Here is a 61413-nt window from a genome sequence, read left to right on the forward strand (position 1 = left end):
TGATGCCTCAGATTTTAGCTTTTCTATTCAGGAGGGAGAAAAAGGAATTTAAACATCCCCACCTGTCCCCATCCCTGAGCAGCGATTCCCAGCTCATCCCTCACTCTGCCTGCCCAGGGAATAATTAGCCTTTGAGCAGAACAACTCCACAGAAGGAATATTTTCAAAGGATTTCACCGCCATGAATTCAGGACTAGACTCAATATCTTCCCGCTTTTACCAAAAAGTTCATCCAGACACAATTCCAAGAGAGACAGGAACACAGGGATGGGTTTTTACCTCAGAGGGACAAACAGAGCAGTGTGAGTTACACTGAGACTAATCAGACTAAACCAGTGATTTCTGTGCAAGGATTTAGGGTCTCTCTGAGGTAAAAAAAACCCATTTCCATCCATCAAAGGAGGAGGAGTAGGAACCTTCATCCTCATAAAAATGGGATCAGGAAGATCCAGCCTTATCCAAGGTCAGACTTTGTTAGACCTTCAATTATTTTTAGATTTCAAGAGAACCAGTTGCCATCGCCTGTACATAATAAAAGGTCACCTCGGGTATTAATATCAATATTAAAAAAGGTATAAACCATTTTTTTTTCTTACAGAGACTCTTTTTGTGGTGCCAGGAGTCTGATGTAAGGAGAAATGTAATTCAGATGGTGTCACCAAGGCAGTCAGTGCCACCCCAAGGGATCCATCTGTGTTTATATCGTTCCTCTCAGGCTGCAGATCCTCCCTGCAAGGAGTAAAAGACAAATATTCCCAGAGAGGGAGAGGTGTGAGGCTCAGTGTGCCTGAGCAAACTCTTTGCTGAGGGCCAGGGGGCACCAAGGAAAGGGGTGGATTGTCACAGACATCTTTTATGGAAAATCCTTTCCTTAGGATTTTTCCTCCTGAGAAGCTGAGAGGGCTCAGGAACAAAATGTAAACAATGATTATCTGCTGCTGTGGAATGCAACAGGTGCATCTGGGATTGGTCTCATGTGGTTGTTTCTAATTAATGGCCAATCTCAGTCCAGCTGGATCAGACAGAGAGTCCGAGCCACAAACCTTTGTTATCATTCTTTCTTTTTCTATTCTTAGCCAGCCTTCTGATGAAATCCTTTCTTCTTTTAGTATAGTTTTAATATAATATATAATATAAAATAATAAATCAAGCCTTCTGAAACATGGAGTCAGATCCTCGTCTCTTCCCTCAACATAAGACCCCTGTGAGCACCATCACAGTGTATGAGGGTAGAAGATGTTGAGGGAAAACCATTCACAAACTTGTTGAAATCCCACAAAAACCTGGATCTTTGCCCTTGGGAATGATGCACAAACTTGATTCTTCCTTGCACTACAAATTATACAAATTAATGAAGGTGATGGGGTTGCAGGTATAAACTCTTGATAATGCCCAGTTATTGCAAGAAAATTGGGCGGTGAATCAGGAAAGGATGTCCTGGCCATGGAGCATCCTGTGCTCCCCATTTTTGGGGAAAGTGGAAAGGGGGGTGTCATCTCTGAGCTTCCCCATTCTCACAGCTTGGAAGGGCCCCTCTGCTCCAGCTGCCTGAATTTTGGAGAGCAGCTCTGCAAGCCTGACCCTGCTGCCTTGTGATTGCTGCGAAGCCTTCCCAGCCATTCCAGCTGATCCTGCACAGGCTGGGACAGCTCCAGGGGAGTTTGCAGCCACAGGGAGCAGAGTTTGGTGACTCCAGCACTGCCAGCATCTCTAATAAAACACAAAATCCAGCCCTGAGCTCCCGAGAAAGGTCTGGCTGCTCTCCCTTTGTCTCTGAACTGCTTTTGGAAGCCCTGCCCTGCCCAGTGCAAGGGGAAATTATCCTAATTGAGAGACTTTGAAAGAGTCCCCAGGGAGCTGCTGGATCCTGAGCCTTCCCTAGGTCACTGCAAAACAATTTCACACGTAATCCACATTACACAAAGCCTGGTGAGCTCATAGAAACTCTGACACAGCTTTGTGCTCTCCCCAGCCCAGGTCAGTTTTGGGGCTGGATAAAAGGCAGAGGATGAACCTCCTGTTGTTTTTAAATTCACCCTTGTAGGTGTTTTATTCTCCCTCATCTCAGACCTGCACCCTCTGAACAAACAGAAGTAGATCTGCCCTTTTCTTTATTCCCCTTTCAGACGATGATGAATTAAGCAAGTTCTGCTTGTCAGCTCTGTTTATTGAGATGGGCCAAACCCAGAACCCAAACAAACCCCAAGCAGAGGAAGTTCAGAGCTGCAGCCAGACCTTTTACCTGTTTTCCCTTTTGAATGACCCACATCCAAATTCTAGGAACATTTCCATCAGCTTTTGATCTATTTTTAATCACTACGACTCCCAGCCTCTAGCTCAGAAGGAGATAAAGCACAGATATAAAGATCTGGCTGCTCCTCCACAATCTTTTTTCCAGAGTTGTGCAACCAAGGCAGTTTTTATGACCAAAGTGGTATAAATTAGCCAGGAACAGGCACAGGAAGGGGGATATAGCACCAGGAAGATGGATTTAGCACCAGGAAGATGGATATGACACCCTCAGCCATCATTTTCTGTCCCTGACCCATCCCATGACTCTTTCCCAGTAACTTTGCCCTAATATCCAAGAGCAGGAATAGTGGGAATGTTTTTCCCTCAAGGGTTGTCTCATGCTCTGGGATTTCTTGCAGCCCTCAACATGTATTTAGAATTCCAATTCAGCACAAAATTAGAGAGCCAATGATGTAAAATGAGGATTGTGGGTCATGGGGATCTGTCATAGAGGGAAACGGGGACAAAATGTGCAACTTGTGCAGGATATTTTTCCAGACTCCTCATTATTTTATGTCTTGAAGGTTGAATTTTCATCCAAAATCTCAAAAAACAGAAAATTTCAGCAAGGTCTGTGAACAGCTTTGGGCTTGGGGAGGTTTGGAGTCCTCGTGACTGGAGGTGTCCAAGGCCTGGAGGTGGCACTCAGTGCTCTGGGCTGGGGACAAGGTGGGCATCGGGCACAGCTTGGATTTGATGGCCTTGGAGGGCTTTTCCAAATCCAATAATTCTGGAATTCTGTGATTCCCACCCTGGAGAACCCCCAGACTGCACCCATGGCCTGGTGGTTTGGTCTGATACTGATCTTACAGCACCCAACTTCACACCAGGGGCATCAAAACAGGAGGTGAGGAAGAACAAAATCCAACAGAACTGGAGATTCCTTCTCTCCCTTCTCCAATTCCAAGCTTGGAATTTTTCCAAAACCCAAACCCAAAAGATGTCCTGGGCTGGTTGGATGACCAAAATCCAACAGAACTGGAGATTCCTTCTCTCCCCTCTCCCAGTTCCAAGCTTGGCATTTTTTTTTAAGACCCCTGCACAATTTTTCAGGCACAGGAAAATCCCTTTATCCAGCACTGCCTTTCATGTTCTTTTTTCCTCCCAATCATTTAATCCATTGGAAAAACAGCCATGTTCCAGTCACCAGTGGGATGGGAGTGGGAAAATGTGGGAAAAAAATCACCTTTTTGTCATTTAGTGACTCTGATCAGCCAACAAACCAACCCAAATTCTGCCAGGTTACACCTGCACGCAAATTCGGGGTTTGTGGTTTTGTGGTCGTGTTCCAGCTTTGTTATTCCCTTCTTTTTGTTGAATATTTTGGTATTTGAGGGAAATGTTTCAATTCCAGTGGGATAATAAGACTAAAAGATAAATGAACTTACCCAGGGTTGGTTTTTTTGCTCTCCAGAGGATACTTTGAGTATTTTTTGAGTATTTTTGCTCTCCAGAGGATGCTTTGGCTCCCAGTTTTGGGCAGACTCTACCCCAGACCAGGCTGGTCCAACACCAGGGCCCTGCTGCCCTTTTGGTAACTGATTTTAGGAAAATCCTCTCTGCTCCCTGATTTTCCAATGGCATCACAAAGACTTTGGGGACAATGACATCTTGCCTCTTCAAAAAAAGAGGTTCCATGCTCAGAGGGAGAATTTTGGATCTTCTGGAGAAGAATTCCACCCAAAACCGACTCTGGATCACAACATCCACAATCACAGCACCAAAAGCCCAAACGTCTCCCAAAAACCCCCTAAATCCATCCCACTCCAGCTCAGAGCTGAGAGCAGAGCTGGGCAGGAGAGGCTTTTGTTCTAGATTCATCTCGGGCTGGATGTTTTGGTGAACTTGTCTGGTTTATAATAAATATTTTCCCCCTAAAATTATGGAATTGTCTGTTTCATTTCAAGCTCTTTCTTCGCCCCAGGCTCCAGAAAGAGCAATGGATTTTTAATGTGGAAATTTCTTGCACAGGTTCCTTCGTCGCTTGAGCCAAATCCCATTTTTCTGTTTCTTAAAGATTTATTTATTGATCCTTTTTTGGCCCACCTGATGAGTTACACAACCACATATCACAGAGGGGATGTAACCAGCAGTTTAAAAACCTTTCAAAAAGGGTCTGGAAGCAGCCAAAGCAGCTTTATCAGCATCACCCTGATTTATTTAGCACATCCAATGATTTACTGTGGCCTTTGCTTTACGCTCAAAGCATTTTTTCATTCTTTTTGTTCAGCTGCTTTTTTATTTTTTTGCTCTCTTCTGAAAAGTCGACACATGCAGCCACTATTGTTTTCTATTCTCATCTTTTCAAACTTTCAGGGTTTAAATAATCTCTAATAAATGAAAAACTTGCAGTTGAAACACGGGAAGGAAAGTTTTTTTTTTTCTTTCCAGCTACTCCTGACCATAAGGCACATTAAAGGTTTGGGGTTCTTTTTTGCTTTTTTTGCTTCTGTTTGGTTTGTGTCATCAAGAAAATACTTGAATTAGAGAATAAATATAAACATAAATACAAATATAAGCCTAAATATAGATATAGATATAGATATAGATATAGATATAGATATAGATATAGATATAGATATAGATATAGATATAGATATAGATATAGATATAGATGCAGATGTAGATATAGATGTAGATATAGTATAAGCCTAAATATAAATATAAAATATATATAAAATATATATAGATACATGTAAATGTAAATGTAAATGTAAATGTAAATGTAATGCAAATAAATTACAAATATAAATACAAATTATAAATATAAAGTATAAATATGTGTAATATATAAATATATAAAAATATGTGTAATATATACATGTAAAAATATTTATATTTATATTATATTTATATATATAAATGAAACTACATAATAAATAAAAATACATATACATATATATACATACATACATATATACATATATATAAATATATTTAATCCTGGATCCTTTATTTCTTCCAAACCCAAACTTCCTTGAAATTCCTGGCAGATCCCATCATTTTTTTCCCTTTTCCACATTAAATTTCCATTCTCAGCTCAAGCTGGAAGTGCTGAGCTGGCAGGAGGAGTGAACATTTTAACCCCCATCAGATTTCCACTCAAATTTTGGCAGCCTGGGGAAACCTAAGCTGGAGCTATTTAGGGAAGGTCCCTAAATTAATCTTTTCATGCCTCTGTCATCCATCAGAGGGATGGACTGTGCAGCTCTGTCCTTCATAAAGGCTTTGCCTGAGGGGTTTTTGGGGTGGAAAATTCCTTTGGTGTCTTTGGGAGCTGACCCTGCCAGCAGCTGCACAGGTGGTGAAGGAGCAGATCCTTCTGGTTGTTTTTTTTTGTTTGTTTGTTTGTTTTAATTAGAGATGCTCTGATTTTCACAAATCCTCCTGCCTGCCAGGGAAGGGTGGCTGGGCACGGTGGGGATGGGGCACAGCTCGGATTTGATGATCTCGGAGGTGTTTTCCACCTTTAATGGTTCTGTGAGGTTGGGTCAGTCCTGGCTGAAAGGTGGGAAATCAAAGTTGAGAAGTGGGAATGATTCCTTAAAAACATTGGGAAAATCCAGGTGAAGAGAAAATCAAAGTTGAGAAGTAGGAATGATTCCTTAAAAATCTTGGCAAAGTCCAGGTGAAGAGGAAATCAAAGTTGAGAAGTGGGTACTATTCCTTGAAAACATTGGGGAAATCCAGGTGAAGAGAAAATCAAATTTGAAAAGTGGGAAAAATTCCTTAAAAACATTGGCAAAGTCCAGGTGAAGGCACAGAGTTCTGGACTCCTCCAGAGTGCCTCAACCACTTTGTTTTTGCCCTTTGTGAGGAAAATCTCCTGGCTCACCTCTCCTGGGGCAAATTTTCCAGGCCTGGGATGTTTAAAAATGCTCTTTTGTGGCACTTCCACCAGGTTTTCCCAACAAGCCCTTCTGCATCACAAACCCCTTGCCCCTCATGGGGCATTTTTTGGTCCTGTGAAGCTTTCAAAGATTAAATTCCAAGATAAATTCTAAATAAAAAGATAAATTCTCAAAAAATTATATTCACCCTGTTGCTAAAATGCTTCCAGTGCCAGGCATGGACTGAGCAGTTTGCAGGGGAAAACTGTTCCAAGTTTTTCCTTTTTGTCCTCAAGTGCAGCTCCAATCAATTTTCCAATTGATAAATGCACTGGATAAGTCCCACTCCTCCCATTTTCCAAAGACATAAACAAGTCACAGACCATGCTGGGATGGAATCCCAACCAAAGTCCTGAAATCCAGCACATTATCTCATATTAAATACACTCCTAGAATCCCTCTGCTTTCTGTTTAATTGAAGTGTGACACACAAAGCAAAAGATGTTAATTGAATTTTATAGCTCCCAGAAGCTGCCAGGTTGTTGAAGATAATTTTTGCTGAGGGGAAAATTTATCTTCTCAGGCTTTATTTCTGGTTTTTTGGGTTGGAAGCACTGAAGGAGCCCTTGCTTGGAGAGACACCACATTTATTTATTGGCTTTACTTTCTTGCAGCTAATGGCTGGTTTATTTTGCAGAAAACACGTCTAGCTTTGCTCTTAACGACACTTTCAGTAAAAATCTCATAAAAAAGACAACAAAAACCTGTTCAACCTCTGAACTTGAGCCTTATCTCAGATTTAATCTCAATTTGAATCAAGGCCTGACTCCTGACCTCTCTCAGCTGAACCTCCCATCACCTGCCAGGGCTCTTTGGTGAAACCCAGCTTTTATTTCTGCTTTATTTGATTTACAGTAATCCCTTCTAGGAAAGGCTGCTCTGAACTCGGGCTTGGCTGTGCCTGATCAATTAAGAGAGGAAAAGAGTTGATAAGAGCTCCTCTGATAGTGGGGCCTATCACAAACCCTCCTGCATCCACTTGGGCTGCTCAGGAGGGCTTTATTTACACACAGGTATTGATCAGCACCTACAAATGAAGATATTGGAGAGGTAATTGCTGCTCCTGCAAGGCCCTGCAATAAATTTAAAACGTGGCAGCACTAAAAGTGGGATCCTCAGTAAATAAACACATTTCACTGGCCAGAGGTTTGGGGCTTATCAAAAACACTTCTCTGGCAAAATCTGGGCCTGGAAGGGGCCATTTCACAGCTTCATTTCTAATGTTTGTGTCACCAACTTCAACCTCAGCTGGCAAAAAAATATTAATTTTTTTTTAAGGGAATTTGATGCTTTGAAGCAATTTCATTTATTTCCTTCCTGACACTGTGGTGGGTAGTTCAGGCCCCCAGTCTGTGCAATGGGAGATAAATTTGAAAACTCTTATACTTATTTCTAGATATAAAGATATATTTATGTCCTCTCTAATTATATCAGCAATTTCTTGCAAATTACTGAGGAGCAGCACTTCTGGATTTCTTGTAGATTGGTTAATTTTAGATCCACCAGCAAAGAAAAAGAAAAAAAAAAAGTCAAATGTGGCCCTGATAACAGAGTTCATCACTTCCTGCCTAGTGAACACCTGGCCTCATGTTTTCCAGGAAAAGACAGAAGGTTCTTTGGCAGGTTAATTAGAGGAGCTAATTGCATTTTTATTAATGGGCCTGCTAGATTTTATTAGTAGTGGAGTTGCCAGGCCTGCAGCAACCCAGGGCCTGGTTTTGCTTCTTGCTGTGCTCTGAGGGTTGGTGCTCATCAGAGGGACAAGGTGAATTTAATGAAACAAAGGTGAATTTAATGAAATAAAGGCTGCAGTCAGGATGGAACCTCTGGAACTCTGCATGATTTGATTAAAAAGGATTTGATAAGGAATCCTGTCTGTTGGACACAAGTTAATACCGAATGTGGGAAGGAGAAAAAGAAAATTAAAAAGACAAGGAGATAAAAGGATAACACTGAATTATAAAATTGCTGAGGAGACCATGGGCAGGGACATCTTCAGCTGTCCCAGGGGGCTCCAAGCCCCATCCAGCCTGGCCTTGGGCACTTCCAGGGATCCAGGGGCAGCCACAGCTGCTCTGGGAATCTGTTCTAGGCTATCCCCACCCTCACTGGGATGAATTTCCCCCTAAAATCTTTCTCTGTGCAGCAGCACCCACATCTCCCAGCATCTCTGCCTCCAGAAAAACTTCAAGACCCCTCAGGAGGTTCCTGCTCCAGGCCCAGCCCCTCCTGTGGAGCCTCCCTGGTGCCAAAGCCAGCACTGGAGGGGACGGGCTGTGGGGTTTCACTGCACCCTCCTCATCCTCACCACAAGGAAATGGAGCTCCTCTCATCCCCAGCACACTCCTGACTAATTGAGAACGATCTGCTGAGGCCTCCAGGGAGGAACCTGCAATCTGAGCTTGCTCCTGGCCAGTATTTGCATTAAAATCCACAATTGTTGCCTGTGTTTTATGCAGAAACCTCACTTAATGTGCTTGAAGAATAAATCCAGCATTTTCTACACAGAACATTTGTTTATTGATTATTTTCTACTCATTTGTTGATGCCACAATTCCATCTTCCACAGGGGAAAGAGGAAGAGAAAAGGAAAAATAACACATCAGGTCTGAGGGGAGAATTCCTGATTCTGCTTGGGAATGGGAGTTGAGCAAGCAGGAAACAAAACCTTCTGTAGAAATACATCCCAGATGTAGTTTTAAATCAGCAAAACTCTATAGGATTTGATAAAAAAGATTTGATAAGCAATCCTGTCTGTTGTTTCACTAACCCAGGGCCCTCATGAACAATTCCTGTTTTTGAATTAATGAATAATGTGCACAATGTTTGATAAGCTGCCTCCACGAAGCCATGCAAGCACAGAATGTACAATCCTAATTAGCTGCTTTGCCCAGCTACTTAAAATGTTTTGCACATGCCAGCAAATGTAAATACACAATTAGGACATCCTTAGTTAAAAGGCAAAGCAAGATAAAGTACAACTATTATTAGCCAGAACAAAAAATCTTCCTGATCTTCATCATAGCCAGGGCTAATTAGGTTGGTAAAATGTGCAAATGAGCTCAGCTGATTGTTTAGGGTTTGAAAAGCAGTGCCAGGCTGGGAAGTCCAGCACTGAGAGTGTTGAGGGGTGGGTTTGTGATTGTTGGTTCTGGGAGCTGCTGCCTGCACAACTGTGAAAATAATCAGCATTAGGAGGCTGTGTTAACAGGAATTGGGAAAACAGTCACAAGAGATCTTCATGGCAGATGAACCCCAAAAAATGGCAATATCAGCTGGTTTGTGGGGTTGGGTGACTTTCTACTGATATTTAAAGTAAATAAAATTCAGCTCGTTGTCAGCTTGGTTTAACAAATAATGAGGAGGGAAATGGAAAAGCCTTTTTTCTTTCTCTCTGAGCATTTGCCCATTCCCTATCTCGAAACCCTGCATTTCCAGATTGTCTGGGATTAGGAAATGCCTCATGAGTTAGTGCCAGAGGAGATAAAGAGGAACTTTCTTCCAGGGAATTTGGAGCATCCTGCACTGGATGTTTTGCTTTCAGGTTGGAGGTGATTCCCCTCAACCTGAAACACCAATTCTGCTTCAGCAGCCTGACAAACACACACCAGGAACTAATTAAAAGAGAGGCTCTTTAATTTCCTCTGCAAATGTTTCGGTGTTTGATTATTTTGATTGATTATTTTGCTACGCGTTTGTTGACGCCACAATTCCATCTTCCACGGGAGAAAGAGGAAGAACAAAAGGAAAAATAACACAAATCTGAGGGCTGGTTTTGCCAGCTCCAACTGGTCCTGCTTCTTTTTTGGTGTGCACCCAAAATTTGTCCACCTGAATTTCTTAACTAACAGTGGACACCTGGCAGAGTTGGTGAGAGTGGAGGTGACACCAAAGCCACCAGCAGAACCCTGATCCAAGACTCTGCTGGTTCTCTTTGTGCAGCTTGGTCTCCTTTTGGGTCTGTCCCTGTGAGGGCCATCAGCTGGCATTCCTGGAGGGAAAAACAGGAATGTTGTGTCAATAAATAAGTGGAGGCAAAGCAAAGATAATAAATAAGCAAAAGATAAATAAATAAGTGGAGGCAAAGCAAGGACCACCACTCACCCCCTCAGTGAAAGCACCTTTCAAGCAAATTCATATTTACAGTCATAGCATTGTTAAAGCTATTTTAATTACAGAAAATAAAACACTAATAAAGCTTTATTAGTGTTTCATCTCTCCCACACTCACTTTCTTCATGTCCTCGTGAGAATTTTAATTGTGGTTTGTTTCTCACACTCCTCCAAATCTGAGGAGGCTCCAGCAAAGCCAGAGAGGAGCAGTTGGGAGCCTGATCCCAGCCCAGATAGGCTGGGTTTGCCTCCTTAAGCCTGCCTGCAAGCCTAGCAAGCTGATTAAAACTGAGCCCATTCTCAATTTACAGGCACTCGGTGTCTGTGGGATATGAGACACCACAAAAAGCCTCCTGTGTCCCTGATCCTTTAACTGCGTGTCACAGCAGCGTGATGAGTGAGGTTTCATCTTTCCCGAGGTGTTGCCAGGTGCTAATTACCCTCGGGACCTGGTACAAAGGGACAAAGTGCAGGAAAAGATTTCAATGGAGGTTGGTTTCTTGCCCACTGTGTAGAGCTCGGCCCTGCAGGAGTCTGTGGAATTTATTCCCATTTTGTGCTTCCTCCAGGGATAGACTCTGCACTTACTAACAGAAGTACCTGTTGCTGATTGAGTGGATATTTTAGCAGGCTGAATTTCCACATTCCCTATCCAGAGCTGTCTATAACACCCCCAAAGGGAAGACAGAGCAATGTTTAACCACCCAGGTTTTTTTGTTAACTTGGCTCAGCTAAGCAAAACTTCCATCCTGGACCTGATAACTGCTTTATTAGAGCACTCTAAAACAATGAGAGAGCACAGCAAGTTCTCCAGTCCCAGGGGAATGTGGGCAGGGCTGGAGCCAGCCACAGCTCCTCAGTCCCAGCCTCCATGCAGTCCCAGTGGCGTCATGGAAAGCGGTGGCAATGTCCTTGATTCCCCGATAGCCTCAGCCCCACGTGCTCCAGCCTTTCTAGCACAGCCCTTTGGGGAGCTGCATGTGGCTTTGGCCTGGCCAGACACCCCCTTTTGATTTGTTATTTTTTTGTTTTGCTGTTCCATTGGCGGCGAGGGAAGGAAGTGGTGGGAGAGCGGAGTCGGCGCCCGGCCGCTCGCAGCATTCCCAGCTCCCCAGCATGGTCAGACCCTTGGCAGGCTGCTGGCTGCTGTGGGCTCACCTAAAAGTGCTTCTGGCTGCTGTCAAAGCCTTCCCAACACGCAGAGAGCCTCGTTTGTGGATCCCCAACCCTTCTTTTATCCCATTTCCGACCGTTCCGTTCCCCCGCGCGCTCTTGGAGCTGCGTCACCACCGTCAATTCCTTCTTGGGGGAATTGCATCCAAAGCTTTTGGGCTTTTTCAGGTCATGTGTGCCAGACCTCAACGTGACCTGAGCTAACAATCCCTTGTTTCTCTTCCTCTTTCATGTACTCACTTTCCAGGATCAGCCTCTTTCCAACAATAATATTAATGTTGGCAGCCTGTCCCGCTCTGGTGTGTGTCTGGAGCAGAGAGGAGAAGGACAAAGCTCCCTGTCTTTAAAACTTTAAAGCACTCCTCTTCCAGCCACACTTGGGGCCTTTTCTTTACATTTGTTGTATTTCTGAGCTGAATATTGAGGGGTTTGTGGTAGGAGAATCCCGTGCCCAGCACCAGTGACTGGAAGCAGAATCCATCAGGGCTTTGCTGGGTTTGTTCCCATCACTGATATTCCCATTGATATTCCCATTGATATTCCCATTGATATTCTCATTGATATTCTCACTGATATTCTCATTGCTATTCTCATTGATATTCCCATTGATATTCTCACTGATATTCCCATTCCTCACACATGAAGGGGATTTACAGAGCTTGTTCCCATCACCTTCTGATATTCCTGACACGAAGGGAAATTCAGAGCCAGCATTAATACACAATCAATTTGTTTCAACTTTTATTAATTCCGTGCATTCTCTGTTAAAAAATAAATCATAAAATAAGTGAAGTGTAGAATAATGCACAGACAGGGAGCAGAGTGGGACAGAAATGGGAGCAGAGGCTGGTCCTGGAACGCTGTGCTCTGTCCTGATGGCTGCAGCCAGAACCAGCAGCTGGAAGTAACTGATTATAAAATTATAGCAAGAAATTAGATGGACCCCTTTAATAGCAGAGAGAAATTCCTGCAGGAGTGAGGGAGACCCTTTTATCACCTCAGAGCAAGGCTGGATGCATTTCCAGAGGATATTCCAGGCTCAAAGCCTGGACCCCATGAGCTGTGAATGGAGCCAAGGGACCAAGCTAAGTGAAACTTCACCTCACCTTAAACTTTCCTGAGTCAGGAATAGAGAATTATTCCTTGGAATGAACGAGCTCAACGATAATTTTACAGACCTGGCTGGAGGCAGGGTGGGTGAGGCATTACCCCAATATTTATTTCCAGTGGAAAGGGGCAGCTGAGCTCTGTTTGCACCCAGGGGTTCTTTCAATACCTGCAGGGCAGGAGGTGCTGCTTTGTACCTGGAATTTATCCTGCAGGGAAGAGGGAAAGGATGTGGGCTCTAACCCCACTGGGGGAGAAGATTCCCTGTTAGTAACAGGACCTTGTGTATTCACTGTACACAACAAACCATGAACAATTCCATCAAAGAAATTTTTTTCTGTTCAAGAGAGAGGGGAAAATGTGGGAAATGGATTTGTAGAGAATTCAGAAGGCTCACACAGTGAGCATCTGTATGCAAACCTTAAGATAAGAAATACTAACTTAATAAAAATACATAGAATAAGAGAAACATTGGTGAGAGAGAAGTGGAGCTAGAAGCAAGTTTCAAAGGATGGCCTTGCAAAAAAGACTGGATACTTTGGAGAAATAGAGCTGTGAAAGATGCACTGTTGTGGGATCCATGAGGGGTAATTTTAGATGATTAGCTTTAAAGCATTTACAACATGGTGCAACAAAACCTAATAAGCTAAGAAACTTTTATAATGTACTGTAATTAAGAAATAATTGGCTTCTGATTGTGATAGTGTGAATTATACCACTGGTATTGTCTCACCTTTCACATGAGACTGAAAACAGAATAAAACTTTTTAAAACATCTCTCAGTTTGAGAGTTTTTGACATCTCTAAGTAAAAAAAAAACATAATCCAACACCCTGGCCCCTTTTCCCCACCCCCAAACCCTTCCAAACCTCCCTGGACACGATCCCAAATCCTGGGGAAGGACGGGTCCCACCGTGCCCAGGATGGAGCGCTGCTGTCCCGTCACCATCCCCGTTAGGGTGATAATTTAACAACAGGAACTGCTCCGTGCTGGGCTGTGATGGCAGAGATAAGAGCGGGGCAGGGCAGCAGCAGGGGCGATGCTGATGTTCCGTTTGCAGAGGGCAGGGCAGGAAGGGTGAGACAGAAGCGTTAACGCTCCCCTCGCTTATCTGACAGCTGGAACTGGGCTTTTCTCTTCATTTTTCCCATTGACAAACATTGCTTTTCACTTTTCCCATTGACAAACACCGATTTTCACTTTTCCCATTGACAAACACTGATTTTCGCTCGGGATCTCTGCTGCTCAGAGTGACTCTGAGGTGTGTTGGAAAGTCTCTTTTCCCAGCCCGGCGGTAGAAGAAGGAATCAGAACTCGTCAGTTCTCATTCTCAAGGTTGTTTATTATCTATAAAATTCTTTCTCCTGTCAAGTTGAGGTCCATTCAACACTCTGCCTGCCCCTGGGTTATCTTTTTATACTAAAAACTACCTGTACAATATTTACCATAACTTCCCAATTCCCATCACTCATGTTAGACAGTGAGCTTCTACTCTAAACCAATCCAAAAGTGCCACCATCACAGCAGAAGATGGAGGCCAAGAAGAAGGAGAAGGAGAAAGGCTGGACACGCCCAGATTCCTCCATCTTGCCCCCTGAACCCCCATTCTAAAAACCCCAAAAATCTATTTTTTCACCCTGTGATAAATTCACTAGCATACTACTTAAACTGTCGTGGCTTGTAATTCTTCATGCAAGGTTGGTAATTGTTTTTTCCAAGGGCTCAATCAAAGGCACAGGGGTCTTGGGCTCTGGGCCAAGGTCTCTGAGTCCCCTGGGCAGGGGCTTGAGGAGTTTTTGATATCTCTAAGTCCTCTAGGGCAGCCAGAGGAATTTCCTGGGTTCCAGCATTTTTCTTGCTGTTCCCCTCCCAAGAGGAGCTGATTGCCATCCTCCCTCCTTCCCTCCCTCTCCACCCAAGCACTGTGCAGATGTTCCAGCTGCCACCAGCCCCAGGCTTCTCCAACATCATCCAGGCTCTGCATCCCGAGTTTTGGGCAGAAATCACCCTGTTTGACCATTTACAGCCATTTATCCCCATCACCTCAACAAGCCTGAGCTTTTTTCCCTGCCTGTGGTGCTCTGCTTTCTGATGCTGCTGTAAAGGGCCTTATCCAAACTATGTTTATGTATGAGAGACTTTTATTTAGGAAAAAATAAGATACTTTTAAGACAAAACAGATTTTAAGGGCAGTAAATCACTCAGTGTCTTTCTATCTAGAGGTTGGTTATCCCCTGGTGGTAAATAAATGAGGTTTTTTAGCCTTTCTGGTGACTGCCTTGTTCTGGGCTGCTGCTGCCCTCCCAGTCCAAGGGATGCCTCACACCCAGCTGGGGCTCGGCAGCAATTTCAGTTTGGCTGGACCTTGAAATTCGTCCCTACCCTCGTGATTGAGTTGTCAGCATCTGCTGAGGGATCATTTATTGTGCTGTCCCTTCCCATTCAGACAGGAAAGCCTCACACAATAACTTCACCTCGTGGAAGAGGTCATGCCCAGAGTTCACAAAACACTGCCTGTGTTCCTTTATTTATTGCTTATGCCCACCCCATAAGCCACAAAACAGGGGAAGACAGTTAAAAATACTCTGCTTTGGCACATCCCCCCTGATTTGGCAGAATGTGGGCTGAGGCTTTTGTATTTGTGTGAAAAAGCAGGACAAAGCTCAGCTGGGTTTCCCTGCGAGCCCCAGAGCAGAGTCAGGATTTATAGCTCTGCACCCAGCCCATAAATCACTGGAGGGGAACTTAAAACACAGCCCAGGTTTGCCAGGGCAGCCTGGCAGCCCCAGAGCGATTCACAGAGCCCTGTGCCCTGCTCCTGCCCTGCCACTGGTTCTCCACACCCCATCCTTTGCCTCCATGGCCACCCCACCTCCTGTTCCCCTGGTGCTGTCCCCAAGGTCCCCACGTCAGCGATGTCCTGGTGAAACCACAGGCAGAGCCCTTATCACTCCCACCAAACGGCTCTTTCCCCTCCATGTATTTTTATTTTTGAGTGTCAGCTGTGGAAAAGCCAACAGGATGATCACTCAGCATGTACCTCGTGTCTGCTGCCTGCTGGGACAGTCACAGCAGAAATGACAAATGAGAGAGGGAGGAATTCACAAAACACCAAATGGCTCAAAAGGCAGGGGGGGCAAAGCAAGTCCAACCCTTGCTGTGGTTTTGCTGGTCTTGATAGAGCTGCAAAACCAAGAGACAAATACTCACATGTTCCACTGGTTTGTCAGCAGGCAGTTGGTGAAAATCTTTTAGCACTTTTCCTTGAAGAATGATGATTTTTTTTTTTTTTTTTCTTGCCACAGAACTCCTGTGGGCACGACCCAAGGAGCATGGATGATCTCATCCTGGGAAATCTTCATCCAGGCAGTGCTCCCTGCTCCAGCACAACTGCTGGATGCTTCTCCCTTTGCTCTGGCACCCACCAGGGTGTCCTTGTTTGAAAGGACAGGTGCCCGCTAAAGAGGGGAGATGGGGCAGTCAGAATTCCAGGTGCTCCATCTTTTATGGACATCTTTTATGGAAAATCGCAGACATCTTTTATGGAAAACCCTTTCCTTAGGATTTTTCCTCCTGAGAAGCTGAGAGGCCTCAGGAACAAAATGTAAACAATGGTTATCTGCTGCTGTGGAATGCAACAGGTGCATCTGGGATTGGTCTCATGTGGTTGTTTCTAATTAATGGCCAATCACAGTCAGCTGGCTCGGACACAGAGCCGAGCCACAAACCTTTGTTATCATTCTTTCTTTTTCTATTCTTAGCCAGCCTTCTGATGAAATCCCTTCTTCTATTCTTTTAGTATAGTTTTAATGTAACATATATCATAAAATAATAAATCAAGCCTTCTGAAACATGAAGTCAGATCCTCGTCTCTTCCCTAATCCTAGAACCCCTGTGAACACTGTCAAAATTTTCCCCTGTATTCTGCTTGAAACAGATCAAAATTGGATTCAAAATTGGTGGTGCAGTAATATCTGACAGCCACCAAAGGGGATTCACCTCTGGAGTGATGCCAGATCTCAGAATTATAGGAATTCTTCCTAGCAAAGCTGTGAGACCACAGGGATCATTTTCCTTGTTGTAAATTCAGCCCTAATCACAATTTTCCAAATTTGGAGTGGCCACAAAAGGCAAAAAGAGAAAGATACAAACTTTAAAATTACCTTGGGAAAAGAGATCAGAAGGGTACAGAAGTGTGAGAGAAAAAAATATTTAAAAGAAAAATAATATTTAAAGAAAAATTAACGCTTAAAAGAAAAATAATGTTTAAAGGAAAATTAATGCTTAAATGAAAAATAATGTTTAAAGGAAAAATAATGTTCAAAGGAAAACTGTGAAAAGGGTGGGACACTGGTGGTCCAACAGCAGGATAACAGGATGTAACCACATTGTCACACTCATTGTAATACTTTAATTTTCACCTCATCTTTGGTCTCTGGTTTCAGTCAGCATCCAGCAGAAATACCCTGGAATTAACTCTGTGGTGGGATTTTCAGTAGCAGGAACACTTTCCTCTGAAATGAAGTCCTCCAAGAACTGCTCTGCTGATCCCATTCAGAGGAAGACAGAAGATTTATTCCAGTGCTCACTGCTGTCAGAGGGATCTGCAGCTCCTGCCTTTATCCCAATTAATTTTGTCTCCTGGTGTTTACCCAGGTTTGTGCTGCAGGCACTGCAAGGTTCCACAATCCCTGCTTGGGGCCAGATAATTTCATGTCCTCCTGGAGCCTCAGAGGGCACAGCAGGGTCCCTGGAGCCCTGAGCACCCCTTGAGAGAACAACGATCCCTCCTTTGCCCTGCCCAGCAGTTTGAGTTTGCATTCCAAGCATGATTTTATGCAGGACTCTGGAATTTCTCATTACTGGGCTACAACCATTTCCAGGAGTTTCTGAGGCGTTTTGCAAGTATTTGCAGCTGGGGCATGTGGCAAGAAGGGGTTGAAGGGAGACATAATTGATGTCAGCTCAGCAACACTCATTCATCAAAGGATAATTGGGCTAATTAAAACTTTAGCCACAAGTCATGTCCATCCCACAGAGGGAGGCCCCATCCCAAGTGTCCAAGGCCAGGCTGGATGGGGTTTGGAGCCGCCTGGGCTGGTGGAAAGTGTTCCTGTGCAGCTGGGTAATCTTTGAAGTCCCTTTCCCACCTAAACAATTCCACAATTCTCTCTCTATATATCCCCACAAATTTGAACCAACCACTCCTCACCTTCAGCTTGAGTGGTCAAACACAACAAACCCCACAAGAAAACCCATTCCCACCCTTTGATTTTGAAGCAGGAGTGTGGGAACTCAGCACATCCCCTCTGTCCAGAGTTGCCGAGAACTCCCTCAGGGGGCTCAGAGACCCCGGCACGCTGCCCAGAGCACCTGGGGATTTGATTCTGACCCCTGCAGCAAGTTGCCAGCTTTGTATGAGGGTGTGAAAGTCACACAGGTTTGAATAGTGTAATAATAAGATATTCACGGGGTGAAAATGAAGATTTTAGGATTTTTGGTATGAGGTTATGGGGACAAGATGGAGGAACTGGGGCGTGTCCAGCCTTTCTTCTTCTTCTTCTTCTTCTTCTTCTTCTTCTTCTTCTTCTTCTTCTTCTTGTTCTCCATTTTCTGCAGTGATGTTGGCACTTTGGGATTGGTTTAGAGTAGAAGCTCACTGTCTAACACAGGTGATGGGTATTGGGGATTAAGTGTAAATATGTTATATGTAGTTTGTAGTATAAAAGGACAACACAGAGCGCCTGTGGCTGCCCTGCTGAGCAGATCTCGGCTGGGCAGAAAGAAAATTTTATAGATAAGAATTAATAAACAACCTCAGCACCAAAAAGCGAAGATTCCAGACTCGTTCTTCAGTTGCATGGGCTGGAGCAGAGACATCCTGCACATCTCACGGCAGCAATTAACAACCAAAACTCGAGACAGGAGGACTCAAAGGGCACTCAAAGTTGTTTTCTCCTTGAGGAGTGAGGAGGTGAAACTTATCCCTTGCAGCTGCCTCGGTCATTCCCTTGCAGGCACATTCACCTGGCTCCTGCAGCAGCCCAGAGCTGGCACTGCCCCCCTGGCACTGAATCTGAGCTCAGCTCAGGGGGTTCCAGCCCACCCCAGGCTCCTCTTGGAAAAGGAATCCATTCCTCAGCTGTGAAGAAAAGAATCTGCATCACAATAGAGACTGCTGGAGAGAGGGCTTTACAAAGCATTTTACTGTTTCTAATTTTGGTAAGGAAATAGGCAATTACTGCCTTAAAAAATTAAATGTCATGTCATTTCAAACTGTGTTTGTTTCTCATAAACATCTTGCAACTTGTGGCAGAGGTTGCTGGAAATCTCCCCTGATAGCAGTGCCATGTTTGATTGGTGCTCCAGCCCTCTCTTCATGTGGCTCGGGCTGCTCTGTAGTCAGATAATAAAATCATCTGCTCAATTTAGCTGCAGAACATAAATTTGAGTGGATCAGTGTTCATTTTATAGCAGCTCTACCTCATCCATCCAGAGAGGCAGCTCAAACCAGGTTTGGCCAGCACCAAGCCACCCTTTCCCAGGTGACTTCAGCAGAGGGAGCCTGGAATCTTGGCATGTGTGTCCCCAGGCTTTGGGTGAGATCCACCTCGACCTGCTCCCCAAAAGGGCTGGGTGGGTCAGGGTGTGCTCAGGTTTGCACACCTTGGGGTCTGAGTCACCTCCACGCTTCTCCAGGTCGGAATTTCTGAGGTAAAATACGATCTGTAGGCTGGGCTGAAATGGCTGCACAGATATCTGGGCATCAGCCTGGCCAGGTTTTGTCCCAGAAGGATGAATTCATCCCTAAACCAGTTTCATCTGGACTTTCTGCCACTTCATGAGCTTGCATCACCCTGGTGAATTGGAGTTGGCACCCACTGGACACTGAGCACCAAATCTCACAGTCAGATTTTCCTTAAAGGATGTCCCAAAGTCTCTGCTCCTTTCCACAGAGAATTCTAGGTTTAAATCCCAATTATCTGAATGGACTTGCTGGTCTCAAAGCCAAGCACAAACTCCACCACTTTTACCTGTGAGCTTGGCCCAAACTCATAAAAAATCACTGGAAGTTGATGTCTCATCAAAGGGATTTCGCAGTGTCTGTTGTAGCTTTCACCCTGCAGAGTTCCAGGTTGGAGAGACAGGGAATGCTTTATTCCTGCATTAGATCCTTTATTCTTAGAAACCTGTGAGGTTTGAAAACAAGGAATTGAAAGGCAGATGGGTGCCTCCCACTGTGCCCACTGTGGGCTGGAGCTTCCTTCATTTTTGAGGAAGCTTAAATGGTGTTCATTGGAAAACATCCAGTGAACACTGGAATTTTTTTCCCACATTTTTTTCCACATTTTCCACACACACACACATATACATATATATATAAGATAAATATATAGGTGGAAAATGTGGAAAAATATGGAAATGTCATTATATATATATTTTGTGATTTTTATACATATAATATATATAATATATATAATATATAATATATATAATATATATAATATATATAATATATATAATATATATAATATATATATTATATATATTATATATATTATATAATATATATAATATATATTATATATATAATATATAATATAATATAATATATATTATATATATACAGAATATATATCATATTTTATATATATATATATATATATATATATATATATATATATATATATATATATATATATATATATATGTAAACAATTATATTCATTGGAAAACATCCAATGAACATTGGAAATTTTTTTCTGCATTTTTTCCACATTTTCCACATAATTTTATATATATATATGTATGTGTGTGTGTGGAAACTGCGGAAAAAGTGTGGAAATGTGATGATTGATATATATATATGTTTTATATTTTTATATATAATATATATATTTATATATATTATTAGTATTATAATATATTATATTTATGTATAATTTATTATTTATATATATATATATTGGAAAACAGTGATATTCATTGGACCCTGGGAGGGTCCCCAGTGGTGGGACAGGGACACCCAGATGGACACAGGCGTTTGTGCCAGAGCCCAGCTCAGCTGTCCCTGCTAATCCAGCCCGCCTGGGGCACAGGGAATTCATTACAAAGCTTGGGAAGAAAAGTCAATAACAGGATTGAAACATTCCCACAGGTTTCTCTTGAACGAGATCTCCAGGATAACTTGTGCCGATGGTGAAATGTGGTGCCAGGTGAGATTTTATCACTAATTCCAGGTGCCCAGGCTTCAGCCAGCTCTTGGGAAGCTCCATGAGGTCATGGATGAACGGGCTCCAAGGGAAAAAAAAGCCAATACACATTATTTTCTCCAACAGATTCTCTCTGATAAACCCATTCTGGTGACTCAGTGCAGAGCAAGGCGGTGCTGGATTTTTCACATCCATGAAAAAAATCACGTAGCTTAGAAAAATGCAATAATGCTTTTTTTATTATTATTATTTTGTCCACTGCTTGTATTTAAAACTAAATATAATTAATAGGAAGTCTGTGGACACGCACTGTGCATTACCCAAGAGTGAGGTCACAGTTCGTAGTGTGACGGGAAATTAAAAAAAAATGAACAAAATCTCTTCCAATCGGTTCTGAGGCAGGTCCTGAGTGACCAAATTCCCTGTCCTTTGAAACCAATCCAGGTCACGCTGGCTGGGGCCCGATTCAGCGTGGAATTTGTTTTTCCCATCATGTGAGAGGGAGGAAACGTCCCGTCCAAGGAGGGCCAAGTCAGCTCGGACGCAAACGGAGACGCGAGGAGAGGGCTCAGCAACTCGAGATCTTTCTGCTCTGCCTCGTGCACAAAAACCCTCTTGGAACGGCTCACAACAAACTGAGAGCTCACTGGAAACATCTCCCTTGTTTGTTTTGGCTCCCAGAGCTTTTCTAAGTGTAATTACCAGCAGTTGAGAAATGGAGAGGGCGAAAGAATCCTTGCGGTTCGTGCTCGGGGGCGGCGGCTCAGAGACCTGGGTTGATTTCTAACCCCTGTCACGGTGTCACAGCAGGGAAAAAAAGAGATTTAATTCATCTGCAGGTCGATTTGTACAAGCAGGGATGAGGCTGCTCCTGGCACTGAGGTGAACCCTCCATGTCCTGCTGATTTAATGGAATTCAGGCAGATATATTTAAATATACACCCATTTTTTAAGGTTTATATATCAATACATAAACCTCTCTTAGCAGCACCACGCTGCTTCAGAGGGGGAAAATCCCCCATTCCTGCACACAGCTGCACATCCCTTTAAGCCAGAGGATAGGGATGGATTTGTGCCCTGCAAGGACCAACATCTTCATTAAGATCCCTGTTTGCTGGGCAGTGACAAATCTTTCCCTCAGAACACGGTGATTAAGGTTTAATTTTATTCCGGATTATGGGCAGCTCCACTTGCAAAGCAGCGCTGGGCCAAGGTTGGGCACATATTGCCTGGAAATGAACATTCCTCCCCAAAGTGCTTAAGCAGCTTTGGATAAGAAAATGATGGTTTGGGGAAGATTAGGAGCGTAAGGAAGATCTCCCGCCTAAGAGGAAAGTGCCATCATGGGTTCAGGAGGAAACGCTGAGGGTCTGAGGGTTCCAAATTGCTTGGGAGAGTTGGAGGGAGATGGTGGGAAAAGGATAGGTCAGTGAAGGTGGTGGATTTACAGACAGCCTAATTTATGGGGATGAGGTGGGGGTGTGTGATTGTAAACCATCAGCAGGGAAATTTCCAGGTTTAATTTGCTCAGAGAACCAAATCAGCATTTCTGGAGGTTTTATGATGTGGAGCATCACTTGAGATGGAGTTTAAGTATCATCTTAAATACAGTGGGCAATAAAATCTGTCCTGCCCAGCCCAGGAGCTGAGTTTGGGCAGAGGGATGAAGGAGAAGCAGAGTAAAAGGAGGAGAAACTTCCCGGGGCTGGGATGCAAATATTTGTCCTGATCTGCAATTCCCTGCTCCTGCAGCTCCTCTCCCCTCTGCTTCTCCTCACAGGTACAGGTTTATCGTGCCAGAGAACGGTATTTAAATACGAGCAGTGCTGATTATTTGTTCTCAAACACATATGTTCCTGCCTCCCCGGAGAGCAGGGGGAGGAGGACAGCGATGAGAGCCGGCGAATGTTTCACCCTCGCTGCAGTGACAGCTTTGATTTGTGAAACAGCTTGGAATCAAACCCCGGTAATTTTTCATGGAAAAACCAGCGGACATAATTTTTGTGTGTCTCAAAGAGAACAGCAGAGAGCTGAAATGCCTGGACACACCATTGTGTGAGTGCCAGAATCCTGGATGGATATAAAACTCAGTGTTTTCAACCCAGAGAAATAACATTACAACCATCCCTGGTTAAGCAGATTCTGCTTGTTTATTGTTTTCCAGTATCTGCAGCTCTGCTCATCAATTTTTCACATTATTCCTTGGCTGTTTCCTCGTGTTCTGTCTCTTTGCTGGTTTGATGTTTTGTTCTCTGGAGATTTCTTCCATCAATTTTTATTATTTCCTCCGAGAAATCTTTTTTTATGATTCCCAGGAAGAGCTGGGACTGTGATATGGTGAAGGGAGAGCAGAAAGCTGGGCAGTGGAAACTCCTTTAACTTAATGCCATGGAAAAACCCCTCTGGCTCCCTGTCAGCCAAAGAAGGTCAAAGGCAGCACGAGCTGCAGCTGTGCCAATGGATCCTAAATCCACTATTTAATATCGATCTCCAGCTTCATAAACACCATCCTGACAGTGCTGACAGCAGCCCTGACATCAGCGTGATGACACAGGGCACAAAAATGACTTCACACTGCCAGCTCTGCTCCCAGCCAGCACGGGAACGAGGCTGGGAAAGAGCTTTGGTTTGATTAATTAATTATTGGTGATGAGCTCTGCTTAAAGGGCAAGGTGGGACTGAGGGGAGCAAAGCTGGGCTGGCTCCGTGCTTGGGACAGGGGTTTAAAGCAGATTTTGGGCTCACCTTGGCTTTTCCAGGCACTTCCAACACTCACCACTTAGTAATGATGGTGATCATCATCTTTGGAGGAGGTTTTTGGAGATTCATCTTCAGTTTTCCAAGAGATTTCTGGAGATTTATTTTCAGCTTTGAGGGAGATTTTTGGAAATCTCTGTGATCATGGAAATCTGTGTGATCTGGATGAGGAAGGTTCCCAAGGAGCAGAGTCAGAACCTTCATGCTGAAATCACATGGAAAACCAGACTTAGACATTCCCAAAATTGCTGGGCATATCCAACACCAACCCATCACTCAGGTGATGAACCAAAATCTTCAGCTCTTGAGCTGATTCTCAGTTGTTGAAGAGGTTTTTGGAGATTCTTTTTTTCAGTTTTAGAGAACACTTACAGAGATTTATCTGCAGCTTTGAAGAAGATTTTGGAAACCCACAGTTATCTGGATGAACTCAGGCTTACACAGAGGAATAGAAAGGTTCCCAAGGAGCAGATTCAGAACCTTGGTGCTGCAATCACAAAGAAAACCAGACTTAGGCATTCCCACAATTGCTGGGCACATCCCTCTGAAGAATGATGGCCGTGGGGTGTGCTGCCATCACTGCCCTGCCGGTGCTGAGCCCGTGGATGTCCTTTCTGAATTGGTTTAAAATCTAGAACCACCACCATTAAATCATCCAAAGCCCAACAGAAATATTTAGGAAAAGGGAATGTTCCAAGTGACCTCCGTGGATTCAGGGAAATGGGTCTGAGCTGACAAGAATTCACAGGGTAACTCCTTTTTTTAATAAAATGAAGGGAGCAGGGAGAGAACCATTCAGACTTGACAAAATTAATTTTTACCTATCTCAATGAGCCCCACCTTCACTCCATCCATGAAAATCTGTGCCCACAGAATGAAAACAAACCCAATCCAATGGGAACAGCATTGAGGCAGAATTTGGGATTGCGTGGATAAATCACTGAGGTGGCATCACTGGGGCAGCAGGGGTTTATACCAGCTGAGGATCAGGCCCATCAAGTGGGAATAACTCTTCCTGCCCTGTGATTTATGCTCCCCAGTTATTGACTGCTCCAGAATAAGGCTCTGTTATAAACAACCCGGGCAGCAAAGAAGGCAATTGTGCCTTAATGAGCCCACGGTTCAAAGCACTGCCCTGCTACATTGACCCTCCTATAGATCAGAAAGTCTCCTTGATTTAATTACCTCACAGAACCCCAGACTAGACAGCTCCAAACCTCATTTAGGCCCTGATCTTGCTATTTTTTTTTTATTTTGGTGCACTTTATAGTGATTTACAATTCAGCCAAGGGACTCTTCAGGCGGCCGAGGAGAATTGTTTAGAGGGGTTTGTGTGCAATTACATTTTTCTGAAGGAAAGGAAAAGGAAAAACAAAGCACATTTTGAGACTCAAACGTCTTGTCTCCTCTCCCAAGCACAAATAATAAGCATTTCTGCCTTTTTAAGTGTAAAGGACTAGAAGCTTCGAGGGTAGAATTAAGGGAATTTAATTCAGGGGCCAGACACTGCACACACTGGAAATGTTCCCATTTGGAAGTTCCCAATCCAGTCGTGCAGGCAGCTTTCAGCAGATATCACAGGACTGTTCCACCAGGATTATCTCAGCTACCAGGGTATTTATTTTCCCCTTCCAATCTGTGGCACAGAGCAGTGGAAACAATCCAACCTTCCCTTGCATTCACCAGCACCTCGTCCCTCCTCTCTCAGGATGAGATGAGCCTCAAAACATCCTCAAAAATTAATCCAGAATTAATCAAATGACCAAGATTACATCTTAATTTCTTCTGGAGCAATGCTGAACTGCAAAGGTGCAGCAAACAGCCCTGGCTCCTCTCTGCTGCTTCCCTGGCATGGAGGATTCCATCTCCCATCCCACATTCCATCTTCCAGTGGGATTCCATCTCCCACTGCAGGGAGGGATGGGAGACAAAATCACAGCTGGAACCACAGAATTATGGAGCAGTTTGAGTTGGAAAGGACTTTAAATCCCATCAAATCCCACCCCTGGGATCTTCCATGATCTCAGGATGCTCCAAACCTGAGCTCCAAACCTGCAATGTCCAATCCAAACCTGGCTTGGACATTGCAGGGATGGGGCAGCCACAGCTTCTGTGGAAGTTCTGCTGCAGAGAGCACCAGTGCTGGGCATGGATGCTGCTTCAGCTCCAAAACAGGACCAGGACAGGCTCTGCCAGGCTGGAGGTTGTGGCTGGGATGAGTTGGGACCTTGCACCCACCTGGCCCAGGCCAGAGCAGCTCCGGCACCTCCAGTGCTGTCATTATGTCTGACATTTGGTGGTTGTGTTTCACCCTTCACATTCTTGGTTTGTGACACAAGTGGAGCACTAAAAGTGCCACATTATTCCCTTTCTTCCCCTCCCTCCCTCCTTGATTAGTAGAGACAATTATTACAGCTTTAATAGGGAGAAACAAGTTCCCTCTGTCCTTTTCCAGTCCTAAAAATACAAGAGTGGTTTTTTTCCAGAGGAGCTGGTGATTGAGGTTTAAATGTTCAACCAAAATACATTAAAATGCTCTAAACATCCAGGAGAAAAAGGGAGCCCTGGTACCCAGAGGAAAGTGGGGTGCTTGAGCTGACGTACAGCACTGTCATTATTGGAGCTGTCAGAGCTTCAAATCTACATTATTTTTAGGCCCCCATCCAATCCACAAAAAGATCTCTAAAATAATTGCAAAAAGACCTCACTGGAAGACTGTTTGTTTTGGAAAAATAGAAATCTTTGCTCCATTTCAGCATATTTCATCTTGGAGAGCAGTAATATTTTATTTGTGTTGAAAGAAGGCAGGGGCTTATTCAATATTAATAAATGGTTTACAGCACGGGTTAAAGTTCTTTTCTTATTCTGCTCTGCAACCCTGCCCAGGAGGCTCCACTCCTGGGGGAGAAGATGTTTCTGCTGAAGGGACTTGAAATTAAAAATAAACAATACCCACAGGGTACAAATCTGCCCAAATTGAGATGATTTCTGCTCAATATTCTGCTGTGTTTTGCACATTGGTGCTAATTAGTGGTGTCAGCTAATTAAGAGCAGAATGTTAATAGGACACCTGGCCAGGACAAAGGGACCTGACCCATTCCTGGACCAGGCTCTTGGTTTGGAACCCTCTGAGCCCCAGACAGGGCCTGGGAGTTGTGCCAAAGTCACTCTGTGACATTAAAGACTCAAAGTCCAACTGTCTGTGGTCGGAGACAGGAAAGGGTGGAAAAGAGGTACCAGGAGAGAAGGGAAAGGGAAAAACCAGATCCTAAATCAGGGGATGCACTTGAATGGATGAACTTTAAGGTCCCTTCTACCCCAAAGGGAAAATACAGATCCTAAATCAGGGGGATGCACTTTAATGGATGAATTTGAGGCTCTCTTCCAACTTTAAGGTCCTTTCTCTTTTTCCAAAGGGAAAACCAGATCCTAAATCAGGGGGATGCACTTGAATGGATGAGCTTTAAATTGTGACCACAGGGGTTTAGGAACCAAAACCCTGCAGGGCACAGAGCTCAGCTCAGACCTTCACAGACCCTCCTGACCACCAGGATGCTGCTAATTGTGGTCACCAAATTGTGACCACAGGGGTATGGGAACTAATTGTGACCACAGGGGTTTCGGAACCAAAACCCTGCAGGGCTCTAAAACCCAACCAAAATTTGCTTTTTTGTACCACAAACAGGACAGAAGGAGCAAACCCCGTGGAGATGGACACTATTGACCACGTGCCTGGGTTTTTGATTAATTACAAATCAACAGGAGCCAGCAGAGTTTCATAAAACCAAATCAGTTTTGGTGTTGTTGCTTTGAACATTACCCAGGCCCTGCTGCAGAACCCAGAGATGCTGAGGGCAGAAAGCTCCTTCCCCTTGATCTTTTACCTCAATTTTTATTTTTTTTAAGTGCTGCTTTTCAGGGCTCCCAAGTGCTGGGGACTCCTCTGCAGGCAGCAGCTGAGCTGGGCTGTTTATTTATAAGAGTCAACCAGAGCCACACAAAAGGTTATGGCCACAGGCCAAATGTCTTTGACATCATAGCCTGTCATTAACGGCATAAATCCTCCGTGATTTCATTTCCCAACTGAGCCAACCAGCATCTCTCCCAGATTATTTCAAAGGGAAAAAAAGTCTAAACATTTACCTTCAAACCCCAAACAGGTCGTATCGTTCCATTCTGCCTGCCCCATATTAAATATATTCTCTTGCACATGGCATTTTTATGGCTGGTTGTGACCACTCCTGGAGCTCGTTTCAGAAGGAGGTAGGCTCAGAAAGAGAAATTTTCTCATTGTTCCCTAAGGGCAAAAACAAAAAAATGACATTTCATTCAACAAAACCTTTTCTACCCACTGCACTTTGCTGTTTTAATGTATTTTTGTCCCCCAGTTCTCTGTCTGAAGGAGAGAAATATTTAAAAGCTTGTTCTCTGTGCCACAGCCTCTTCAGTGTGAGAATATTTAATGTGGAGAGGCTGGAAAAGTTTTCCTTCACACCATTTTTGTCCCATTTATTCCATCATATCCATAATATGCACATTATTATGATATTATAATAGTGTTATTATATATTGTGATATTATTATGATATTATCATGTTATATGATATTATCATATTATTATGATATCATATTATGTGATATTATCATATTACTATATTATCATATTATTTATGATGGAAAAAAGAGGACAAAAATCGTGAGGTTATGTGAAAAACATCAGGAAATCACTCTGAGCATGAAAGGTCTGAATACACCTATAATACCTGAATATTTTAATTTAAATCCTTTGGGATTTTAAGTCTTCCTCACCTTCTGCTTGATAAAAAGCCAGGTGGAAAATATTTGATAAAAATATCAGATCATTTTTGACCAGTCATTGTCACTGAACTGGGCCTAAAATGCCCAAGGAAAGTTTTCCAAACCAGGGCTGCCACTAAACCTGCTGGGATAAACCAGGAATTCTACACAAAAGCAGACAGTCAGAGGGTTGGGATTGCCCTCAATTTTTGGAATATTTGCTGAAATGTCTCCAGATCGAGATGAAAAGAGCCTGACTGCACTCCTGCCCCCAGGGGCAAATGTCCATAAAGTCAGGGAAGCTCCCACTTATCAGCTGCCCTGGAGGAGAAGTTCATTATATGCAATTACAGATTCAAATAAGCTCAAAGAAGGTGAATTTAGGCTCAGCCCAAGACCAGGTCGGGTTTTAGGGGCACCATTGGAGGTGATTTTGGGGGCACCATTGGAGGTGATTTGAGATCCTCCTGGAGCTGCCTTTGCTCAGCCCCTGGAGGGCTCTGGGTCCCAGGGAAAGGAATCCCATGGAGCATCCACAGTGCCAAGGAGGATCCCCAGGCTGAGAGGATGAATGTGGATTTTTTCAGGGCAGGAAGAACCCTCAGGGGTGAGAGAGAGAGAAACAAGGTCCCCCCAGCCTCAAAAGGACAGAGCAGGGGCTGGACAGGACAGCACAAAGGTCCCCTCTGAGCCACCACTCCTGCCTCCACCCCACCTCCACCCCACACCACCACAGAACAGCAGAAGGACCTCCAGCATACCTGAGGAAATGAAAATTGGCCGTTTCCCCCATTCTTTTTTGGAGTTTTGGGATCTCAGGAGGCATCGTCGAGCGAGCGCTGCCGACAGCAGGGCTGTGTCAGAGCTCTCCTGCCAGAGCCAGAGTGAAAATATCCCTGCAAAGCACCAGTAGCTTCATTCTTATGACTAACACATCCCAAAGGTGCCATAACATGCAGGGAGGCAGGGAATTCTGGGGTGCTGGAAGGAGTACAGCGAGAGGAGGAGCTGCAGGCCAGAGGTTCTGAGCAAAGCCAGCGAGTTTCTTTTTTTCCACAATTTATCATCCTACTTTTACTCTGCTCCTCTTGAGCGCACAGATGAAAAGTCCCACAACTCCAGCACGAGCTGAGCCAGCCAAGAAAAAGAAAAGCAGCTTGCTCTGCTTCCCCAGGGCACGGATTGGGGCTGGTTGTTAATGGGTTTTGATACAAGCAGGAGACAAATTTCAAGGAAGGAATGTGGTCATCTCCTATCAGAGACAGGATCTCCCCTGCTGGAACTGAGTGTGTCTCCTCGTGCTGGGGGCAGGCAGGGCTTGGGGTGGAATGTGGGTGGTTTTTGGCACAAATCTCCCAGTGCAGGGCTCCTTTCTGGGCAGCTCTCTTTTATAAGTTTGGTCCATTTGCATATTGGGGGTTCACCTTCCAATTACAGCTCCAGCTAATGCCAGGCCACGGTTCCAAGGAGGTGCAGGGGAAGCTCTGCAGGATATGGGGGCTCATCTTCCAATTACAGCTTCAGGGACTCATTCACCCCAAGTTTGCTGCCCCCAACTCACTTTTGTTTCCATCTCAGGGCCTGAGGCAGTGAGGTGTCCTTGATTGCCAGGCCTGGAGAGGAATTGTTGTGTCTGCCCCAAATGGGAAAGCAGCAGCTCCCACTGCACATGGAGTTTACACACTGAAGAATTACAGGATTATAAATAGATGAAAATACAAAAAGCAGAACCCTGAGGGATGAGGGACAACCTGGACAATGGCACTGAGCTGCCCCTGTCCCTGCAGGGCTCAGGGGTGACAGCAGGGCCGGGCAAGGCCGCGGTGCCTGAGGAGATGCAGGGGAAGCTCTGCAGGACATATTGGGGGTTCATCTTCCAATTCCAGCTCCAGCTAATGAAGTCATTCACCCCAAGTTTGCTGCCCCCAGCTCACTTTTGTTTCCATCTCAGGGCCTGAGGCAGTGAGGTGTCCTTGATTGCCAGGCCTGGAGAGGAATTGTTGTGTCTGCCCCAAATGGGAAAGCAGCAGCTCCCACTGTACATGGAGTTTAGGGTTACACACTGAAGAACTGCAGGGTTACAAATAGATGAAAAATATAAAATTCAAAATCCTGAGGCATCACAGGCCCTGCAATGCTGGCAGCCCTGACCTGTTAAACACCCAGGGCAGGGGCTGCAGCAGGATTTCATCCCAGCACTTAATGAGCCAGCAATAAATGCCAGCACGCTCCAACTGTGTGGAAATGTTAGAGCTCCGAAGGTAAATAGCAGAGCCAGCAGGGTCCTGAGATCGCAGCCTGCTGTCCCTGCCAGGAGGGAGGGCTGAGGGCACAAATGAACTCCAGAGAGCACTAGGAGAAAGCCTTGGAGCATTGGAGATAAATGCTCTAACAGAGCTCCAGTATTGGCTCTAATTAGGATAAATCAGGGCTTCCCTAATTGCTTTTAATCCTTTGGTTTCTTGCTGACAGGAATGACCATGGCCAGAACGCGGAGAAGAAGATCCATGGGGGAATCCACATCCTCTGTGTCCCACTGGCGCTCCCAGAGCCCCATTCCCACCTGGATCAGAGCTGGGATGGGCCAGAACAGAAGGAAAAGGGAGCCCCATGAGCCCAAATCTGCACCAGCACAGCCTCTGAAAGCAAAGTTAGGGCATTCTGCCCTCTCCCACTGAATTATTTACTTCCTCCAAATCCTGCAGACAGGGCCCCTTCAAATTACAATTTTGAAATGCAGAGCGTGAATTTGAGCTGCAACATGCTTCAGTTCACTTTATTTTTCCTTTAAAGCTTTCCTTCTTTATTTTTCAATCAGCTGAGGGGTTTTTTTTAGAGCACAGGCATCTCTTGCCAGACTCTCCTGCAGAAGGCAGGATGGAATTCCCTCTGTTTCCATCCCAGAGGAATCCTGAATCACCTGCAGCAAGCAAAGCTCTCTTGCTTTAGGTGTAAACAGAGAAAAATAACAACTTTTGATCTGCTTTCCAGCAGAAGTGAAGGCAGTGCAAGTGTCAACATGGGAAAAAGGGAAAGAAAAAAAGGGATTTCTGGGCTGTTTTGAATTCTGTGAGTGCATGGGAAGGATCCCACAGAAATCCAGGGAACTTTTCTCAGAGGTGACGTTCACCCTCCCAGATCCAACAGCCACTGCCCCAACTTTCACAACATTAAAAGGCTTCAAAAAAGAGCAGAGAAATAACCCAGAGTTATTTCTCTGGGTAACCTCCGTGCCCTGGGGTGAGATGCAGCTCTGCCATAAAGATCCCGTGCTGCTCAGCTACAGAAATCCATCCTTTCCTATTCCACATCAAATAAACTCCGCTAATTAGCTCAGGGGAAGGAGGATTGTGCTGTTGGGCAGCAGCAGCAGCCAGGTTTCCCTCAAATCTCAATAATCAGGAGATTTCTGAGGTGGTGACCGCAAGGTGCTCTGGTTTGGTGTGTTCTTTATTTAGAGCCTCTTCTGCCAGTTCTGTCAAGCAGAGTAGAAAAGGGAAAGCAGTGAAAATTATACAAAATTCAGGAATAAAATTATAGAAAAATCAAGACTAAAATTAAAGTCAAGACTAAAATTATAGAAAAGTCGAGAATAAAATTATAGAAAATAATATGAAAATTATTTTTTAAAAAATTATTTTCTTAAAAATTATTTTCCAAGTCTTGAAAAGATGTATTTTTTCCTCCTTCCAAACTTTTCACTAAAACACAGATTATAATCCAACAGCACGTTTTCAGCTTGTTTGGATATGTAAATCCAGGGTGTCACATGAAAGCAAATGCAGCTTGGGGTTTTGGGTGGGCAGGACAAACACACCTGTTCCAGCAATCTATGTATTTTATATTATCCTTTCAAAATAAAAATGCTGTCCTTGCCTTTCCCTTCCCTGCTGGCTTGGATTTCAACCCACAACAGGTTTTATTTTAAAAAATCTTCACTGAGGCTTGTGGAAATTGATATATCACTGAATATATTGAATATATCATTGTACAAATTATATATTCATTAAATTGTGACATCCCTGCTGAATCCCTCTGCTTGGGAAGCTGTTTCAGGATGGGGTTGGATCCCCTCCTCCTTCCACATCCCAGCTGCAACAGATTTCAGGAGAACTCAGGAACTGAGGTCTAAATGAAATTTTAGGTCTCATCTGACCAAACCTGGCCTAATTCTGGTTATCCTTTGTAGTGGGAACAACCAGGTTTAATAAACCAGCCTAATTCTGGTTACTCCTTGTGGCAGGAGTAACCAGATTAAATGAACCAGCCTAGTTCTGGTTATTCCTTGGAGCAGGAACAACCAGATTAAATAAACCAGCCTAATTCATATTTATTAAACCAGCCTAATTCTGGTTATTCCTTGGAGCAGGAATAACCAGGTTTAATAAACCTGGCCTAATTCTGGTTTGTCCAGTGTCATTGGAGAGGTGGCACTGTCACCTTCCAATCCGCTGTCACTTCTGTAAATCTATTAATGTTGGAGTCAGCAAATAAATAATTCCCTTTTTTTTCACCTTGAGAACAGCAGTGTGTGCACATCTTTGTGTCCCATAGTGACAGGAGAGGGTGCTCATGATTTAGGGAAGGGCCAGGGAGGGGTCCCCAGGCCGTCCCTGAGGGAATCCAGGGCAGGGCACTGAGCAGCTGTGCCCCAGGATGCCTTCAGCAGCAGGGAGAAGAGGCAGATGCAGGCAGTGGCAGCTAATCTGTGCCTCTAAATCCAGCCCTGTAATTATGATGATAAGCTTTCCATTGGATTCAAAAAGTAAATTTGAATGTATAAATAGAGTCCTGCTCAGCGGGGTCAGGGCTGCAGCCCAGGCATGGATAAATGGCATTACAGGCTGATAAAAGGGTTGGGAATCAGCAGAGGGGTCAGAGCTGCACTGAAATGTTCCCTCAGCTGGGGCAGCAGCGTTTGATCCCAGCTGGATCAAGCCTGGCAGCTGAGTCATGGTTGTGCTGATGCCTCAGGTTTAACTTTTCTATGTTCCAGGTTCTGTGCTGCTTCAGTGTGTGGGGCTGGGCTCACATCAGGGCATGCTGAGCTCTGTGCACAGAGCAGGGAGACAAAACAATTCCTGCTCCAGCTGGGCACCAAGGACAAATGATCCAAATCTCAGCCCAGGAGCACAAACCCCGTGGGCTGGAGAGAGAAAAACAAGCAGGGTGGGACTGGATGGGCTAAAGCTGGGATGGGACAATGAACTGCAAGGTGCAAATGGAGCAGAGCTGATCCCAGGGACAGACCCCGTGCCCGGCCGTGCATTTTGGGGCCATTTTGGTTCATCTTGGGTTCATTTTGGGACCATTTTGGTTCATCTTGGGTGCAGCCCTGGCTGGGCTCTTGTGCTGCCCAAGGTGGATCCATGGAGGAGATGTTTTTAATAAATCCCTGCTTCGTTCTGGAACTCTGCCCAGCCTCTGCTCCAGCTCAGCCTTCTCAAGGCATCAGTGCAGCCTCAATATCTGCCCTGGAGGCCACACAAATCAGGATTTCACAGCTCTTTGTGGCTCCTGGAGGCTGTGCTCCCCTGTCCTGGTGACACAGGGCTCAGGGAAATGAAGGATGCAGATTACACCCAGACTCTTTGGAGCTGAGCGTTCCAATAAGGAGATGTTCCAGGCAGACACAAAACACGGGGATTTCAAGATGACTTTCCTGCTTAATTTTTTAATCCCTTGCTGATGCTCTGGGTGCTTTCATCCCTCCCCCCTTCCTTGCTTTGAGATTTTCTTCCATTTCCACTCGGAGCAAGGAATGACCTGGGGCTCTGCAGTCCCAGGTGTGACCTCAGGAAAGCTCCTGGGGCAGATTTTCCCTGTCCAAGTCTCATTTTGTGTTCTCCCCTGGGAAATAACGATGGGATCACCTTTCCTCCTGCCTTTTGTGGAGACAGAGAACGAGCTGTCTGTTCCTCAAGAGCTCCAGACAATGCCTGTGCTCAGACAACCATAAACACAGCTCAATATCCCCCTCCAGACCCATCTCCCTCCTCCTTTACACACACAGGCTGCACACACCGAGCTCATCCTCAATTTGTTTGGGTTTTTTTTCATTTTTTTTCATTATTTATTTAGAAATAATAAAATAAGACATAATATATAAAAATCTGTACAATCCACAATTTGTGCAGTACATTAGGAAGACTTCGATACAAAAAGGCTGCAAACAGGAAAATAGTCATGGACAACTGTCGGATGCCGAGATTGTTCGTCTCACAAGAGCTGCAGGCCGAAAAAAGTCCTTACAAAATCAGCTTCTGATGGGCTCTGGGGTGGTCACTATGCAGCACCTTCTACTCCACAATGTGGTGAGCAGCCAGAATTAAAGACATTACAGTACTTCTCAGTTTTACCTTGTGTAATCCATCGTGACAAAGAAAAACTAAGAGAACAAATTAAATACCTGAACCCTTTGTCTTTTTTCCGAGGGCTTCCCCTAACACAGGAGTGTTTTCACCGTGAAATTCAATTAATTAAAGCCAGCTAATGAGGGAGGATTCCTACCCCGGCCACTTAACCCAGGAGAACTCACACAGAAGAGACGGAGGGAGGGAAACATCCCCAGCCACCTCAGCTCCTGTCACTGTACACAGAATTATGGGTCAGACAATGTGTCTCATTCAAGTATTTTCAGGGAAGGGCAGAAATAACATATTCCCCCCCAGCCCCTAAGCAAAAGACAGGATAAAAGCTTCCGTGTGAGGGCCGGGTGAGCCAATTTATCCTGGATAAAGAGGCTGAACCGAGGCCTGGGGGAGGCTGTGGGTAGAGCTGTGGCAATTCAAAGTTTTAAACGTAAGGTTTAAAGTTTAAGGTTTAAAATGTAAAATTTAAAGTTTAAGGTTTGAAGTTCAAGGTTTAAAATATAAGGTTTAAAGTTCAAGGTTTAAAGTTTAAGGTTTAAAGTCAGCCCAAGCTTGGCCCACGATCAACGGGAGCTGAAGGAAAGCTGTCAGTCACTGTCTAGTCCTTAAAAATATTTATTTTTTTTTAATTATTACTCCAATTTGCTGGTGAAAAAAGCCAAAATTGATGGGGAAAAGGAAAAAGGGGCTTGCAGGGCTCTCCCCAGCAGCTTCCCAGAGCCAGGGCTGAAATGTGGGATTCCCTGGGCAAAGACAAAGGGTTGGGAAAGCGAGAAGAAGCAGAGATTAGCAATGGATTACACCTGCACACGCCCCTCCACACGGCTCTGAGAGCTCTGCAAAAACGCCAGTAACCAGAACGTGTTCTCAAATGAAAAGTCCATGCTTAAAAAATAAATAAAGAGAAGTTCAGAGCATTAGGAATCCTATAAGGCTTGCAAGTAACTTGCTAAAAATCATGCTAACCTGTAGCATCTAGTCCTAGAGAGCCGAGACTGCTGAGCTGAATTGATACTTTTTTTTTTGTGGCCTTTTCGTTGTCTTCTCCTTGTCCCCCTTTACAGACTTCTATTTACATTTGGCTTTAAATATGAAAATACTTGATAAACTTTATAAAATGTACAATTTTTTAAAAATATTTCTGAAAAACCGACTTGAAAAACAAAACAAACAAACAAGAAAGAAGAAAAAAAAAAAAAAAGAAAACAAACAAACCCAAAACCTCTGCACCAGAAATGTTAAAGGGGAGGGGATTTTTTTTTTTTTAACTCTCTGGATTTCTTGTGTGTCAAAGAAAAGAGACAAATCCTGCATTTTCCATCTCTCCCGGTCTCTCAGATATCTCAAGTATCATTTGGTGGGAGCGCTGTGCACCTGGGGATGCTGATGTGACACCAGGTCCCCTTTCTCTGCCCAGCCTCCCTTTCCCCGTTGTGTTTTCGTGCCCTCTCTGTGTCACTGAATACACTTTGGTTTGGTTTTTCTCCTTTTGCAGGAACATCACCCTTAGCAGCACTAGCAGCGCCCCGTTGTCTCCACCACTGTTGACCCAGAAACTGCAACCAGACCACCTTTAAATGTCCACCCTTCCCTTCCTCTTCCATCCTCCCACCCCAAAAACAGCCTAACAGGACTTGCACTTCATCCTCTGCCCTCTCCAGGAGCCAAATCTGTGTTTACACCACGGAATTCCCCCAGTTCCCAACCCTGTAGACAGCATCTTATCAGAAACCAGTTCATTGCAGGCATTTCTTCCAGGCAGGGCTGCCAGGGGCCAGAGGCCTTCAGAGACATCCACGTGCAGAAGACACCAGACCTAGAACAAGCTGTTTTTTAATGGCATACAGTGATCCAATACTGCAAGAGTCATCTGGGATTGCCATCCCCACCGCCCCCACGAGCAGGGGCCAAGCACAGCTTTGCTGTCTCCTTGAGCTTAGAGGCACAGAGAATTTAAAACCTTCTGGGTGAAGGAGCCAAAACACCACCAGAGCTTTGCTGAAGGTGACAAAATCTGCTGGGTGACAAGTGATGGGCGAGTGTCACCCGCTGAGCTGGGTGATGCTGGGGAGGGAGGCAGGAGATGGAGCTCCCTTTGCAGCCTCGTGCTCCCCAAAGCATCCCTCTCTCTCCACCAGATGGGAATCCACCTCCCTCACAGCCCTGCCCTGCTGGAGAGAAGCATTTTACCCAAAAAACATCCCTCTGCCACTCCTGAGTGCTGTGCTGCCAAGGCCCTTTCCTCCTCTTCCTTCCTCCTCAAAAAACCCTTCTGGGGGTTTCTCTGCTGCTTGGCTCATCCGCGGCCAAGCTCCAGCAGCCTCTGGCATCAGCCAGCAGCTCCACAACGTGTCCATGGCACAGTTTCAGGAAAGCTCCCCTGCTCAGAGCTGGGGAGGCCAGGGAGGACACGCAGATGACGCTGGTTTGCTTCCCCCAATTGAGCTTTTTCTCCTACAAGGAAAGAGGGAATTTGTTCCCCACACAGAAGAACAGGGGGAAAGAGAAGGAGGCCCAGCTTGCTTTAGATCCGAGCCTTAAGCCTTTAGAATAAGGTGCAAAATAAAGGTCTTAAAAAGAAAAGGAATAAAAAAAAAAAGAAAAAAGTCAAAACCAAAAAAGTGTCTGAGGTTTGATTTTTGTTGTTGTTGTTGTTTAAAGCAGCCTGTTCCTTTTTTTTTCCTTTTTTTTCTTTTTTTTTTTTTAATAAACTCCACTGTGCAAAACTGTGCATTTTCTTTGGTATCCACATAGGTAGTTTGAACTTAGTACTTTTTCCTATGTATACGTAACTTTTGTCTCATTTTTCCTTTAGACAGAGAATTAAATTCTCCCCCCAAAAAAATCATAATTTTGCTGGAGGCTACTGATTGGCCTGATATTACATAATGCCCCTTATGTAATTAGAAAGAGAGAAATTGATTCTAGCTATCAACTACTGGCCTCAAAAGGAGTTTAAACTTTCTGGCAACATTGGCCTCTCTGAACTGATCATGAGCTTTTCAACCCAAAAAGTTCAACACTGACTTTTTTTTTTTTCTTTTTAAATTACACAAGAGAAAATAAAAACTACACTGCAACAAAAATAACCATTTGTGTTCATGTAGTTAGCAGCAGCTTTTTTAAAAAATAATTATAATAATAATAATAAGGCAGATTCTTGCCTTTGTTATGCCATTAAAAACATTCTTGTTCCCTAGAGAGAAGCATTCTGGAAAAAGTTGAAAACAAAAAATAATAATAACCCAACCAAAGCTTGCCTGCAAGTTCAAGTTTTGTAAAAAAATATATACATAATTTATTCTACAACATATGTGCCTTCTGTTCATACTTAGACATGTTTAGTGCTTTGTGTTTAGAGTTCATTTCCTGTCGTCCCTCCTCTGAGGACAGCCCTAAAACCAGCCTGGGTTCCTCGGGTCTGCTGCCTTCACACCACTCTTCCACAGTACCGTTGTCTGCAAACTCTTCTGGGCCAACTTCTCAGGTCAAGGAGCCCTTGTCCAACGGACACGGTGGGCGTTTGTCCTTCCAGCCCCGCGGCAGAGGCAGAGCCTTGCCAGTCATATCTCTGACTCCCGCCGCAGCGGCCGCGGCTCCAGGGGCACCCCCGCCTGGTTGTGGTGCTCCATGTCCGGGTGCGTGTCCGTGCTCATGCTCTCGGGCACGCCCGTGTCGATCTCGTCCTCCTCCTTGCTGCTGAGGGCCACCTCGTTCTCGTAGCAGAAGGAGTTGGCGTTGGAGAGGATGTATTTCTTCTCCGCTAAGTCCCTGGCACTGCAGATGGGTGTGTTGGGCACTTCATAGGTTTTGTGGAACCTCGAGTAGTCCACCTTATAGTAGTTCTTCTCCTCGAAGAGCACGGGCTCGTAGCGGTGGCCCCAGAGGATCTCGTTGGCCAGATACGAGCTACGGCACTGCGTGGTCATGGCGGTGGCCTCCACCATGCCCTCCAAGATGACCACGATCTCGAAGTCAGCATTGTCCATGTCCTGTTTGCTCAGGTCGTACAGGGGACTGTCCTCGTCGATCTCGTGCACTATTGTAATGGGGGACACCAGGAAGATGCGGTCGATGCCGCTGTCGAAGCCCACGTTGATGTCGATCTGATCCAGGGGGATGTACTCCCCTTCCGACGTGATCCTGGATTTCAGGAGCTGCGCCCGCACGTGCGCCTCCACCAGGTGGCTTTTCCTCAGGTTCCCCACGCGCCACATCAGGCACAGCTTCCCGTCCCTCATGGCCACCACGGCGTTGTGGCTGAAGACCAGAGTTTCGTTCCTCTTTTTTGGCTTAGCCATCTTTGCCATGACGGCGCCAATGATGAAGGCATCGATGATGCAGCCCACGATGGACTGGAAAACCACCATGAACACGGCGATGGGACACTCGTCGGTGACGCACCTGAAGCCGTAGCCGATCGTGGTCTGGGTCTCGATGGAGAACAGGAAGGCTGCGGTGAAGCTGCTCACCTGAGACACGCAAGGCTTGCTGTTCTCTTGGTTCTCCAGATCCCCGTGCAACAGCGCGATCAACCAAAACACACAGCCAAAAAAAAGCCAGGAGAGGATGAACGTCAGGCAGAAGATCACCAGCATCCACCTCCAGCGGATGTCCACGCACGTGGTGAAGATGTCGGCCAGGTAGCGCTGCCCCTTCTCGCCCACGTTGATGAACTGGACGTTGCAGTGCCCGTCCTTCTTGACGAAGCGGCTCCGGCACTGCTGCCGGGTGTGGACCTTGCCCTTGCCGTTGCCGAAGCCGTTGGCCACGGCCATGGTGGACAGCTTCATGCCGTCCTCCTCCGAGGACACGATGCTGTAGCGGTTGGTTCGCACGCTGCCCATCACTACTGCTGGGGACTGAGGTGCTTCTGCTTTAGAAAACAGTCTGAGTTTCTGCAAAACCCTTTGGAGAAACAGTTTTGAACGTTCTACAGGAACACACACACGCGGAAAAGCCGGGCGGAGGCCGGAGTCCCCAGAAGCCCTCGGATCGACCAAGGACGCTCTTCTGGCATGCGGGGTGAGCTCAGCAAGCCACCGTCATAGAGAGGGCATGGTCTGCAAGAGAAAGAGAAATGGCACTTTAGATCCTGGAGGAGAAGCATGGGGGATCAAGGACAATGACACCTGAGGGCCTGCAGGAAGTTTCCTCTTTTTAATGGCATTTTCAGCGACACTTAACGTTCGCAGCTGTGCATGGACAGGGGTCACACGTGGTTACTGCAAGGAAGGAATTGCCCTTCCCAAAGGAAAGCACTGAAGGGGACGTGTCACACCAGCCTGAGCAATGTTCACTTTAGAGCTGGGCACGCAAAGGATCTCTCTGCTATTTATAACTGTGATTTCTGCTTATTTTGAAACAAACAACTCCCTTGAACATCCTTCTGCTGTTCAAACACAAATGCTGAAGTGGTTTATAGCGACTAATGATGTGTCTCGTGGACTGTCTGACCCGTGACAAAGCAGGGAGTGAGCAAAAGGGAAGGCGGAGGCAGGGAATAAACTTGGGGAGCGCAGATAGCGGTGATTACATTAAAATTAAAGCACATACAATTGTTTTAATTAAGCTAACAGAAGGAGTTGTGCATTCTCAGCAAATTTCAAGAACAAGGGCTGCAGTAGCTTCTCTCTAACTCCATAAACCCATCGGGATCTCTGTAGTTTTCACGCTCAAGTTTGGCCTGAGTTGTACAGAAACAATTAAACCTTTCAAACCTCTCATCTGCTCCTGCTAAAGCCCCCAGTAAAACCGAGCAGGATCAGCTGAGTGCCCTCCTAACACCTTTAGGAGCCTCCCCAGCCCCTTCCCCTCAGGAGCCCGAGGCAGCCCCTTCCATCTCCAGCAGGTCACAGCCCTGAGGGTCCCGTGAGTCTGAAATGTCACCAATCAAGACTCAGCAGAAAAGCTACAAAATCTCCTTCCTGCGGGGAGAAGGCACCAAAAACTTGTTTCAGGGAGGTCTGGCTTAGACCCAGGTCTAGCTTTTAACAAGTGCGTCATCCATTAAGTCATGTACTGCATATCAGGAAATGGAATTGAAATACTGCAGAGGAGAAGAGATGCATTAAAGCAACTGCTGCAGCCACACATGGCCCACGGAGGGAATAAAGCTGAACCCGGGTGGGGAGGAATGTCTGCTGTCCCTTTGGCACGGCACGGGAGGCTCCAGCACCATTTACAGTAGCAGGAGATTAAATCACGGCACTCTTCCTAAATTAATGTTATCAAAACTCATCTGAGCCTGTCCAAAAGCCAACAAAACTGCAGCCACTGCGGAGCACAACCCCTGCCCGGCAGGACCTCTGCTCCTCTCTGCCTGGAATCTCACAACAGCTGGAGATGTTATCTCCTTTCCCAACAACAGCAGCCCCTCAAGCCCAGCTGATGTGTTCCAAACACTCCAGCGATTTCAAACAACTCCTCAAGCCCTCCCACATCCTTCAGCCACATTACAGAGGCTTGAGCTCAGCAAACACTTGTTAGGAAAAGAGCAGGTGACAAACAGCAACATCATCAGCTGTGTGTGTGTGCAGGCTGCTTTTCCCTCCAGGATCTCCTCAGGGTTTACTTTCACCTCCTCTTTCCCCCTCGCTCCTGTTTGTTGTGCAAGAATGTGTCCCGCTGCCTCCTTGCCAAAGATTAGTCATCTGTGACTTCAGCTCAGACAAGACATTTTGGCAGCTCCTGGGTTCTGTAATGCCCCTTTGAGTGCAGCTCTCAGCACTGAACACTTCTGCCCTCGTGCTTATTCTGGGTGCTTATTCTTACTTTTACAATCTCACTGTGTAAGGATCCGCTTTTCCTCCCCTTACACCTTTCTGTTCCCAGGGTTTCTCATTCCCACCAGGATATCGTGCTCAAAAATACAAAAGAATTCTTTAAACGCTCACTTAAATGATTTGTTTTGGCGAAAACCCCGCTTTTATTAGAAACCTGAACACGGCGGGGAAGTGAAATTACTGTTAATACATCCCACATAAAAAAACTTCTTGAAAAGCCATTGCACTGCTCTGCAAATCGATCACTTTCACAAACCACATCCTATAATCACAGTCATGTTCGACTTCCACAGTCAAAGCCTGGTTTGTTCCAGGCTGATGGAAACACACAGCCTAGGAAACAGTTTACTCTGGAGTTTGCTTTTTTTTTTTTCCTTTTCTTTCCTGGATTTTCGATGAAAACTTTTGGTGGAGTGAAAGATAAGCTGCAACATTTAAAGTGTCTGAATACTCAGCTTCTCCTACAAAAGTCTCGACCTGAGGACACTTGTTTGGATCCCACAAATCCCTGAAATCCTAACACCAGTGTCCTGTGGCTGCATTTAGAAGTTTGGGAGGTGAATTTGTCGCATTCTCCCCTGCAGGACCGAGCACCTCTCCCCTCCTGTCCCTTGTCCGGATCCCTCCTCTCTGGCCGTGCTGTGGGAGTGCAGCTGCACCCTTTGGCTCCAAGGACCCCAAAACCTGGGGCTGAGCCTGGGGGCAGCTCTGGAGCCTGCTGGAAGCTCCCAGCACAAAGTTCTGGCACGCTGCAGGGCAGCAGAGCTGTGTGCCTGCTTTTCCAGCACAAACTGCCTCCCTTCCTGTGAGTGCTGGGGCAGGCAGGATGGCATGGGAGCAGGAGCAGCACCACGCACAGGGATCAGCCAGAGGGGCTGATTTAATTCCTGCCTGTGGAAATACAGGTCCTGTGAAATGCCCTGTGCATGCACTGGCTGCCCCAGCACCTGCTCCGTGCTCACCCTGACCCTCAACAGCAAAAGTTCCCCAAAAAATCCCAGGAACAAAGCAGCAGGAAAACCAAATGCTACTTCTCCTTGTGCCAATCCACCTGCTGCTCAAAGGCTGCTGCTCCTCATTCCACCCCAGCATCAGCTGCTGGTGGCACCAAAAACTCCAGGCTGGCGTGGGAGCAGCCCTGCAACCCTCACTGGGCAGAGGGAGCCAACCCAGCCCAGGATTCCCAGTATTTGCCCAACTGGGCCCAGTGCAGTGCAGCCAGACACAGAGCTGTAAATTCAATCCTCACCAGGCGTGTTGTCATTATTATTATTACTATATTCAGCTTGGAATTACCAGCAGTGGCGGGGACACGGGATTGCGGGGCAGGGATGAGATGAGATGAGATGAGATGGGAGAGCCTGGCTGGCTGGGAAGGGATGGGATGGGATGGGATGGGATGGGATGGGATGGGATGGGAGAGCCTGGCTGGCTCTGCTGGGATGGGATGGGATGGGAGAGCCTGGCTGGCTCTGCTGGGATGGGATGGGATGGGAGAGCCTGGCTGGCTCTGCTGGGATGGGATGGGATGGGAGAGCCTGGCTGGCTCTGCTGGGAAGGGATGCCTGGGGAAGGGAGGAAAACAACGGGGCTGTGCTGCATCTGCAGCATTTGGGGCAATGCCACCACGAGGAGCCCAAACCTTCCCATTCCGCTGAGCATCCCCTGCAGACCTTCCCGGGGGAAGGACGCGCACATCGCAAGGCACAGCAGGAGGGGAATTCGGGCAGAGGTTAAAGACCTTCGGAGGGATAACTGCGGAGCGCAGAAGGGTCGGGAGGAGCAGCAGGCAGCGCTCGGAGCGGTTATTCATTCCCCGGCTGACGCCACCGAGCCCAGCCGGGCACACGTTGCCAAGAGAGCACCAGCAGCACCTCAGCCAAGCACACCCTGCTGCCCTCGGAAAGCAGAACAAAGCGGTGGCCGAGCCTGTTCCCACATTCCTGCTCCCTCGCAGCCCCTCTGTAACCTTTTCTCCTTAAAAGTCATTCCCCAGGGCTCCTCCGCTGCTCCGGCCGCGACTCAAGTTACGCGGAGCTGCCTTGGGGAGAAGGATCTGACCTTCAGCGGCAGGCAGCGAGCAAGGGAGGGGAGAAAAAATTTAAAAAGAGCACACGATGCGGGGAAATGGGTGCGAAGAAATAGGAGAAAGGGAAGGACAAGTGGCGCTCGCATCTGCTGTCCTGCCAAGGAGACGGGAGCGGGCACAAAGCAGCTCCGAGCGGAGCAGCCATCACCAGGGGGTGTACGCGGAGCACCGGCGGCGGGGATGGAAAAGCAAACAAGTGTAAAGGTAAGGCTGAGCCACGGAGACAAGTGCGGGGTGGGGACGGAGCTGCGGGGACAGAGCTGCGGCACCTGCGGGTCCCCTGTGGGTCCCCAGCGGCACCTGCGGGTCCCCAGCGCCCCCGCCCCGCTCACTGACCCCCCAAACCCATCTACATTCGCTTATCAGTATTTTTTCCTTTCACTGTCATGAGCTAAGCTGAAACAATGCAGCTCTTCGCTGCCTTTCCAAATGCTTTTTTTTCCCCTGCTTCGCATTTTTTTGGCAGGACGCTCAGGAAGAAAAAAGCCCTCCCGCTTGCACCGTGCCGATGAATGAAGCTACAGGTTCATCTCGCACCCCTCCAAACCATCCCGGGCGCTCAAACCCACGCACCCGAGCCGAGATTCGCCGCTTCGGCAGGAAACAACAGGCGAGAAGAAGGCGAAGGGATGGAGCGGTGCGCTTTGTGCGACGCGGAGTTGTCATGCGAACTTCCAGCCCTTCCCCAGGATAAAATATCCCGAGGGGGGAGGAAAAAAAAGGGGGGGAGCAGCTGGTGCATGGAAAGTTATGAGCACAAACAGATGCTGCAAGCAGATGCTCGGGCGCTCCAGCCATACCTATCGAATTATTTTAGGCGCTGAGAATAGCTCCGTGAGAAACGCAGGAGTTCCCCCTCTTCTCCAAGCCGACGCTTTTATCGCGGGGGTATCGCGACAGCGCCCGTGCCGCGCATCGCCTCCGCTGCTCGGGGAGAGACGCGGGGAAGGAGGCGAGCCTTACCTGCGGCGGCCGCGAGGGAGGTGCCGATGCGGAGAAGGGGTGAGAAAGATCCGTGGCGAGGCCGTGCCCGGTGCCCGCTCCGCTCGCACTGCGCTCCCGCCCGCCCGCGGCCCCTTTTTGCGGGCGGCCATGGCACGTTTAATACGGCCCCGCCGGACACGCCCCCCGCGCGGAGACAGCCAATCACAGCGCGGGGCGGGGCTCGGGGGGCGGGGCCTCGCAGCGGGACCGGGCAGCGGGACCGGGAGCGGCGGGGCCGGAGCGGAGCGGGGATGCGGTCGGGATGCTCCGGAGCGCTGCACGGAGCCGCCGTTCCCGCTGCTAAGAAGGCTCTGGGTCTCCCGGTGCCCGCTGCGGAGGATCCTGGGATAAAGCACCGGCTCCCTGGATCTCCGGGTCCCTGGGAGAAGGCACCGGCTCCCGGGATCCCCGGGAGAAGGCAGCAGGTCCCTGGATTCCCGGGACCCCGGTGCGGAGGGTCCCTGGATCCTCGGGGCAAAGGGTGCCAGGAGAAGGCGCTGGGTCCCTGAATCCTGGTATCCCCGGTGCGGAGGGTACCGGGAAGAAGGCACCGGGTCCCCGGGTCCCCTCTACGGAGGGTCCCGGGAGAAGGCACCGGGTCCCCGGCTCCGCGATGCAGAGGATCCGCGGGTGCCCGGTGCAGAGTGTGCCAGGAGAAGGCACCGGGCCCCCGCTGCGGAGGGTCCCCGGCTCTTCGGGAACTCGGCGCAGAGGGTGGCGGGAGAAGGCGCCGGGTCCCTGGATCCCCATGCGGAGGGTCTCCGCCCAGTCCCAGGACCCCCGGTGTCCGGTGTAAAGGGTCCCGGGAGAAGGCGGCGCGTTCCCCGCTGCAGAGGGGGCAGGAGAAGGCTCCAGCCCCGCGGGTTCCCGGTGCGGAGGCTCTCGGAGAAGCGGCGGTGCCGAACGGGCACGGCCGCGCTGCGGGCAGGCAGCGCCGCTGCGGGTTCGTTCCGCGGCTCTGGGACGCTCCGGTTGCGCTCCCGAGCACCCGGCACCTGCCGCCGGCATGGCCTCACTCTCCCCTGGCAGGGATAAAGGGACTTTATTTTTGAGGGACTTCAGCGGGAGTTTGGGATGGTCCCGTTGGGAGCCGGCTGCCCGCTCGCTGCCGTTCCCGGCTGGTGGCCGAGGCCCCGGGTAGTGAGGAAAAATAGCGGAGACAGAAAAGTTTTGTTCCTTTTGTCCCTTTCTTTATTTTAGTGAAGGGAAATAAAATACTAAGGTGCAGGGGTGTCCAATCCCAAACTCCTTAGCAGGCAGAAGCCAAGCAAGCAGAGCACAACACCTCTCCTAAACCGAAAATCCTTCTCTTTAACTAAACGAAACATCCCTTCCAAAACAAGAGCTTTGATCCCCGGACTAAGATCTTTTGGAGCAAGGGAAGGACGAGGCTGGCTGCAGTGCGTGGGATCCACGGCTCTGCTCCCTGAGTCACCTGTGGCAGCTCGGTCAGGCTGGCCAGGCTTGAAATATGCAGAAATCCAAATGGTTTTTAACAGCTTGTCCTCCCTACGGTGGACGTGGCCTAAGACAAAGAAAATAAGGATGAAATGCCTGGCCGGGAGCCTTGCAGGAACAAAAACAGCCCTGTAAGCACAGCCTGAAGTTTGGCAAGCCCCGGCTCTGCTGGACAGTGCAGGGTGTTGGGTTCCAGGGCAGGTGTCCGCAGCAGGACACTGTCCCTGCCCTGGGGAGGGACAGCAGCTGAAATCCACGGGTGGTGTGCTGGAAAAACAAGGTGACCGCTGAGTGCAGCGGGGCAGAGCCCCCCAGGCTTTAGGAATTGCCACAAACACCTTGAGTTGCACCCAGCACTGCGACAACACCCAGAAATGAGAGCTGGGGATGCTCCTGGGACAGGCAGCGGCCACCAGCAGCAGGGATGGACTGCTCCAGGCAGCTCGGCCTCCAGAGAGCTCCTCACAATGTCCAGAGCAGGCTGTAAAGATGATTCCTTACTTTCCACAGCAATGCCAGCACCCTGCAGTCACTCCTCGTTGTTTAAACTCTCCTCCTCCTCCTCCTCGTCCTCATTTGTTTGCTGAGTTTCCAAATCTGCCATGAGCTCTGGGTGGAAAGCTTTGCCCAGATGCTCTCTCCTGGCCTGGCAGAGGTGCAGGATCAGCCTCCCCGCGCTGCTGCTGCTCCATCCCAGCGATGCCGCCCCCGGCAGCGCCGGTGTTTGCCGAGCTCCCGCAGCCCCGGTGAGGAAGTGCCGCATTGTTGCAGCAATAAACACAACGGCCGAGGGCAGCTGGTTCAGCAGAGCCACGTTTGTGAGGGCAGGAGGAGCAGAATTGGCGTGCTGGGGAGGGGGAAGCAGGGACAAGGCTTCTGCTCCTTGGGCAATCTGGAGAGTTGGGCAATCGCTGGTTGTGACTTGTGCTTGGGTGGTTCTGTTCGTGTGAAGGGGGAAGAGAAGCCCAAAACTTATGGGTGATGGGTATGTGTCACAGACGTCTTTTATGAAGGATTTTTCCTCCTGAGAATCTGAGAGGCCTCAGGAACAAAATGTAAACATTGATTATCTGCTGCTGTGGAAAGCAACAGATGCATCTGTGATTGGTCTCATGTGGTTGTTTCTAATTAGTGGCCAGTCACAGTCAGCTGGCTCAGACTCTCTGTCCCAGACAAAAACCTTTATCATTCTTTCTTTTTCTATTCTTAGCCAGCCTTCTGATGAAATCCTTTCTTCTATTCTTTTAGTATGGTTTTTATATAATATATATCATAAAATAATAAATCAGCCTTCTGAAACATGGAGTCAGATCCTCACCTCTTCCCTCATCCTCGGACCGCTGTGAACATGGTCACAGGTATGGGAAGTGAAATCTATAAGGGGGATGACTGCAATTAATTTATCCATTTGGTAGAGGAAGATAATTAAATCCACAGGGTTTGAAAGACACGGGCACAGTTCATGTACCTGTGCCAGAGAAAAAATATCCCTCATGTTTCTCTTTGTGTACATCCCATGAACTGCTAAAACAGCAACAATTTGAAGTAGTGTTTTTATTTATTATTCCTGTTGGAATACCAGGAGTTGGAACTAGAGTTCCACCATTTGCCCATCTATGTGTCAGTGAAACAACGAGCTGTGATGCACTCCTGCTAAGAGATGCTCTGCTGGGGGGTGGGTGCAGCAATTCCCTGTGCAAAACCTCCGAGATATTCCAGATTGCAGCACGGCTTTGGAGCCTCTTACTCAGCCTTTACTCATGATAAAAAACGCAGCCCTACTACAGATTTATCTGCCCAGATGAGTAAGGCTTACTCAGCCATTCAGCATTTCACACCAGGCAGGGCAGAGCAGATCCATCACCACATTTTCACAGCCTTCTCAGAGTCAGGGCAGAGAGCTCTTCTTTGAATGAAATATCGATTCCCAACCTATTGCACAGATAATGAAAACCATAACGGAGCTGCCTGCCTTCCAAACTCCCAAACAGGGAAGCTGAAGTTACAAGAGAAGTTTCTAAAAAACCCTTTCCTGTTGTAACAAGCCAGGACAAAGAGGGTGAGACAGCTGAAAACTTAACCCTCAGTGCTGAGCGAGGGGTTCCTTTTCCTTCTCTCTGTGAATGGTTTTCCACTCTGAGCCTTGCCTCAGAAATCTCTCACTGAAACATTGGAAAAGCCACATGAAATGGTCATGGGCTGAGAGATTTTCAAGGCAAGACTCTTTATCTGCAGGGGAAAATGAGGGAGAGGAAGGGCTCTGGGAGGGAAGAACATTCAAGAATTTTCTCCTCTTTTTCTGTCACAGTTCTCCCCTTGTTTGTCACCACAGCAAGGGGTTCCTTTTCCTTGTCTCCATGAATGGTTTTCCACTCTGACCCAGCCTTGCCTTGGAAATCTCTCATTGAAATATTAGAAAAGCCACATGAAATGGTCATGGGCTGAGAGATTTTCAAGGCAAGACCCTTTATCTACAGGAAAAATTAGGGAGAGGAAGGGGTCTAGGAGGGAAGAATATTCGAGAATTTTTCTCCCCTTTTTTCCGTCACAGTTCCCACCACAGCCACCCCTGTCCCTCATCCTGCAGATTCCCCCTGGAAGGAAATTTGGGAGTTGTGCTGCAGGCCCAGAGCTTGGAGCAGAGGCTTCAGCCCCTGTCTCACTCCAGTTATTAAATTGCTTTTTCTGTCTTGGCGCTGAAAGGACCTAATTATCAGATTGCATTAGTCCTCATCTCTTCAAGTGGCCAAATCTGCTTTGGTTCTCAAGGATTTTATTGCCAGCTGAAAATGGCTTAATTGTACTGTGCTTGCAAAGAAAACACGGGCTGGGGGAATCAAAGCTTTCCACAAGAGGAGAAGAAACGCCATAAATAACACGCTGGGGTTTTGTTTTCTTGGGTCTCACCATTTCCATGCATGTAAACTGGCATGGGTTTGCCTTTCTTCCCTAAGCATGAAGTCAACTGGAAAAAATTCCTCAGGAAAAGGTGGTTTCCCCATTCCCAGTAAGCTCCTGGGGTTTGGGCATGAACTGGATCTTTATAGGTCTGATGCTGGGATCTCCAAGGGAAAATGAACCCACCTTGGTAACAGAGAAAATGGGCAAATCCAGGGGAAATTCCACTGAGAGAAGCTTGCACGTTTGATAAGGCTTGAGAGAGCAAATAAAGAGATTTGCAAGAAAAGGGGATCTACAGATGTGTAATTCTGCTGGGATAAAAATGGGTTTGTCCATGGGAGGGGTGAATTGGACATAGGAAATTGAATTTAGGCTTTATGTACCTGAGAAGAGCGGAACTCACACCCCCCCAACCTCATTTGTAAGTGTGTATTTTGTGTTCAAAATCTTCATTTAAGATTTCAGGCTGTCATAGTTGGGTTTATCCTAAAGGCAAATCACCAGCCAGTCACTGTATATTTTGTGTCCACATTTTTAACTGTATATTTTGTGTCCAAAATCTTAATTTAGGATTTCAGGGTGCCTTAGTTAGGCTTATCCTAAAGGCAAGTCACCAGCCAGTCACCACATATTTTGTGTCCACATTTGTAACTGTATATTTTGTGTCCAAAATCTTAATTTAGGATTTCAGGCTGCTTTAGTTGGGTTTATCCTGAAGACAAATCACCAGCCAGTCACTATATTTTGGGAAAAAATAAATATATTTTCATATATATATGAAATTCTTGCTGCTGCAGGAGGGGGATGTGGGGAGCAAGGTGAAGAAATCCTGAATTACTGAATCCCAAACAGAAATCCACTTCTAGCAGGAGCTGTGTCGACCTCCCAATCCAACAGAAACCCACAAATTCTGCCAAGGAAAACTCCTTTCCAAGGCCAGATTCCATGTGGCTCAATTCTCACCAAATTAAGGTGCCTAATTTAAAGCATCCTTAGCTCCCATCTGAACTCTCATACCCAATAAAATGTGGTGTTGGTAAAAAGGGAGCTCTGAGCTCTCAGAGCAGGGTCAAAGGCCTTCAAATGTTCAGGAAATGTTTCTGATATTCCATGTACACCTGGCACATTCCCTGGTTTCTCCAGGCACACAGGTCCAGCACCACGCAGAGACCCAGGATTGGGGATAATCTTGCAAAAATTATTAAATTAATATGCAGGGACCCAGGATTGGGGATAATCTTGCAGAAATTATTAAATTAATATGCAGGGACCCAGGATTGGGGATAATCTTGCAGAAATTATTAAATTAATATGCAAGGACCCAGGACTGGGGATAATCTTCCAGAAATGTCAGGGACATCAATCTGCCGTTGTCTGGGACACAGCAATATTCCAGATTTTTCCTTCTCAAGACATCAGTCAGCTTTGTGCTCAAAGACAGCAGTGGGGACGTGGTTTCAGATTAATGAGGAGGAATTTTCAGGTTCATGAGGAAGAATTTTCAGATTATTGAGAAGGAATTTTCAGATTAACGAGGAGAAATTTTCAGATTAATGGGAAGGAATGTTTAGATTAATGAGGAGGAATTTTCAGATTAACAAGGCGGAATTTTCATATTAACAAGAAGGAATTTTCAGATTAATGAGGAAGAATTTTCAGATGAACAAGGAGGAATTTTCAGATTATTGAGAAGGAATTTTCGGATTATTGAGGAGGAATTTTCATATTAGCAAGGAGAAATTTTCAGATGAACAAGGAAGAATTTTCAAATTAATGGGAAGGAATTTGCAGATTAATGAGGAGGAATTTTCAAATTAACAAGGAGGAATTTTCAAATTAATGAGGAGGAATTTTCAGATTAATGGGAAGGAATTTGCAGATTAACAAAGAGGAATTTGCAGACTAAAGGAAGGTATTTTCAAATTAATGAGGAGGAATTTTCAGATTATTGAGGAGGAATTTTCTGATTAATTGGAAGGAATTTTCAGATTAATTGGAAGGAATTTTCAGATTAATGAGGAGGAATTTTCAGATGAACAAGGAGGAGTTTTCAGACTTATGGGAAGGAATTTGCAGATTAGCAAGAAGGAATTTTCAGATTAATGAAGAGGAATTTGCAGATTAACAAGGAGGAATTTTCAAATTAACGAGGAGGAATTTTCAGATTAATGAGAAGGAATTAGTGTGAGTGATCAAAGTGACCAAACAATGACATATTCATCAAGATTTTCCTATTAATTTCCCACTTATCCGCTGCTCTCCCACAGCTGCCATTCTTTGGCTGTCTCCAGGGACAGGGAGTTAATGGTTAATAAAACTCACCAGAGGTGTGAGAACTTGTGGAGCTGCCATGGGGACGTTGACAATTCCTGGAAGGAAAAGGGTTAAGAGCCAGCAGCTCTCACCCACACACAAATGTGGGGCTGCGCTTTCATTCTCTCCCTTTCAGCTCCAGCTGCTCAGTGCCAAATTTCCCAAAATCGGGATGAACGCAGCAGGGTGAGGAGATCTTGGTGGTTTTAAACCTGGTTTAGAACATCTGGGTTTTTTTAAAACCAAGTTTAAAACCTCTGGGGTTTTTTTTTTTAAACCAAGTTTAAATCCTCTTCTGGTTTTAAAACCTTTATGGATTTTGCCCACGAGCAGGAGCCTGTCAAGAACATCCTTTGGTGTTTTTACTGGGCAGTCAGATCAAAGGGATAAAATCCAAGAATTTGGGTTGAAAGGGACCTCAAAATCCCATCCCACCCCTGCCATGGGACACCTTTCACTGTCCCAAGGTTCTCCAGGCCCTGCCCAACCTGGCCTTGGACATTCCAGGGATCCACAGGTTCTCTGGGAATTCCATCCCAGCCCTTCCCTACCCTCATATTGGGAAGGATTTCCCCCAATATTCCATTTATCTCTGCCCTCCATCAGTATTATTCCATTCCCCTTGTCCAAAATCTCCATCCCTTGTCCAAAATCTCTCTCCATCTCTCCTGTCACCTCCCTCAGACCCTGTTCAGCCAATTTTAGGAGAAAAGGCAATGAGAATTGTGATTGTTCAATTTCAGGAGAAAAGGCAACAAGAATTGGGATTTTTCAGCCAGTTTTAGGAGGAAAGGCAACAAGAATTGGGATTTTTTCAGGCAATTTTAGGAGAAAAGGCAATGAAAATTGGAATTGTTCAGCCAATTTTAGGAGAAAAGGCAAAGAGAATTGGAATTTTTCAGATAATTTTAGGTGCAAAGGCAACGAGAATTGGGATTGTTTAATATTAGGAGAAAAGGCAACGAGAATTGGGATGGTTGAGCCAATTTTAGGAGAAAAGGCAATGAGGATTGGGATTTTTCAACATTAGGAGAAAAGGCAAGGAGGATTGGGATTTTTTCAATTTAAGAGGAAAGGCGAAGGGAATTGGGATTGCTCAGCCAAGCCAAGTCACCTGCCCACCCCAAAGCCCTCGTGGGGCTCAGACAAGTCCCAGCTTTGCCCTGCAGAGCCCGGGGGGCTCAGGGACAGGGGCTGGGCTGTGTTTTGTGCTTTCCTGGCTGCAGCACACAGGGATAAAGCAGAGCCCTGAGAGTGGCACCAGGGGCAGAGCCGTGGAAAGCTTCCAATGGGAAAGGGAGTGGCAAGAGAGAGAACAAGAACTCAGTGGCAGCAGAAAGAGCTGGAAGGATTCTGGAACGGTTTCCGGAAGGTTTCTGGAAGGTTTCTGGAAGATTTCTGGAATGGTTTCTATCTTTTCTGAGCAATATGATTGCAAATCTCCCGCCCTTTCTGCCCCTCTCCTCCTGAGCTGTTTGCACCCACACCTCAGGCTCCAAGGACTGGAGCAGCTTCGCCTTCCCAGGTGGGGTTTGGTGGCTCCTGAGGGATTTGCTGTGGAATTTGTGGGCACAGGATGGAGCCTCTGGCAAACCCTGAGTGGGTTTTGCCTTCGCTGGGTCCCTCCCCTCTGGTCTGGGATCCAAAATCCCACTGCAGCTCTGTGGCTCCAAGGAAGCCAAGGCTGATCCCAGAAGTTCCCACCCCTCCTCAGAGCACAAACCTCTGCTCAGAGCTGTGCTTTGGTAAATATTGAATTTTAATTTCATTTCATTTTTGTTTTGGGGGCCAAATGCCTCCTGAGGGACACCCAGCACCCTGAGTGGTTTCCCTGCTGCATTTCTGCTGCTGAGCATTTATTACCACAGCAATTTATTCCCTATCAGGGCACCCACTCCAGTGAAAACTGCATTTATAAACCTGAAAGAATCTGATTTCTGCTAACACCACATAAATGACTGCTCCCCTCCGTTTCTCACACTTTTTCTCCCACTAGATTAGCTGAGATCAAATGTCCTCAGTGTTTTCCATCACTTTGTACCAGAGCCTGGAGTCTGTGGCCACAACATAAATGACAATATCAGAGTTTATTTTCTCTCCTGGAAAGCAAATAAACTGTGCTAAAAACAGAGAGAATTAGATCACTGGCCATTGTGGAAGGAAAACCACAGCAGCAAACAGCCTGGAGTTTCCTGAGGAGGCAGCTCTGGGCTTCTTGCATCCACTGGGAACTTAAATCCCCATCCCTGACAGGGCTCGGGGCGGCTTTGGATGTGTTTGTGCTGCATCTGCCCATCAAAAATGACTGGATTTCTCCACCAGGTGCACCAGGGATGGTCCTGGAGATGCTGGGGCTGGTGGGGAGCAGTCCCAGCCTTTTTGGGAGCTTTTTTGGGAGCCTTCCCAGCATCTTTTCCCTGCTCAAGAAGCCGAGGAGATGCTGGCACAGGTGGGGCTCAGCCCTTCCCAGAACTCCTGCAGGGCTGGGAAAGAGGAGCACGGATTAAATCAGCTGGCACCTCTCATAATGTAAAACTGAACAGATGAGTACAAACCAAACCAACTCAAGCTCAGAAGTGTTGCTTAAGCTTCCTGAGATTGTTTTGGGCTGATTACTTGGACCAGCCCTCCAAGGCCCACCCGTTCAAACACCTCTGCCACTTGAAAAATCTGTCGTCAGAGGGGAAATTATCCTCAGCCAGCAAAGGCCACGGCTTCCTCTGCCCTGCTATCACCATCTTGCGCTGCTTATTTTGCTTTTCTGGTGCCATTTTGTGCCTCCAGGCCCTGCTCTGCCCTTCACTTACGCACCGGGGAAGGATTCCCCACCCAGCCCGGGCATCCTGAGCTGGAATTGGGGCCAGACTGAATGTCCTGTGCTCTGTCCTGGTGCCAGGAGGGGAAGGATGGTGGCAGGAGGAGGAGGAGGCTCTCTCCTGGTTTTTCACACTGGGAAAAGCTGTGCCTCAGCGTGAGTTTCTTTGTAATCTCCCTAATTCTTCAGGAGTTGGCTTTGATCCCCTGGTTTTATTTGAGCTGGTGCCCAAACCCTATTAAAGAGCCTTGTGACAGGGGCTGGAGGGGGAAAGGTTGTGCTTTTTCCCATCAGATGTTGAGCAATCAGCCTGGAAAGCTGATCGGTGTCGCAGCTGGTGGCACTGAGGCCTGGTGACATCGCGCTGCTGTGGCGGCAGCCAGGCCCCAGGGTTCCTGTGGGCCCACAGGGCTGGGGTGGCTCCCCACAGGTGGGATGGGAGCTGCAGGAGCATCCTGGGTCCCTTCCCTGATCCCTTCACTGGTTTCCTTCCTGGATCCTTTCCTTGAGTCCTTCTCTGGATCCCTTCTCTGGATCCTTTCCCTGGTTCCCTCCCTCGATCATTTCCTTGACTCCTTTTCCTGGATCCCCTCCCTGAATCACTTCCCAGGATCCCTTCCCTGAGTCCTTTCCCTGAATCCCTTCTCTGGATCCCTCCACTGAATCCCCTCCTGGTTCCCTTCCCTGATTCCTTCTCTGGATCCTCTCTCTGGGTCCTTTCCCTGAATCCCCTCCCTGGATCCCTTCCCTGATTCCTTACCCAGATCCCCTTCCTGGATCCCTTTTATGGATCCCTCCTTGGATCCCTTCCCTTGATCCCTTCCCTGATTCCTTCCCTGGATCCTTTCCCTGAGTCCTTTCCCTGATCCCTCCCCTGGATCCCTTCTCTGGATCCCCTCCCTGGTTCCCTTCCCTGATTCCTTCCCTGGTTCCCTCCCTGGATCCTTTCCCTGAATCCCTTTCCTGACCCCTTTCCCTGATCCCTTCCTGGTTCCCTTCCCTGATCCCTCCCCTGGATCCCCTCCCTGGATCCTTTCCCTGATCTCTCCCTGTTCCCCTCCCTGGGTCCCTGGATCCCCAATTTCAGGCAGCTGTTCAGGGTCCCCCCACTGCTCTGTGGCTCCAAGGAAGCCCAGGCTGATCCCAGAGGTTCCTGTCCCTCCTCAGAGCACAAACTCTGCTCACAGCTCTGCTTTGGTAGATACTGCATTTTAATTTAATTTCATTTTCATTTTTAAATGCCTCCTGAGGTCACCTGTGGCAGCAGAGGGGACACCCAGCACCCAGCCCGGGCCTGTCTTGATGTGACAAAGGGCAGGGATCACATGTGGGGACAGTCAGAGGGGCAGACAAAGGGACAGAGAGAATGAGCAGGGGCTCAGCCCGTCACCTGTGACTGCACTGGAAGGTGCCTGTGCTCTCTGCCACCAAGGGTGACACAAAAAAACCTGTGCAGAACAGCCCAGAGCAGGGGACAACGGGCTGGCTTTGTGCCCCTGGCGTGGTGGGGTGACCCCAGAGCTGGGGATCGAGTGCCAGCAGTGCCAATCAATTCTGGCTTTTTTGTAAAAAAAAAAAATCAACAAAAAACAAACAAACAAAACAAACAAACCCCAACAAAAACAAAAACAAAAACAAAAACAAAAACAAAAACAAAAACAAAAACAAAAAAACAAAAACAAAAACAAAAACAAAAACAAAAACAAAAACAAAAACAAAACAAAAACAAAAACAAAAAACAAAACAAAAACAAAAAACAAAACAAAAACAAAACAAAAATACAAATCCAAAACAAAAAAAATCCAATCAAGCACAAAAAACCCAAAAAACCCAAAAAACCCCCAAAAAACCCCCAAAACATAAAACAAAAAAAAAAAAAAAACAAAACAAAAAATGCAAACAAAACCCAAATAAAAAAAACCCAAACCCAACCCCCCCAAAAAATCTAAACAAAAACTAAAGAAAAACAAAACAAACAAAAATACCGCAAAAAAAAAAAAAAAACACAAAAAAAAAAACCCAAAACCAAAACCCACAAAACCAAACCAACCCACAAATCCATCCTGCAGCTTTCCAGAACCTTCCCAGCCCAGCTTTCCTCCCTCCCCACGTGTGCTGGGCTCCAGGGAGGGCAGGGGGGTGCCCCGGGCAGGTTTCACCCTGCACAGAGCTCTTTGCTTTGCATTATTCACACTCACATTGCTTCCCCTCTGACCCTTCCCCGCTGTAATTTTTTCAAGCTGAAGAAGTGTCTGCTCTGAATCTCCATCTGAAATGGCAAATTGGCTTTGAATCTTTTTTGGAAGGGCCAGAAAGGAATGAAAGGTTTCCAAGCACCTTTTGTGCTGTTTGGTGTCTGGAAGTGGCTCCTCTCGGGGGGGAGCAAAGAGAAGAAGCAGATCTGGGTGAGTAATTGAATCTGCAGCAGGTAATTTTCTGTCAGGCAGCACCTCAGCCCTCAAAGCTTTTGGTTTCCCAGCACAGAACATCCCTGAGCGGGCTCCGCTCTGCCCTCAGTGTGCTGCAGGTAACTCTGGGAAGGAGAAACCTCCCCAAGGAGCAAATCCCTGAGTAAAATCCCTGATCAAACAAGGCTCAGGAGGATGGGGCAGGGTGTGGATCCTCCCTTGATGTGGAGAGGCTGCTTTCATCATCATCATCTCAGGTAAAATTAGCACTGTGCTAATTACCCCAGCTGGGGGAAGTGCAGATGTTTCAGAGGGTGAGCGTGGAGCTGGACCATCCCCTTTTATCAATGTGAGGAAAGGGATGGAGCTGTTCCAGCCCAAATCCACGTGGATTCACATGTGGCACCTCCTTCTGGAGCTGCTCACCCCAAATCCTGAGCATTTCTCTCCCCAGAGCTTTTCCAAACCATTCTCCCACTTTTTTGTTCCATAGCAAAGGAATTCTGTGGGTTTGGGGTTCTGTACTAGCAGGGTTTGCTGGAGGGTGTAAGAACCACTGCTTTACTTCTCCAAAAAGAAGGATAAAATGGGAGGAAAGACAAAAAAGCACCTTCTGACAGAGTGGCTCCCTGTGGAAAAAGGGAGAGAAGTTTAATCAGTGCGGTGAGTAATTGCAGGAACTGCCATAAAACACTTCCCAAATTTCATTTCCCACTTCACACCCCACCACAGGTCACTCTGGAAAGCCTCCCATGGAATTGCTGAAATCACATTTACTTGTTATGAGTAAGGGCAGGGAAGGTTTCCCCCTGGAGACACTCCCTGGGCTCTTTCTGATTTCCCCTTGGAATTCTGAAAGCCTGGGTGCAGAATTCCTATTTTTCCTGCCCCACTCAGAGCATGGCTACCCCAAGGAGGCATTTCCCAGGCAAAACTCCTGCTGGAAAACCCAGCACAACCACTCCAGAGCAGAGCAGCAGGACTGGGGGTGCTCAGCCTGGAGAAAAGGAGGCTCAGGGGTGCCCCCATCACTCTCACAGCTCCTGAAAGGTGCCCGTGCTCAGCTGGGGCTGGGCTCTGTCTGCAGCAGCACTGACACAGCCAGAGCACACAGCTCCAGCTGCACCAAGGGAAATACAGGCTGGAGAGCAGGGAAAAGTGTTTGACAGAAAGGGGGATAAAGTTCTGGAATGTTCTGCCCGGGGAGGTGGTGCAGTCCCCATCCCTGGGTGTGTTTGACAAAGCCTGGATGGGCACTGGGGGCCAGGGCTTGGGTGAGGGGCTGGGGCTGGGCTGGGCTCGATGGGCTTGGAGGGCTCTGACAACCTGGGGATTCTGAGAATTCTGTGATTCTGTGATTAATTCTATGAATTCTGTGATTGATTGTAGGATTCTGTGAATTCTGGGATTCTGTGATTGATTCTGTGCATTCTGCAGATTCTGGGATTCTGTGATTCTGTGACTCTGGGATTCTGTGAACTCTGTGATTCTGTGATTCTGAATTCTGTGATTCTGTGAATTCTGTGATTCTGTGAATTCTGTGATTCTTGAATTTTGTGAATTCTGTAGATTCTGGGATTGATTCTGTGGATTCTGTGATTCTGTGATTGATTCTGTGAATTCTATGGATTCTGTGATTCTTTGAATTCTCTGAGTTCTGTGATTCTGGGATGCTGTGTATTCTGGGATTCTGTGATTGATTCTGTGAATTCTGTCAATTCTGTGGATTCTGAGATTGATTCTGTGGGTTTTGTGATTCTGTGCTTCTGTGAGTCTGTGAATTCTGTAAATTCTGTGGATTCTGGGATTGATTCTGTGACTCTGTGGATTCTGGGATTCTGTGAATTCTGTGATTGATTCTGTGATTCTGTAAATTCTGTGAATTCTGTGATTGATTCTGTGATTCTGTAAATTCTGTGAATTCTGTTACTTCTGTGCCTGGGGAGGCTCTGGGGCAGCCTCCTCCCTGCCGCTGCTCTGCACCACGGTCACCCAGAGGCCACCAGCAGCTCCTTTTGGCACCTGGGCCAAGCCGGGATCGTGACAGACCAAAAATATCCCGTGCTGCCCTGTCAGGCGAGGCGGGGAGACACCCTGTGATCAAAGATGGGGAAGCAGAGCAACCAAAGCACTGCCCAGTAGCCGCAGCAGAGCAGCTGCCTGACACTTGTGGAGCTTCCTAGAGCCCCGAGAAAGGATGTGAAGGAGGAGGAGGAGGATGATACGGAGGGCTCAGCAGATGTTTCATTGGAGCTGCTCCCGTGCGTGAGAGAACGCACGGAGCCTCTCCACGGAAAATGTGCATGCAGAAGTGGACATGGCACTGGAGATGAGATAATTATTAAGGCATTTCTATCCTGGAGCTTTTCTGTGTGGAGTTTTACACGAGAATAAACGCTAGCCTTGCCTTTCTACACGCACACGCGTTCCCTGGCTCTTGGTCACTGATATGTCCCCAAGTCTGTCCCTTTGGCCACAAATAGCTCATTGCCCTATTTGAAAGGTTCCTGGTGGAGTGCAGCCAGGTTTGCCCGGCTATATTTACCTAAGCTGGCAAATTGGGCCACGGCCCTCCCAGCTCTGCTGCTATATATAAAGGGGGACGACACAAAATAAACCAGCAAACACCCGATCCATTCAAAACCAAAATGTGTTCTGCACTGCCTGACGGTGCTGAGTGTGAGAGCTGTGCCCAGGTTGTCTGGAGATGGTCAGGAAATAAACTGGGAGCACTGGGAATTCACTGGGGATACTGGGAACTCACTGGCAACAGGTTGCCGGGTTATAACCCCGCTGGTTTTGGGGTGACACTTCGGGACGGGCCCCGGGAGGTGCAGAGCGGCCCCGAGGGGCGGCGGGGGCTGAGCGTGGGGCGTCCCGGGCCGCTGTCGCCGCTGTCGCCGCTGTCGCCGCTGTCGCCGCTGTCGCCGCTGTCGCCGCTGTCCCGCGGATGCTCCGGGGACCGCTCGGCGCTGCCGCAGCTCCGGGCGCTGCCGCCAGGTGGCGGCCGAGGGACCGGGACCGGGACCGGGACCTGGACCGGGATCGGGATCGGGATCGGGATCGGGATCGGGATCGGGATAGGATTGATCAGGATCGGGATCGTGATCGGGATCGGGATAGGATTGATCGGGATGGGGATGGGATCGGGATGGGGATGGGGATGGGATCGGGATGGGGATCGGGATGAGGATGGGATCGGGAGTGGGACTGATCGGGATCAGGATCGGGATGGGATCGAGATCGGGATGGGATAGGATCAGGATCGGGATCAGCACCTGGATCAAGATTGGTATTGGGATCGGGACCGGGATCAGGATCGGGATTGGGATCATCATGGGGATCGGGATCAGGATCAGAATCGGGATTAGGATCAGGACTGGGATCAGGACTGGGATCGGGATTGGGACCGGGATCAGGATTGGGATCAGCTCTGGGATCGGGATCAGGATCGGGATAGAGATGGGGATCCGGAACAGCACAGGGATAGGGACCAGGACTGGGACTGGGACAGGGATCAGGATGGTATTTTGGATTGAGATAGGTCCAGACTGTAAAGGGAGATGGTGAAAAATAGGGAGAGTTGCTTGTAGCACGGGAAGACAGTGATAGGAAAAGCGGTAAAGGTTTAAAACTGAAAGAGGGGAGATTTAGATGAGATATTTGGGACAAACCCCCCATGAGCTGCAGCTGCCCCATCCCTGGAAGTGCCCAATAGTAGCAGCAGTCCCACCCTGCTTGTTTTTCTCTCTCCAGCCCACGGGGTTTGTGCTCCTGGGCTGAGATTTGGATCATTTGTCCTTGGTGCCCAGCTGGAGCAGGAATTGTTTTGTCTCCCTGCTCTGTGCACAGAGCTCAGCATGCCCTGATGTGAGCCCAGCCCCACACACTGAAGCAGCACAGAACCTGAAACATAGAAAAGTTAAACCTGAGGCACCAAAAACACCAATCCACATTTTTCAGGTCAGATGAAAACTTTCAACTTCTTGTTTCAGCCTGGTTCTGTCACTTCCCCTTGTCTGCCTGGAAGTGACTCTGTTGTCAGATGCTTCTTCCTTTTCCCTGCTTTGGGCCTCTCCTGCCCACCACAGCCACCAACTCCTTCTGTTTGCAGGTTCCCAGTTCCAACCAGCAAAGATTACAGAGACAAAAAAAGCTTACAAACCATATTTTTTCCACTCCTACACAACATTTCTGATGCCCTGAAAGGTACCTGCTATTTCCTGAAGTGAGCTCAGACCTCCTGCACAGCGTGTGAGAAACAAGGGATAAACAAGGGGATATATCCTGTCCCACATCTGAAACCCAACTTCACAAAAACCATGCACTAAATGACACATGATAACGGGGAAGGAGATGCCAGCTGCCCTAATGAATGGTGGTGAGCAAGGCTGGAAAAATAAATGATATAATAATCTCTTATTATACCCCCTTTGACATAAATGAATCTTGACCTGGAACAACGGCGCTGCTTTCCAAGGGAAAATAACCAGGGTGAAGTTTTAATCATGAGTCAGGAGGCCACTGCAGGGTGGTTTGTTGGAATTTTGCTTCAGCTGGTAAATTTTGTGGAAAGTCAGGGATGGGGTGAGCGACTTTCACACAGAAACTCCAATTCCTGCCTCTTAGGGGTGGCTGGGAAGGAGCTGCTGAAGCTCAGCTTCAGGAATTGGCTTTTGGAAGAAGCCCCAAGGAGATGTTCAAGGCTCTGGAAGAGCTGGAAGGTCGTGTTGTTTCACCATGGAACTGCCCAAAATATATCCAGGTTATTCCCTTTGGGCTGGTGGGAACTTTCCTCCAGTTTATTCGGAATGACTGGAGGCTCAGGTTCCTGCTGGGGATGCACTTTCTGTTCCTTTGGTTGGGTTTTTGGGAGTCTTCTTTGCTTTTTTATCGCTCAGCCCTACAATGGGCATGGAAAAAAAATCCCTGGGTAATCCTCATTGA

General features: G+C 47.0%; 1 protein-coding gene across 2 annotated transcripts; it reads right to left on the bottom strand.

The window, feature by feature from the left end:
- Nucleotides 1–34381: 34381 nt before the first annotated feature.
- On the bottom strand, nucleotides 34382–44679 carry KCNJ2 (potassium inwardly rectifying channel subfamily J member 2). 2 transcript variants are annotated; one of them, XM_059485663.1, is made up of 2 exons: nucleotides 44551–44679; nucleotides 34382–39776 (listed from the first exon to the last, which is right to left on the bottom strand). In XM_059485663.1, the coding sequence occupies exon 2, from the start codon at nucleotides 39558–39560 to the stop codon at nucleotides 38277–38279; it is 1284 nt and encodes a 427-aa protein (XP_059341646.1). In that variant the 5' UTR covers nucleotides 39561–39776; nucleotides 44551–44679; the 3' UTR covers nucleotides 34382–38276. The 2 variants fall into 2 exon arrangements, with proteins under 2 accessions (XP_059341646.1, XP_059341645.1); XM_059485662.1 differs by having other exon boundaries at nucleotides 44388–44634.
- Nucleotides 44680–61413: the final 16734 nt, after the last annotated feature.

Source organism: Ammospiza nelsoni, chromosome 19 (assembly GCF_027579445.1).
Source record: "Ammospiza nelsoni isolate bAmmNel1 chromosome 19, bAmmNel1.pri, whole genome shotgun sequence".
Lineage (NCBI taxonomy): Eukaryota > Metazoa > Chordata > Aves > Passeriformes > Passerellidae > Ammospiza > Ammospiza nelsoni.

Bases quoted from the DNA above. Each gene is read 5' to 3' on its own strand.
- KCNJ2 (XM_059485663.1), bottom strand. From the start codon at position 39,560: ATGGGCAGCGTGCGAACCAACCGCTACAGCATCGTGTCCTCGGAGGAG.